The sequence below is a fragment of the Glycine soja genome, chromosome 19 (genome assembly GCF_004193775.1).
Source record: "Glycine soja cultivar W05 chromosome 19, ASM419377v2, whole genome shotgun sequence".
Lineage (NCBI taxonomy): Eukaryota > Viridiplantae > Streptophyta > Magnoliopsida > Fabales > Fabaceae > Glycine > Glycine soja.
Genome location: NC_041020.1, coordinates 3,732,775 through 3,804,532, shown reverse-complemented (window position 1 = coordinate 3,804,532; position 71,758 = coordinate 3,732,775). Strand labels below are relative to the sequence as shown.

General features: G+C 32.8%; 6 protein-coding genes, 1 long non-coding RNA gene, 7 other non-coding genes and 1 pseudogene across 16 annotated transcripts; 11 read left to right on the top strand and 4 right to left on the bottom strand.

The window, feature by feature from the left end:
- Positions 1–8,919: 8,919 nt before the first annotated feature.
- LOC114398048 (phenolic glucoside malonyltransferase 1-like) lies at positions 8,920–11,233 on the top strand. The gene is made up of 2 exons (XM_028360169.1): positions 8,920–9,721; positions 10,215–11,233. Exons 1-2 carry the CDS (start codon positions 8,968–8,970, stop codon positions 10,850–10,852), a joined length of 1,392 nt encoding a protein of 463 aa, XP_028215970.1. The 5' UTR covers positions 8,920–8,967; the 3' UTR covers positions 10,853–11,233.
- Positions 11,234–34,092: 22,859 nt separating this feature from the next.
- LOC114399834 (LRR receptor-like serine/threonine-protein kinase RPK2) lies at positions 34,093–38,112 on the bottom strand. Its single transcript, XM_028362051.1, has one exon. The coding sequence runs from the start codon at positions 37,894–37,896 to the stop codon at positions 34,501–34,503; it is 3,396 nt and encodes a 1,131-aa protein (XP_028217852.1). The 5' UTR covers positions 37,897–38,112; the 3' UTR covers positions 34,093–34,500.
- Positions 38,113–44,476: 6,364 nt separating this feature from the next.
- On the bottom strand, positions 44,477–45,355 carry LOC114400439. The gene is made up of 2 exons (XM_028362879.1): positions 44,719–45,355; positions 44,477–44,547 (listed from the first exon to the last, which is right to left on the bottom strand). The coding sequence occupies exons 1-2, from the start codon at positions 45,353–45,355 to the stop codon at positions 44,477–44,479; spliced, it is 708 nt and encodes a 235-aa protein (XP_028218680.1).
- A 5,208-nt stretch (positions 45,356–50,563) lies between these two features.
- LOC114400438 lies at positions 50,564–52,381 on the bottom strand. The gene is made up of 3 exons (XM_028362878.1): positions 51,586–52,381; positions 51,264–51,344; positions 50,564–50,729 (listed from the first exon to the last, which is right to left on the bottom strand). Exons 1-3 carry the CDS (start codon positions 52,377–52,379, stop codon positions 50,564–50,566), a joined length of 1,041 nt encoding a protein of 346 aa, XP_028218679.1. The 5' UTR covers positions 52,380–52,381.
- Positions 52,382–53,566: 1,185 nt separating this feature from the next.
- LOC114399201 (protein CHLORORESPIRATORY REDUCTION 7, chloroplastic) lies at positions 53,567–55,300 on the top strand. Its single transcript, XM_028361337.1, has 3 exons — positions 53,567–53,698; positions 54,117–54,244; positions 54,902–55,300. The coding sequence occupies exons 1-3, from the start codon at positions 53,644–53,646 to the stop codon at positions 55,175–55,177; spliced, it is 459 nt and encodes a 152-aa protein (XP_028217138.1). The 5' UTR covers positions 53,567–53,643; the 3' UTR covers positions 55,178–55,300.
- A 1,078-nt stretch (positions 55,301–56,378) lies between these two features.
- LOC114399202 lies at positions 56,379–57,658 on the bottom strand. Its single transcript, XM_028361338.1, has 3 exons — positions 57,332–57,658; positions 56,888–56,999; positions 56,379–56,759 (listed from the first exon to the last, which is right to left on the bottom strand). The coding sequence occupies exons 1-3, from the start codon at positions 57,523–57,525 to the stop codon at positions 56,676–56,678; spliced, it is 390 nt and encodes a 129-aa protein (XP_028217139.1). The 5' UTR covers positions 57,526–57,658; the 3' UTR covers positions 56,379–56,675.
- Positions 57,659–58,331: 673 nt separating this feature from the next.
- On the top strand, positions 58,332–65,851 carry LOC114398141. 3 transcript variants are annotated; one of them, XR_003663512.1, is made up of 3 exons: positions 58,332–59,328; positions 59,409–62,599; positions 65,415–65,851. It is a non-coding gene; the product is annotated as an uncharacterized LOC114398141 (long non-coding RNA). The 3 variants fall into 3 exon arrangements; XR_003663513.1 differs by lacking the exon at positions 65,415–65,851 and having other exon boundaries at positions 58,332–58,456; positions 59,258–59,328; positions 59,409–62,636; XR_003663511.1 differs by lacking the exon at positions 65,415–65,851 and having other exon boundaries at positions 59,409–62,636.
- On the top strand, positions 58,656–58,747 carry LOC114401067. The gene has a single exon (XR_003664182.1). It is a non-coding gene; the product is annotated as a small nucleolar RNA R64/Z200 family (small nucleolar RNA).
- Positions 59,935–60,018, top strand: LOC114400974. The gene has a single exon (XR_003664093.1). It is a non-coding gene; the product is annotated as a small nucleolar RNA SNORD25 (small nucleolar RNA).
- On the top strand, positions 60,133–60,276 carry LOC114401089. The gene has a single exon (XR_003664202.1). It is a non-coding gene; the product is annotated as a small nucleolar RNA snoR136 (small nucleolar RNA).
- On the top strand, positions 60,442–60,530 carry LOC114401083. The gene has a single exon (XR_003664196.1). It is a non-coding gene; the product is annotated as a small nucleolar RNA snoR31 (small nucleolar RNA).
- On the top strand, positions 61,032–61,115 carry LOC114400975. The gene has a single exon (XR_003664094.1). It is a non-coding gene; the product is annotated as a small nucleolar RNA SNORD25 (small nucleolar RNA).
- LOC114401076 lies at positions 62,343–62,437 on the top strand. The gene has a single exon (XR_003664190.1). It is a non-coding gene; the product is annotated as a small nucleolar RNA snoR31/Z110/Z27 (small nucleolar RNA).
- LOC114400977 lies at positions 62,560–62,633 on the top strand (annotated as a pseudogene).
- Positions 62,742–62,885, top strand: LOC114401088. The gene has a single exon (XR_003664201.1). It is a non-coding gene; the product is annotated as a small nucleolar RNA snoR136 (small nucleolar RNA).
- Positions 65,852–71,758: the final 5,907 nt, after the last annotated feature.

Below are 71,758 nucleotides of genomic sequence, written 5' to 3'. Positions count from 1 at the left end.
AAGGCACCTTGTGGAAGATGCATAGTTCTCTCAAAACACAATGATTAAAATCTTTCATTCTTCAATGGCATTGGATAGAGCAAAGCCAATTTATATTTAATAAATGGAGTACATTCTTAAATTGGTCTTTCAATGACCATAGTTCCCAAATTAAAACATCCATATATGGCTATATTAGTTTTCCAAAAAAAATTGGTCAACATTAGTCTAAAAAATTTAAAACTGTATATCCACCAAAAAATTAAAACATGACCGTAAAAACAAAATTCCAAAAAATAAAATTAATATTCTCATATAAAATTAATCCTTTGTAGTTTATATCAGATTTAATTGTAGTGATGGTTAACTTTAAGCAAACTTGGTCACCTTCACGATATTGAAAAGGAATTCAGCAGGGGAGATGATAATTCTTTTTCATCATGTTTTTGTTTGGTGCTATCAACTCCATCAACAGGAGGCAATATCTACATTGGAAAAAAATGAGTAAACAACATTATAGTAAAAAGATCTTGATCTTGTAAAATGCATCCTAGGCACTTTAGATAGTATGGTGTAAGACTGTAAGTGATAGCAAATGATATTATGATAAGAAAATCAAGGGAGTTAATGGCTACATATCCATGGCCTTTTATCAAGAGTTTGTATTTTATACATTAACCTATGCCTAAATTAATTTTAACTTATAGAATAAACTTAATTCATTTTGGTTTCTCATTTGTTTTCTTGTAAGTGCACATGGTTTCCATTTTAAGTTTGTAATGGAATTCTGCCCTAAGTCACAGTAGAAATTGTTCTTGCATATACTAATGATCACAGATTTGTGTTATCCTCAAGAAACACCTCGATAAGGCCACAACAAAATCTATATTATAGTTTCCCTACCACACAGTCATTGTACATTAAGCTAGTTGAAACTTATTAGCAACTAGATTCAATATCATTCCTTTTTTAACACTCTTATACTAAGTAAATAGCTGATTCCAAACCAAAATAGTGAATACACCCAAAGTATTGCTTTATTGTACAAGCTTTAGACCTTTGATGGCATGTTGGCATCACCCGCATTCTTGTTCTTGTCAACTTCAAACTTATCAATTGCTACCTGCAGTTCATTAGTGCCTCCAACAACCCTCATGGTGTAAAAGTAGGCACCAAAGACAAAAGCTATCAAACCCCCAACAACCAAATTCTTTGCCTTAGGTGGAAGGCTCCTATATCCCAAAATTCTAGCCATCTTGATCAATAGGGGAAGAAGGGTTAGCACAATTTCACACAATTACAATTACCCTTTGTTGATGCAAGTGCAGAAAGCACAAAAGATAAAAAGATAAATAATTCTAAATTGTGATAATGAGGAGAGTGAAAGAAAGTAAAAGGTAGACATTTCCACAAACAGAATAAGGGCAAGGCAGCCCCAACACAATTGAAAGAGGAGTAAAATGAAACGTAGAGAGGTGGTCAAATTATTTCATCAAACAGAAACAGTTTTGATGGGTATTACTCATATTGCTACAAAGAAAACCTTTCAATTAAGTTTCTATGATGAACCAGACAGCATCAACAAAATCAAAATTTTCAGAAATGATGACATAATATGAAATGAAGAAACCAAAGAAAAAGAGAGAGAGGGAATTCGCATTACCTTATGGAACAGAACAGAACAGATCCAAGACGGAGCTTAAGCGTCGTCATCACGACACCGCTGCCATTGCGACACCACACGTGACGGAGCTCTACGGCCTGAACATGATGGCGGACGGAATCCAAGACGATCCGAGTAATGTCACGCGATTCGTGAAGCTGGTGAGAGAGATTATCATTCCGCGCACGAACCATCCTTTCAAGACGAGCATTATTTTTGCGCACGACAAGGGAACTTCTGTGCTCTTCAAAGTGCTTTTCACGTTCGCGTTCCGCAACATCAATCTAACGAAGTTCTCTGTTGATTTTGAGGCCTCCATGGCTGAGGTTAGGGCAATGGAGAAGTGTGAGATGAAAAGAGTGGTGGGAAGGGAAAAAGGGAAGATGCTTGGAGGGGAGCTCGAGAGGCTTTAGGGGATAGGGTTTCAAAGAAGAATAAGGTAGCGTGTAAGTAGGTGAGAGAGTTTTTAGAAAAAGTAACAACATTGGTTTTTCAATAACCAATGTTGTATATTTCTTAAACGATGTTAATAAAATCAATTTATTTGCAAAAATATCACCGCCCTTTTGTTAACATCAGTTTTTTTAGTAGCGATGTTGAAAGTATTTTTTTAGTAGTGGTGGAATAGCTTTCTTGATTTGGAAAAAGTGTATGGAAGTGGAGAAAGTGGCATGGGTTGTGCTTTTCTAGTTTCTAGCATCACCGGCATTCATTTCTTGTTCCTTCTGTTTGGTGTCTTGTGTTGTTATATCCACCACTACTACGGATAAATATTCATTCCCCTAGCTAACTCTATTTCTACTAATATGTACAATTTTCTATTCTGGTGCTTTTTTCCCTTTGGTTTGTGTTTCATTAAACCATTCTAAGTCTAAAGAAAAACATATATGTTAAATAACAATGAAATTGGGCAATTTTATTATATTCAACATATTTGTTTGAGGAGGCACTAATGTAATTCAGGCAGTTTATACAAGATAGAATCTGCATGCATGGTTTATGAGTTCAATGTTTTTTATTATAGTGATTTTATTACTTGTAGCTCCTTAACTCGATTGTATTGTTAATTGTAGCTCCTCGAGAAATGAATTCCTTTTGACAATAAGACAATTGGCCTTGGTTTTAAGATACAATTCTTCCATATAAATGTTTGTCCTATTTAATATAAAAAAACATGTATGCATATAATGTAACCATCATAATGCAAATTGGAGTAGGGGTAGTTGTTGAAGTCTTCTGTCTGGTTTTAGCTTTTGGAGATTTTCTTCCATCAGGAAGGTATGCTTGCACATTTTGAACCAAATAATATATCTCTAATCTTGCTACCATCACTCAATTTAATGCTGGTTAGATCTTGTAGCTATTAACATTTTAGTTTTTATTTCAATGCTCACTTTGAAATTTAATAATTAATATGCTGACAATGCCATTTTTGTTAGCATATGGTATAGCTTGTAGTGTATCCATACTATCTATGTATGTAGTAAGTTGACATTTAATAATTAATATGTTGACAACTAGAGGTAATTATTCGTAATATCATCGAGTCTTTTTATTGATCCAATTCACAAACTCATAGCCTTTAAGTTTATCCTTTTATGTGACAAAAGCCCAATGTAGTGTTTACCGTCCAATCTAGTCAAAGGTGTTTTTTTAAAATACCTTGTTATTCTTAGCCAACTGTATATTCTAGTATTTAGCTATATATTAAATTGAAGAATAAATTCATTTAACCATTTCTTGATTTTTAAGATAAGACCTACTGTTGAAAAACTTACAAAGGACTCCACGAGATTGGGTGCATTGAAAGAGTTGCTATCATTTTGTGAATGTAAAGGAAATTTGCATAACTTACAAAGGGGGTTTTGATTGCCCATTGCTCCTAATGTTCTTGGAACCAAATGCTTAATTAATTGTTTCATAATTTCTTGACATATACGCCTAGGAAGTTTTGTATAGTTGTCTTTCTATTTTACTTGCCTATATTTATAAATTTTCATTTATCACCACTTTGTTTAAATTTGACCAATAAATATGAATTTTTAGATTTTTTTTTTAAATATAGATGCTTATATTTTGTTGAATATTGGCTTATGATATTTGTGATGTTATTCTTAATAAGTGATATTGTTATTTCAGGAACATGGTTTAGATGGTGATGAAGATGTGAGAACGCTTTGATTGGAAAGACATTGATATTTTAGATCTCTTGAGTGGATGTTAATTAAATTCAAGTTTCAACTTTCAAGTATATAAATTGTTGGTGGTTCCTTCTATTTCAAGTTTCAATAATCCTTATTTCAATTATATTATTTTTTAAAAGAAAAAAAATATATTTAATTAAAAATTATAATCAACAAAGAACCTAATTATAAACTTTTATTATTATTATATGACCTTTACCTATAGAAGACCATAAGTACAAGTAAATGACCTTTACCTACAGAAGATCGTAGGATACAGTTCTTACTTATGGATTTTGGATTTCTAGTGACAGTTTTTGTCTGTAAGTATAAGTCATTTTCCTTGTAGTGAGTTAATTGTTTTGTCTCAAATTTAACAATAAAATGTTAATTATTTATTAAAATATTATACAATTAAAGAGAATTGTTGAGATAAAATTGTTAATTATTTATTAAAATATGATACAATTTTTTTGCCTAACGAAATGAGTACTTAATAATATTAATTGGTTAGTAATGACTTACAACAAATTATATCGCATAATGAATACAATTACATAAACAATGCATGTTTAGTCTTCATTTAGGTCGACATAATGTCTTTTGAATGACATAAAGCTTGTGTATTGCTGCATTCTACTAATATATGAAGTTGTCCAGTGCTTTGTCTGAGAATAACAATTGCTTGATCACAACAACGCTGGAGGCAGTAAGGGACAATGGTCTTTCAAATAAACCTGTTGTACATGAACAAAGATTATATCATGCGGTGACCGTGTCAAATGAACTAGCGAAGTCATTGCATAATTGTTATACTAACTATATTCAATGTACCTGAACAAAATGATTTCCAAACACGTCACCGACACATATCATGCGGTGCCTAGAAGAATCAGGTGGTGGTTGACTTCTAAGAGGAAAAAATGTCATGCTTTGTTGTTGGGACAACGATACAAGGATTACGTTATAACGTGATGCAATCACATATCCCATCTCCGTTATATCCATCCACTTGTCCACACTAACCTGAATCAACCAAACATACACATGTAAGTAATTTAAAGTTTGTTATTAAAAAAATTAACCTAAAAACATACCTTCGAAAACCCATCAACAAGTAGGGACAACTTTAATTGTTCAAATCTCTCTGTGCCACCGAAGAGGTTCATGTACTCATGCGACCACCTGCCAAGTTCTTTAATCAATTCATTACACACTAACGGCCAGGAATCTTCCCCCATACCTAATAAAGCGGCAATGGACCGATATCCACAGTTACCATCCGCTTTGACATCCACAACGTCACGAATGAAACCTTGAATGAATGGCGCAAATTGATCCAACATCGGGATGATCCTTGTTGGCTGAGACGGTTCAGAACATGATGCACTACGTTTGATTGGAGAGTTGCTGCTTTGAACAGAATGAAAAACATCAACATACTCCTAGTAAGACGGATCACGCTTATTGGATCTTTGACTTCTTTTCATCGGTTTCTTCGGTGCACCTTTAGTGTTGACCTTTGACGGAGGAGGGCACATAGAGTTATGATCAGGGTATGCAATTTCTCAAAGTTTACTCTTCAGAGTTACTTTGCCAGACACATCAAGTTCATCAAACCTTTTAGATATGGTCTCTATCTCTTCCTTGATGCTGACTTCCGTCTCACATAACCCTTGGTCTGAAAAGCAAAGTCTCCTCCAGAAAATATGGACTGACTCCACTGTGATGCTGCCAGCAGTATACCTAGAAAGCTCACTTGCACAAGGTAGGTCGTGCGTGCTTCTCATCACACAATCACAAGAAGAGGGATTGTTGTCGAGATAACGTAGACGGTCAACCTCAGAAGCAATCTGATTTAAAGTGTCCCTTGAAACCATCCCAAGAAGCCTCTTGTATAAGGTTTTTTTATATACATGCCCAACCAAATGCGTATTGGTTTCAAAGGATGCTTTAATTTCAACGTGTTGTAGCGTGATCATGTTGTTCATGGCATCCCAAACACTACATAGGTCTCCAACGCTATTTTGTAGTACTCTTTTGAAATCCCAATGAGCTGATTCAACCCTAAATTTAAAATACACAACAAACATGAAAATATACAACAATTAAATACCATTTATTAATAATCCTTACTAACAAATAAAATCAGTTCTTAATACCTGTTTGTTGTTGTGTTGCCTAGGTGCATGACCTTATTCGTCCATGCTGTAATAAATTTTTCCTTGTGGGGTATAATCCATGTGTCGTTAACATAGTCAATGAACATCGGCCAAGGCGAACAAGCAATTTGAAACTTCTGAACTGACTCAGCGAACTAGTGTTCGGACGGACAATCAACCAAAGTACTCCAGTTATCCATTACATAGTCCCATGCATTTTTTTCACCGATTAAAGATTTGCACTTCGCCTTCACATTCTTATCGATATGAAACCTGCACAACAAATTTGTACACTCCGGGAACACAACTTTCACTGCATTCATCAGTGCTAGGTCTCTGTCAGTGACAATAACAACAGGGAGGCGATCATTTCTTAAAAATAGGCCTCGAAATCGTTCCAAAGCCCACATGATATTATTAACACGTTCAGCCTCCAAATATGCAAACCCAATAGAGAATGTCATCGCCGTTGGTGTCACTCCAACAAAGTCAAGTAGTGGGAGTCTGTACCTATTTATTTTGTAGGTACTGTCTATAAAAAAATACCAAATGACATGCATTGCATAACTTTACTGCATCTGGGTGACACCAAAACAGATCACGCACCACAACTTCATCCTTCAATCTATGTCAATGAATGTATTGATCACGTTCGAGAAGCTTCATCAGATGTTGCATTTCGGTATCAGCTCCTCTTATTGAAGAACGATATGCACTTCTTGCATTGTAAATTTGCTTTATCGTGGTGCAACTGTTGGCATTGTGTTCCTTCAACGTTAGCAAGATGTTTTTTGGTTTCACCATCGACTTTGTCATATCAACAATAATTTTCTTTTCATCCTTAGTCAATCGCCCAGCGTATGGATGTCCAACTAAGGACTTGGCCAATTCATGATTGTGAATCCCACAGATCAACTTCACCATCCAACCTTCCCCTCCATGCACTAGTTTCCCACGAAGCCTGAAGGGACAACCACATTTCCTACTCCCAGTTTCTTTTCTACCGAATTCCTTATTCCTACAATTGTACGAACCACTCCTTTCACACCCAATTAAGACAAATGAACTTCTTCCTCTGCTACCGATATCTGTATCAGACCTCATAATCACTGCAACAAATCCATTTTCATGGGCAACTGTTCGAGCCCATTGCAAAACATCATCTCGAGTACCGAATACCTACAACGCAACCCAAACATATTAATTTTTATACGAAACATCAATTCAACCAAATGACTCAAATTATCTATGATTACCTAAGACGTATTAAAAGCATTTGAACAATCAACATGTGGTTCATTCACCCCACATTCTTCTTCATTATCATAATCATAATCCATATAAACTTCTTGTGACATCGCATAGTCATACGTCCATTGATCTTTGTCCATCTTAAGGACATATGCATCATACACAAGTACATTCAAATTATCATATAACCACATCCAAAAATTTACTACATATTAACTAACAAACATATTAACATGACATATGCATCATACAGAAGTATATTCAAATTATCATATAAACACATCCACAGATTGACTACATTATACTAACAAACATATTAACAACTAATACAAATATATTCTAAATTTATAACTACATTATTTACTTAAACTAAATTTAACACTATAATAAACAACTAATAAAACATTTTTCCACTACAACAAAATACAATTATGTTACCTAAATCATTTAATATTATACCAAAATCATTATACCTAATTAAACCAATTATATCCATAATTAAAAATACAGATATTATAAATGATAATATTCACACACACACACACACACACACACACACACACACACACACACACATATATATATATATATATATATATATATTAAAACAGAATTAAAAAAAATTGTTAATAAACTAACTTCCGGAAGAAGTTCTTCCGAAAGTTACTATGCTCAATTCCGGAAGTAGTAGTTCCGGAAGTGCCTTCCGGAATTGAGAATACTAACTTCTAGAAGAACTTCTTCCGGAAAATCAATATTCTCATTCTGGAACTACTTCCTCCTGTACTTAAAAGTTATTCCGGAAATAGCTTTTTACTATTCATCTTCTCTAAACAACTACCCAGAAAACGCAAAAAAAAAACGATAAATGCGCACCTCCAACAAAATACGAACAACAACGACTTAAACAACTTCAAATACGGAACAACTACTTCACGGGACCACCAGTTTTTTATGAAAAAGGATAGCAATAGCAAGAAGACGGGGATGAAGGTGAAATGGAAGTGTATAAAATGCAAAAACAGCGCTATAACTTTAAAGAAAACAACCAGGGATAAAATCGTCATTACATATACATTAAATATTATTTTATTTTTAATTATTATTATAAAATGAAATTTATTTTTACTTCACCTTGTTATAAAATTATAATTATTTTTTTATTATATATTAAGTTTTGTAATACAAATTAAATGTTATTATAATAAATATTTTATATTTTTTATAAAATATACAAATTAATTAATTTTTATGATTTAGATTATACTAAATTGTCACACAAATTATTATTTACATTTACATGCGCGTAAAAAAAGAAATACAAATATTAGTCATAATTATGTTCACTAATAATAATTTATGTATAATAATATTATTTATTTTATAACGTAATTTATTTATTAAAATCAAATAATTAGAAAAATACATCTTAAAAAAAGTAAACAAAATAACTTCCAGAAGACATTTCTTCCGAAACGTATTTTGGAGGTCTTCTGGAATTCCACCTTCTTCTTCTGAAAGAAGGTTCTTCCAAAAGTTTTCCAGAATAAGAGTCTTCCGAAAGCATGATCTTTCAGAAATAGACTTCACAAAAAGATAAAATTACCCATTCACTATTTGGTGGGTGTCTCAACAATATTGCTGGGTGCACCTAACAACTCCCTTATATATTCCAAGTCCTTTCAATTTCTAGAGTGCAACATCTCTTTCTTTCTCTTTCTACTTCTTCATGGCAGAGTCACCAACCTTCAAAGTCCATGAAGTCTGCTCCATTTCGCCGCCACAAGAAACCCCACCAACAACTCTTCCCTTCACCCTCTTCGACGTCCTATGGCTTCGGTTCCCCCCAGTGGAGCGTCTCTTCTTCTATTCCTTCCCAAACCCAACAACAACATCATTTTTCGACACCACCGTTCTCCCAAATCTCAAACACTCCCTCTCCCTCACTCTCCACCACTTCCCTCCTCTCGCCGGCACCATCACATGGCCCAATCACTCACCCCTCCCTCTCATAACCTACACTCCCGGCAACACCATCCCCTTCACAATCGCCCAATCCAACGCAGATTTCAACACCCTCTCTTCAAACCTCTCTCAAGTCAACCACCACCTCCAAAACCTAATACCCCACTTAACCATTTCCCATGAAGAAGCTTCCGTGTTAGCACTTCAACTCACCCTCTTCCCCAACCAAGGCTTTTCGATTGGAATCACAACCCACCACGCTGCACTTGATGGAAAGTCTTCGACTTTGTTCATCAAATCGTGGGCGCATTTTTGTTCTCAGCTTAATACCTCCCCAGAAGAACCGTTATCACTACCAAAGCATCTAATACCCTCGTTTGATAGATCTGTTATAAGAGACACTTTGGGGATCGGTGAGATTTACGCGAACTCATGGATGAACTTCGGTGGAGCCACCAATGACCGAAGCTTGAATGTGTGGGATTCCCTCGGTGGAAGTCAAACCGATTTGGTTAAAGGTAATCTATTCTAAACATCACATCGATATCTCTAATTTTTTTTTTCTATATTTCTTCATGGTACAGAAAAAATTGTTGCACAGAACTTGCTAATAGCAACATTAAAATTTGATCGAGTATTTAATCATCTTCACTTTCAGCATCCATTAAATATGGTTATTAATCTTCTGATTGATCAAACAATTAATTCGTATTATATCGTCTCATATAATTATTTTTTTTGTAACAAATAGCAAAGCTTGTCTAAAGGTAATCCTATTTTCAACATTCCATTAACATTTCTCTCTTTTTTTTTCTGAAATAAACGCACACAAAACTGTACGAATAACAAAAGTGAAATTTTGAATGGTATTTAATCTTCTTTTCCAACATTCATGTATGGTTATTAATTATCTGATTGGTCAAACAAATTAGTTCATCGCGTGATTTTATTTCTTCGTAACAAACAGAAAAGCTCGTCTTAATATCTTTTTTTTTTACTCTTTGGTTAAAGGGTTGTTCGAGTTGACACCGTTGGATATCAAGAAGCTGAAGAAATTAGCGGAGTCTAAGGTTGTTGTCGGAGACAACAAGAAGAAGATTAGGGTGACATCGTTCACGGTCACGTGCGCTTACTTGTTGTCATGCGCGGTGAAAGCGGAGCAACCCAACTGCGAAAGAGTGCCTTTTATTTTCAGCGTGGACTGTAGGGCGCGTTTGGATCCACCAATTCCGGGAACGTACTTTGGGAACAGCGTCGTGTCTTTGTTGGTGATAGCAAAGCGAGAAGAGCTATTGGGGGAAGAAGCGTTTTTTAAAAGCGTTTTAGGGATAAGCGAAGAGTTGAACAGGATAGAGGGTGACGTGTTGAACGGTGCGGACAGGTGGATGCCGAAGATTCAATCGGTGATGTCGGAGAGGCCGAGGTTGTTCTCTGTTGCGGGGTCTCCGAGGTTTGAGGTTTACGATGTTGACTTTGGGTGGGGAAGGCCTAAGAAAGTGGATGTTACTTCCGTTGATAAAACGGGTGCGTTTTCACTTTCGGAGACTAGGGATCACAGTGGAGGCATTCAAATTGGGTTGGCGTTGACCAAGAGTCAAATGGAGGCGTTTTCTACGGTTTTTGCTCAAGGGCTTGAGTCCTTGGAATAAATATGATGATGATGATGATGATGGAGGCTTTCAAACTTGGTTGGTGGGGTTTCGAAGAATCTATTGTAAGAGGAGAAGAGGATATTCTTGAATCTCGATGTTTGCGGAAAAAAAGAACTACTAAGATGAGGTTATAGCCTTCATTAAATAAGTTTCAATAATTTTATGGGTTAGTATATGAATATTTATATATATCATGAGATGAGATACATGAGTTCACTACAAAAAAAAAACAAGAGTTGATTTACGTTTTTGTTTCAAGTTTTTTTGTTGAGCTGGATTGAATGTCTGGCTAAGTCTAAGTAAGTTTACTCCAATAATAAATCTTGAGATACTTGAGTAAGTTTACTTCAATGAATGAGGATATATCAATTCTCCACATGATATGGTGTGTCATCTTATATTTCTTATTAATTATAAAATTGTCATGTCTAATGTTTTAAGATAATTTTTGGGAACCATCTTAAAAGTGTGTCATAAAAAAAGTCTTTTTAATGGTGGAACCAATTCTTTAATAAACTAAAGATAAGATTAGTTCTTTTCATTTTTCCTCAATAATTTTCCTCTCATTATAAGAAATTATAAGCCATATTGGTAGACTCATCCTCGGACAAAATGACAAAATTTATTTTGCAAAAATATTATAAGTCTGAACTCTGAACGGTTAGTAAATGCATGCTTCACTCACATGAATGTTTTGGGAAATGGATCTCTTCATGACTTTCTTTCTTTATCTTTTTTTCTATTTCATAAATTTCTGGAAAAATAAATAAAATAAAAATTGTGTAAATTTTGCTCCTCTTATCTCAAATTTAATCTTAAATAAAAAATTTAATTAATTTATTTTATTAATATTTTTATTTTTAAATTATTTATTTAAATGAATTATTAACTTTAATAAACTTTTTTTATCATCGGTATAAGTTTTAATAAAAATAAATAAATTAAATATATATTTTTTATTAAACTTATTTAAATATTATTAATTAACTTTCTTAATTAACGTATCATCTTTTTTTTCTTATATTAACTAGAAGAGGAAGTAGGAAGAACGAAACATATTTCTTAAAAACTTACTAATAAAAGAAATGAGACGAAAAAAAAAATGTAAAAGATCTTTTTATCTTCAGAGACGTACGTCTTCTAGAGAAATTGTCGGATTGGGAGGTTACGTTACGTTCAAATTCATCCATGTATTGCGTATACGGTGGCTGTCTAGGGATGCCTTCCTAGCTTTTACATGCAGCTTTTCTTTCTTTCTTTTTGTTATGTTTGGTAATAAAAAATATTAAATTATTTTTTTGATTTTTTAATTTAATTTAATCTTTTAAAAATTTGTTTTTGAGGCTCTATTTGGTCATCTAAATATATTTTTTAACTTCAACGTGCTTATGTCATTTCGGAAGAGAGTAAAGCAACAATACAATAGGAAGCATGATTGAAACAATGTGGATTAGTATAAAACTTAAACGTCCTTGCAAGGGCCTGAGCGACTTGGTTCGCCAAGAAAAGAAATGTTACTTTTCCAACCACATAAAATTAGGAGTGTTGATGGATGAATTAATTCAAATTATTTTGAATAATTTGAGTTGCATCGTTTATATATTTAAATCAAAATCAAATTAAATTAGTCAAAATTATTCATGTATATATTGAGTTATAATTTTAAATTTATAAATATGATAAAAATCAAATCGAATCGAATAAAATTAATTAAAATTTTAAAAATTATTTGACTAGACTTTAAATATAGTTAATATTAAAACTTTTAAGTATTTAAACTTTTTAACGTATTACTTGCATTGTTATTTATTTAAAATTTTTATATTTATTTTTTCTATCATGATTATAGTATTAATTAATTATATTTTATTTATTTATTTTAATAAATCTAGTTGTAACAAATTTGATTATAATAAATTTAATTACAATAAAGTTTATTACAAGAAATTATTTTAGAAAATAACTGTAATTCAAAGTATTGAATTAAATTAAGATTTAAAAAAATGAAAAAAATGGATCCAAACTACCAAGCCAACACCCTGTATAAAATACACCCAAACTCGAAAATCATGCCTGTTGATGAAGTTCGCGCAGCTATAAAATGCCCATTAGAGTCGCGTATAACAGCTTCCAAACTGAATTCTCCCAAAGCTGATAATACGGAGGCGTCGATGTTAAATTTCAGCCTTCCATTGCGAGATTGGATGATAGGTAAAACTACTCTACTCTAATGCTATGCTACGGGACTAAGAAGTAAGCTAATCCAGATAATTGTTCTGATTCCTTATTCATTCCACTTATTCATACATTTATACTACTATTAGTAACTAAATTCTGTTATAACAAGATATTGATAATAACAAATTGCTAATATGTATTGATAGTAATGGAAATATAACATGTGTTGATATTTTTTCTTGGTCTATTAGTATTATTGTATTTTGATGCATCTTCTGCTATGTGGTCTGGTATAATGGATCTGCTATCAACACCATTCTATGTTAAATTGCTATCATTGAAACTGATGGAGGTGGGGAAGAAGTGTGTTGATGATTGGTCTACTATGTCTTTGGAGGGGTTGAGTTTGTTTTCTGGTAGTTAGGGGTGGGAATAGGTCAGACCAGGCTTTAAAAGGTCTGAGTCTAGCCTACGATGAATTTTTGAGGCCTGAATCTGACCTATAGTTTATCAAAGACTTTTGTTTTGACTTAACCTGACATTTTTAAAAGCTAGTCTCTGATAGTTTTTTTAAAAGTTTTTTTCACATTAGATTCCTTTACTATGGAGTAGGAAGTAATAGGAAAGCTAAAGGAAGAGACAACGTTAACAAGAATAGGAAAACCAATAAAAATAATGAGGAATATAAAGGGGCACATGACTCACACCTAAATTGTAATTAAAGTCTTACTTATTATAGGAATGAAAGTTATGGAACAATAATGTGTACTCAAAGTCTGCTATTTTAAAAAAAAATTTAATTGTACCCAAAAAATAATATAAGTATATATATATATATATATATATATATATATAGGTCTGTCTATCAGACTTATAAGACTTTTTAATAAGCCTAAGCCTAATTTATTTAATTTAATAGACTTTTAAAAAAGTCTGAGTTTAACCTTTTTAATTAAATAGGTCAGTTCAGATCAGACTTTATGTAGGCCAGGTCATAGGTTTTTATAAGCCGGTCTAACCTATTCTCATCCCTACTGGTAGTGTCTCCAATTTGATCATTGAATTTGTATCTTGTTGCTAGTCTGCGCCAAATAAGAAAAACTTAAAATAAGTTTTTGAATTTTGTTAGTTTCATTAAATCATTAAATTTATAGCTTGTTGATTTTAGTCCTTAAAACTCCATAATTTTTTTGTGTGAAACTAAGAAAAATTCAAATAAATCTTTGAATTTTTTTAGTTTCATTAAATTTATATCTTGTTGTAATTTTAGTTCTTAAAATTCAATAACTTTTTTGTTATCATAGTTCCTAAACGTAAGCTATTATTAACTAGGGACCAAAACGAGAAAAAAATAATTAATTTTAGAGACTTAAATGAAATTCTAAGAAAATTTGTGGACTTTTTTTATGGAGTTTTTCTTAGTTTTGGAGACTAAAATGATATCAATAAACAAACTAAATTGATTATTTACTATTTTATTTTATTTTGGAGCCCCTCCCTTTTTATAATAATAGTAATTAAAATAACATTTATAATAAAATAACACAAATAATAATAATAATATGTTTTTTTAAAAATAAAATATCAATAATATTAATAATTAATAATAAATAATAAAAGTAAATAAAATAATAATGATAATAACAATAATAATATATTTTTATTTAATATGATCTTTTTCTTTGTTTTCTTTTAATTAAAATATTTCATCTTTCACTTCAACCAAATAAATGTTTCTTTTCAGTTTTGAGTTATATTACAAATTAAGTTTATTCTCCGAGCAAGTTTGAAGAGTAAACAAATATAACCTAATACGTAATTATGAAAATCCGCAAATAATAAATGTTTAACATTTGCATCAAAGTTATTGCACCAAAGCATCGAAGGCGTGATTAATCTGTGAAGACTGCTTGGCCAAATGGGGTGCTTGTCCAGTAGCTGTTAGCTCTTATGTTTTGGCTGATGCCTTAGGAATTTAATTTTCCCTCGTTTGTAGTTTCTTTATTTTTCTTTACACATCCAAAAAGAAAAAAAATGGTACGCTTCATATCATCAATATTAAAATTTTAGGAACGACAATAAAAAATTTTATTGAAGAGGTTGTGAAACAGGTCTTTTAGCGAAATTAAATCAAGGAAATAGCAAGAGTAGTTGAAATCTTTTTTTATCCATGAGAATAAAAAATAATTATCAGAAAATAATAATTTATAATAATTTACACATCTGTTTAATTAATTAAGACTCCTTTCGTAGTAATTGAGGAGGTACGAAGAAATTTATGATATGGTTAGATGAGAAAAAAATTAGATAGTATTTTTATTTGCTTAAGAAAGAAAGAAAAATAAAAATTTAATCTTCTTATTTTTTTGTTTTAATTTTCAATTCTTTTTCTCCTCTTATTCGTTCAGGGAGATAACACATTTGTTTCAATGATATCTTATGCAAATTCAAATCGAGGAGACAATGTTATCATAGTATTAGAGTAAGTTGGATTCTATAAAATAAAATTTTAGTAAGTCGACCGACTATGAGTAACAGAAAAAGTGTTGTGCCTAGGGTTTCGAGTGAACTCTCGAAGGAGGAGGCAAATTTGGTAGACAGGAGTAAAAAAAAAAGGTTTAATTACAAAAAGAGTTTTTCTATTTTTTAAAATCGGTTTTCTTATTTTTAATTTATTATCACAGTCTTTTTATTTTTCACAACTCACTATCTGAGTCTTCGGAGAAAATTGAGTATTGATCGTTAGCTTATTTTACGCGTCTCACGTTCTTGTTGCTCAATTTGAGTTCTTGTTGTTAATTTTGAGAATTGGGAATTTTCGGTAAATTGAAAATAACATAAATAATTAATCATTTAGTTATCAATGATGATATTTTTTAAACACATAAATATGTCTTAAACAATTAATTAGATGTAAATATGTGACAGTCAACGTTCTAAACTATCAGTTCAACTTTTCTTATGAGAATTCAGATAGTGAATTAATAGAAGGATTATGATAAAAAATAAAAAAAAAATAAGAAAACCAATTTAATAAAAAAAAATAGGAGGATACTTTTTAGCATAAGGGAAAAAAAGTCAAAGAGAGAACAAAGTTTGACCAGTGAATCATCCCAGCCAGGATCGTATGAAGAAGATCTTACACTCTCTAGGAGACCGCATAGGGAGAACGATCATTGGTTGCTCTGCGTGGAGGTGGATCTCACGAAACCATTGGTGGCAAAATGACATATGCGGGTTCCTTTTACAAACAATTTCCCTCAGAGGGTTTGTTTCGAAAGAATTTCCTAGAAGGGTTTATTTTTTTAGGGTGTCGTCACTGTTGTTACCGAAAACCTTATTCTGCCATTGCGTTTGGCGAGACACCCCAAAGAGTTACGCCATCACCACTGGCGGCATACATGTGGGTTACGCCAGCCGCAGTTGCGAGAAATACCCATGCATGCATGCATGCACCCCACCCCATGCACACATGGCCACCATTGCACGCCACAACATGGGTTACGCCAATATGGTTGACGGAATACCCATGCATGTGGTTACGCCAATCCCTCTGGCGGAATATTGATAGTCCATGTGCTCCCGCTAATACCTCTGGCGAAATGCCCCTTATATATAGAGTGAATAGACAATTTAGTCCCTGACATTGTATCCATTTTGCATATTAGTCCCTAACTTAATGTTAAATTCAAAATAGTCCATATCTTTACATAAGTGTTGCAAAATAGTCCTTCCATTAAATTCTAAAGTAATGCTGTTAGTGAGGTCAATTTTAGTGCCACGTGGACTACCTAACGCAGCACTAAAGGATGACGTGGCATGACACGTGGACGTGCCTCTTAAAAGATGTCACGTCATTTGATGATAACAAAACGAGTAAATAGACAATTTAGTCCCTGACTTTGTACCCCTGTTACATATTAGTCCCTAACTTAATAAAAAATTCAAAATAGTCCTTATCTTTGCATAAGTGTTGTAAAATAGTCCTTCCGTTAAATTTTAAAGTAACGTTGTTAGTGAGGTCAATTTTAGTGTCACGTCATTTAATGATGATAGAATGAGTGACTTCTTCAAATCTGATGGTTATGTGCCAATTAAGGCACATATAAGAAAAAGAACCCACACATACTTGCACAAATAAAAAGAACCAAAAGTCCACAACAACAACCTTATCTCTGCAGCCGTCAACACCAATGGGCGAGGTCTGCATAACCATTCCCTTTTCCTCTTTTTTTTTCTTCAATTACCATCAATGTATCATTTCGGGTTCTGATTTTTTTTTTTGGTGTTCTGAATAGGAAGAGAAAAAAATAGAGGAAAACAAAGTGGAGGAGAAAAAAATAGAGGAAGAAAAAAAGAACGAAGAAGAGAAAAAACCAGAGGAATCAAAAGATGACAAGGAATCCAAGGAGAAATCTGCGCCGCCAAAAATCGTGCAAGGCACAACCTTCGCAATGCATGAACACTTTAAGCACGATTTCTGACATCTTTTAAGTTAGAGACTATTTTGCAACACTTAAGCAAAGATAGATACTATTTTGAATTTTTCATTAAGTTAGGGACTAATATGCAACCGGGGTACAAAGTCAGGGACTAAATTTCCTATTTACTCGTTTTGTTATCATCAAATGATGTGACATATTTTAAGAGGCACGTCCATGTGTCATGTCACGTCATCCTTTAGTGCACATTGGATAGTCCACATGGCACTAAAATTGACCTCACTAACAGCGTTACTTTAGAATTTAACGGGAGAATTATTTTGCAATAGTTATGCAAAGATAGAGACTATTTTGAATTTAACATTAAGTTAGAGACTAATATGCAAAATGGATACAATGTCAGAGACCAAATTGCCTATTCACTCCTTATATATATGAGAAAGTTAGAGAGGAAAACGCAAGCTTTCTGTGTTTCTATATATGGGTAAATTTTTTTGTTATTTTTGGTATGTTTTGTGCTATTTTTATTTTTAAATTTCTCACATTTTGTCATTTTAATATATGTGTTGTCTTATTTGTAAATTTATGAGATCATTTATAATTTTTTTAGAATTAAGATTTAATATTAAGTATTTTTTAGATTTAGATTATTTAATTTTTAAGGGATTAAAATTGATACCAGTTAATGTTTTGTTAATTTTGGGTATGTCTCACATTTTATTTGTTGTATATGTTAGTTTTAAATCCTTATATTATTTACAAATTATTTTTTAGAATTAAGTTTTCTATTGTAGTATTTTCTAGATTTATAATATTTAATTTTTAAGTTATTAAAATTACTCCGAGATGAAGTTTTAGTATTTTTTATATGTCTGTTATTTTAATATTGGTGGTATCTTTCATTTTAAAATGATGACATTATTTATAATTTTTTTAGAATGAACTTTTAATCTGTAATATTTATTAGATTTAGATTATTTAATTGAAGATTTGTTATTTTTTAGAATGTATAATTTTTTAATATAGGTGATAATTTTTTTTAAATCCTCACATCATTTATATATATTTTTCTAGAATTAACTTATAATCTGTAGTGTGTTATTTTTTAGATTTAGAGTATTTAATTTTGAAGTTATTAAAATTGCTTCGGAGTTGAATTTTTGTTAGTATGATTAATTATTTATAAAAAAATTTTGTAGGTATATTTTGGTATAAGATGAATTCTGTTATAGCAGTGTTATATTTCAATGAAAGGTTATATGGAGAGAATGACAATATAATATTTGAAGGCAGTAAAAAAGCAATTCAAATTAATCGTGGAATGAGTTATAATGCTTTGAAAAAAAATAGGAGAAAAGGTAAGGTTAGCAAATAATAAAATTATTTCTTGTATAAGCTGCAGATTTTTAGTTTCAGGAAAATATATTGCATTACAAATTTGTGATGACGAAAATGTTGAAACTATGATCGAAAGTTTTCGGCAACAAAAACAAATGTCAATTTTAGAATTATATATAGAAAAGGATGTTGCTGGTGGTTTTGCGTTTCATTCTACAAATTCTGTCAGATTATGTGAAAATAATTTATCTAATAATGAGTCGGAACCGCCAAGAAATATAAGCAATTTACATGAGGATGAAGATGAAGATGACAATGATTATTTTGTGTCTAATTCATACTTTGAAGACTCTTTAGATGAAGATGATAATGTTGATAGTATATCTGATACAGATGATGAAGTGGCCGACATGGTTCAACCAGTTACAATTGTTCAACCAAGAGAAGGTATATTTAATTAAATTTTAAAAAGAGTTGAATACATTAATCATTTTATGACATTTGTATTTAATGATAAATAAAAATTTTGCTGAAATTGACATGAATTTTATTTTGTTACATATTTGGTGTAGATGGAATTCAGAATCCATTTTAGAATGACGCTTTCCATTATAGCAATATCAATTGGAGTCATCCTGATGATGAAGACATTTGTGGTTTGGAGATGCCATCTACTTTTAATGTTGGGCAAGAATTATATGTTGGTATGAATTTTGATAGTAAAGATGCTTTAAAAAATGCACTCAAACAATATGTTACGAAGGTGCATCAAAGTTTTAAAGTTCTTGAAACCAAATCGCACAAATATATCGTTTGTTGCCCAGATAAAAGCACAGAGTGTCCTTACCCATTTTATATGAGGGCAATTTTATCTAAAAAACTGATTTATGGAAAGTGACACAATGGGGTGGACCACACACATGTCTGAATATGAGTATGATACAAGATCATGAGAAGTTTGATTCAGATTTCATTGCCACTTGTGTAGTAGGTACATGTTTTATGTTCATATTATCCTACTTTTGCATTTTTTGTTTATTTAAAATTTCCTATTTTATTAACCGGCATGATTAGAGAAGATCCATCAATAAAAGTTTCTTTGATTCAAGAAAGGATAAACAATGCATTTTCCTATAAGGTTTCGTACAAAAAAGCATGAATGGCCAAACAAAAAACGATTGCTATTGAATATGACGATTGGGAAGAGTCATATGCGAAACTTTCGTCGTGGCTAAAACACATGCAAAATCACTCTCCTGGATCCTATTTTCAAATATTGCATGACGATTTTATTATTGGCAACAGGGTGAGTCGTGAACACTATCAGTTTGATAGAGTATCTTGGACTTTCGGTCAATGTAAATAGACTTTTAATTATTGTAAGTCAATCATACAAGTTGATGGCACACATTTGTACGGAAAATATCGGGGGGCCCTCTTAATGGTCACATCACAAGATGGAAATGCTGGTGTCCTTCCTCTAGCATTCGTCGTGGTCGAAGGTGAGATGTTAACAGCGTGGTCATGATTTTTGGCACACTTGCGTGAACACGTGACAAATAAAAATGGTATGTGTCTCATATCTGATCGTCACGCGAGTATAAAATCTGTTGTTGCTAACAATAATATTAATACAAAATTCTGGTCCTAAGGCTTGTCAAAATACACTTAGGATTACAATTTCAACATCTCAATTAAAATTAGTATTAATATTAAAAAATCTAAAAAATTATAACATGACAAAAAATTTCATTCAAATTTTACACTAAGAATAATTACGAAAGATTACACATAGATAATATTTTTTAAATGCACCTACCTAAATGATATTTTTTTATAACAAATGACATTAATTTATTTTTACACTACAAATAAGTACAAAAAATTAAAAACACATAGTATTTTTTAAACGCACATAACCTAATGCTATCTATAATTTTTTTTATGACAAATAAGATTGAATTATTTTTATATTAAAAATAACTACAAAAAATTATACACATATATTTTTTAAACGCACCTACCTAATACTATCTATAAATTTGTTTTATAACAAATGACATTAATTTATTTTTACACTAGAAATAAGTACAAAAATTTAAAAACAGATACTATTTTTTAAATGGACGTAACCCAATATTATCTATAATTTATTTATAACAAATAACATTAATTTATTTTTACACTAGAAATAATTACGAAAATTTAAATACAAATATTTTTTTAATGCACCTACCTAATACTATCTATAATGTCTTTTATAACAAATAACATTACTAAAATTTAAACACAAATATTTTTTTAACACTAGATATATGTATAAAAAATTAAAGGTAAAATTGCAAATTTGGTCCCCTAATTTATCTCCAGTTTCGGATTTGGTCCCCCAGTAATTTGATTCACAAATTTGGTTCCCCTATTTTGTAAAATTGTGCAATGTTGGTCCCTCATGCCATAATTGAACGTTGACCATTAACAAGTGATGTTGATTGTCACGTGTCATATTCTGATTGGATTTCAACTCCATGAAAGATGAAATGAATTATTGTTTTCATTGACCGATCAGAACATGACACGTGACAGTCATCATCCAATAAGAACGTGACACGTGGCAGTCAACATCACTTGTTAACGATCAACGTCTAATTGTGGTCTGGGGGACCAACATTGCACGATTTTACAAAATAGGAGGACCAAATTTGTGAATTAAATTACTAGGAGACCAAATCTGAAACTGGAAATAAACTAGGGGACCAAAAATGTAATTTTGCCAAAATTAAACACATATAGTATTTTATAAACGCACTTATCTAATACCATCTACAATTTTTTAATAAAAAATAAAATTAATTTATTTTTACACTAGCCATAACTACAACAAATTAAACACACCTACCAAATATTATCTACTTTTTTTAAAACACATCTACCTACTACTATCTATAACAATTAACATTAGATTAGTTTTACACTATAAAATACTTCGAAAAATTAAATACATCTACCTAATATTATCTAATATTTTGTTGAATTCAATTATTTTTTATTTTAAATATAATTACTAACTAAAATAATTACAAAAAATTAAATATAAATTCTAATTATATTTCCTGATTGAAAACTTAACTAAAATCATTACTAACTAAAAGAATTACTAACTAAAATAATTACTAGCTAAAAGAATTACTAACTAAAATAATTACTAGCCAAAATTCAATAATAATAATATGAAAATTTAAATCATACCTGATTGAAGCTTTCAATAACACTACCAACAAATTTTTTTTCAAGCACCACAAACTCTAACTCAAACTCAAAAAACTCAAACAGAATGCGTGTATTTGGTAGATATTGTAGGTGCAAACAACCCTATTTAAAGGCAAAGGGAAGAGGATGGCTTCCTTATTATGTTAAAAAAAAAAATTAAAGCCTGTTCTGAAACCTGAAAATATCAGCCATGTTCAATTTTTTTTCATTATTTTTGCAAACCCTATACCTGAACTCTAGCCAACAGTACAAAGCATGCATGAGACCCCTATACTGAACCTACCTCTGCATGCACTATTACACTGCACGAAGGCTATCTCGCCAGCAGAGCTGGTGGAATCAATGCAAAGCAATCTCACCAGGACAAATGGCGGAACCAATGGAAGGCAGTGTCCCGCAACCTCGACTGGCGAGACCACGTGGACTGGCGCTGCAGCAATCTCACTAATTTGACTGGCGGAACCAGGGTGGATGGATGGATGATGGATGAGCTGATTGCATGGGGTATCTCGCCAGTGGGATTGACGGAACCCTTTAGGTGCTTTACGCCATCACCAATGGTGGAACCATGCGTGAAGGAACCCGCTAGTCCTAATGGCGGAACACCCTAAACAAATAGACTTCCCCCGAAAATTATTTTAAAACAGACACTCTGAGGGAACTTATTTATAAAAAGAACCCGCTTACGTCATTTTGTTAACCATTGGTTGCTATCTTGGAGATTAATCAACGCCACTACAAGATAGAATATGAAGGAGTTCACTTTTTTATGTTTTTTCTTTTTCTTTTTATGTTTGTATTATTTCTCTTTAACTAAATATCTTTAATTTACACTTCATCAATTCTCACAAATTTCTCTTTATCTTTTTAATTTTCACCCACTTAATATTTTCCCACTCTATCAAAAGCACCTCAAGGCAAATGAGTAAATGCCGCACAAAGGGTTGTTGCTATGTGTAAAGATCTAGACACCAGTACAATTTTCACATAAAATTTTAAATTAAATCAGTGTGAACTAAGTAAATATTTAGAAAATTAAATAAATAATTCAATCCGTTTAAACTTAACTTTTAACATTTTACTTTTAAACATACAATACTTTAAATAATTTATGCTCATGTATATTAATTAATAATTAATATCATAAAATAAAAAATACATCCCTATTAAACAAAAAAATTAATAAAAATATATTATAGAGAGATTTAAAACTATTTAACAAATTAAAATATATATTCTTATATTATAAATTAGAATACATAACTTAAACAATTAAAATTTTATTCTCTCTACTTTATTAATTAGATATTTTCCTGCTTTTTAATTTTTTATGTGCATTGATCAAGAATTTTAATTGTACTATAATTTATTTGTTAAAAATATTTTCAAGTCTGAAACTTCTACGTAAGTTTATGTCGTAATTTGACCACGTGGTGCTTGTTTTACTGACTCAGTAATTGCCTTGTCGGTGATTGATTTGAATCATTTCATACTTATTTTAAGAGTACTTTTTTATTGTAAATTAATAAAGTATAATTATTTATACATTATAAATAAATTAGAATTTAAGTTTAATTTTGTAAATTTTATTATTAAAAAAATTCATTGAGATATATTTTATTTCTTTTAAAAAATTCAATATTAAAAATGAAAATATATAAATATAAATAGAATAGACAACAAAAATAAATCTACAAATTATTTAACAATTAAAAATAACAAAATATTAAATAGTTATCAGTTTCATGTTATCTATAAAATAAATATTAAGTGCATATATTTAATATAAGGAGTGTCAGTAATATACTTTTGAATATACTCTTTAAATAATTAATATTTATTAAAAATTACTGAATGAAATAAAGACGAGATCATTAAAAAATTCTGACATTTTCATTAAATTTAAATAAAAAAGATCTTGAAGAATATATTGGAAAACGTGTTTACCCATTAGCTCTTTACTTTACTTCCTGTACATCCGTTTGGTTTTGAAAAAAAAAATTTACAAAAATATTAAAAAATATTTTTTTAAATTTTTAAAGAAAAATTAATGAAATTTTTTATTCTATAATTTTGTCAAAACTTATTATATAATATAAGAATATAATTTTGGTTATGATTATTTTTATAGTTATATTTAAGAGAATTTTTTAGTTTCTAATTAATACTATAATTTTTTACATTATTAATATATAAAAATAAGAATAATAAAAAAATTACACTAAAAATTAAAATTGTAAAAGAATATTACATTAGTTTTTAATTAATACTATTTCCCAAATTCGTTGGATTTAACCTATTGATTTGAAAGAAAAAAACATGGAGCGTGCATGTTGGAGAGTGAAAATTAGTCGTGGAAAAATTGTAGATAATATATTTTTGATGTATAATGGTGACAATCAAATTTGAACCTAACACCTTATACATATTATTTCAAATCTATCAGTAGACGGACCCTAATAATTTATAGTAGACAATAATATATACAAAAGATAAAATCTTTTTTTTTTTTTTCACTCAACGAGACATGCATCATTCGATACACTCAAAACATTCACAATACACCCTTAATTAAGAGTGTACATTTTTAAAAGCTACCTAGCATGTTTTCCTTCCTCCATCGTTAATTCCGTTGATGAACAACATCATCAACAAGTCAACAACACCGATATCCTAGGAAATAAACATTGTAAATCTTGAACACTCTCATTGTTAAGAGCTATGAAGTACTGATATTTCAGTTTGCTTCGCATATCCAATACGTATTCAATATCAATATTCTTAAATACATACCGATATGTATAGGTGAAATACTTAAAAAGGATAAAAAAAAACTATAAAGTACCAATTATTCAATTTGCCTCATTATTCGATTGTCAAGTATCCAACTTTTTAAGCATTTTTATGAAAATCTATTATAACTACATAAATCTCATAAGTGTGTATAATTTAGAAACATTGTCTCTTGATAAATCAAATATAAAAATTGTTCTTTTTATGAACAATGATTTGAAGAAAGGATTTAGTTTGATTGTATTGTTCTTATATGCAAGTAATAGAAAGTAATTTATGATAACAAATGATTTATAATTTCTTTTACTATTGTCAAAGAAGTATGTTTTGTTTTTAATTTGGATTTGCATATTTAAATTTATATATTTATTATGTTTTATGAACTTTTATACATTTCTAAATATGTTTCTTACATGTATTGTATCTTATCCTTTTGAAATTTAATTATCTCCGTATCGAATATTATCCATCGTATTTGTGCATGATGGGTTATGAGTAATTTGTTTGTTAGGAATATTAGTGGGTTATTATTAGTTTGTTAGTAATATTTTTTAATCAAATAACCTCTATAAATAGAACTCATACACAGTGTTTGTTGTATCTCTTAATTAATTAATTAGACAATGTTATTCTATCATTTCTACAGTACTTTTCTTCTCTATATATTTTGTGCTTTATGGTATATGGCTGCACTATGTATCACGTATATTTTTCCTCAAAAGCCATCTCATCTTAGATTTCTGATACTCATCATAATCTCATCAACCCTCCACAACCTCTAGATTTTTGGTAAGTCAACCGAGTTTTGCAAGAGCTAGTGATCATTTTTGACCTTGCTTCTATCGTGGATCTTGAACCATATCTTCTAACAAATGTAGAGGTAAATAGAGGAGACAGGGTGTCAAGTTGTGTATACTTGTATTTGTGATTGGATGATATTTCTAAAGTTTAAGTTCCACCTTGTTTGTTAGAAAATTCTAAAGATGGTAGTGATTATTTGAGAGTTTTGCCAAATCAAGTGAGTTTTGTCTTATGTAGTGATTATTTGTGACCTTGCTTCTATTTGACTTGGTCAATCTATCTTCATCTTATTTACTCTAACTTTCACATTTTTAAGATACCTAGTAATTTTTCAATCCTTTTTTTTTCTCATGTTTTCAACACTCTATTTCTCTTCTTCTATATGTTCTAGGGTTTAAATAATAGAATCTTGCTAGTTTTGTTGTATTAAAAAAAAGTTAAGACAAGCCTGTTAAATCCTGAAAAACTTGCATAACACAGATCAATAAAAAGTTTTTGAAGATAGTGTGAAGTCTCGCCTCCAAGACTACTCTATTTGTGACCAATTCAGTTTGTTGGCTTATGATTGGTTGACCACAAATATGAAGTTGTACATTAGCGATGGTTATATAAGGGAACAGGTGCTGACATGTAAAGTAAATGTCATGTTAGACAATATACATTGTAAAGCCATGTAAGATCCACATATGCAATTGTTAGCCAACTCAAAAAAATACTAACCCTATTATAGAACGGACTCAAAGTAGGGACTAATCCTTAATATTGGAAAGGAAATATAGGAACTCAACTCAATCTAAGTAGGGACTAATCCTTTATTTGATTCTTCTTTTCAACGAAACCTAACAAAATTAAGAAACTCCCCAAGATAATTGAAGAAGAGTTTCAAACTTTTGATGCTTATACATCACAGTATCACTCCAAACATAGTTTTTACATGCTAATAAACAATGCTTCATTCTTACATTTTACAAAATTATAGTAAATCCTTGAATAATGGGGTTGATTTTTATTGATTTATAGTCATTTTAAAGGAATGTTGACAGATAAGCAGAAAAATACAAGAAAACACGGAATGAAATTGATCTGGCAAGCCAAGTAGGCAGACGTTATTTTGTTATGATCCATATTTGTAAATTTGCGTCCTGTGTATGACTCTACTGTGACACATTCATGAGCAACAAGGAACAAAAGGTATGAAATCTTCAAATTTTCTTTTAGCCAATCCTTTTGTTTTTTTCCACTCAGAAAAGCAGGAAGGAAAAAGGAATTATCCTTAATTTTATGTGTTTCTAGTCTGAGTTCAACTTAATGTGATGCTTACGCATTATCTTCTTAAAATGCTGTTAAGGAACACAAGAAAATCTCTAACATGAGGCTATGTATAGTGTATTATGTTAGATTTCTCCAAAATGCCTAATAGAGGAGCAAGATCCTCAAAACTTCCTCCGTAAAGATACTCAGAAAGGGTGTTTGATGGGATCTTATTATTAAATTTGGTAGCTTCATCAGAAAGAATAAGCTTGTTAATCCCATTCTCCTTAAATTTTCAATTAACATTATATATATCTGAAGGAACTTCAGATTTTCTGGGCAAAAAAGGGGTCCAAATTCCAACATAAAATAATTGAATATTTTTCTTGTAAATTGAGTTTAATTGATGTGAACATATGAACATAAGTTTGCTTAGAATTATTTGCATAGAGTCTTACAACTACAAAACAAGAATTATTTTCTGGTCAACTCATTTTGCTGGCTTGATCAAACTAGGGAGACACATATAAATCTTAAGGGTTTCTTAAATTAATAATTATAGGAAATCAATAAGATTTTAAAACTTATGATTCTCACAAATAATAAATAAATAATACGTATTTTTTTTCATAGTGAGATTTTTCTTTGATGCACTTTGATTTCTTGAAAGATGAGAGAAATAAGATTTCATTGTGTAAGCTTGCGATAATTAGAGGATAGAGAGAATACTTTTCTGTCACAAAGAGGATTTTGTTTCACATTAGTAGATATTAATCTCGTTTATAACCACTATTCCTATTAAGTAACAATTATCTCTAAAAACTTCTTTTATTTAATCCTTAATCCTCACAAGAGACATTAATTCTATCATGTCTTCGGAAGAATCAAATACTCATATTTTCACATATCTTAGTGCATCATTATTCAAACATAAGTCTCAAATCATGTGATTCCTCAAGATTAGAAAATGTTGTAATAATCATAAAACTATTTGGTCATCTAGTACTCATGCTACATCTGCATAATTTGATCAATCAAATTTCTGATGCCTATTGCATCTGCCTACGTTCTAACAACTTTATTTTTCATTTTCATTTTTGTGGATAAAACATAAATTATAAATATATATGATGCTTTTGACATCTTCCACACTAAACCTAATTCCTAACCATTTGTGCTATCCTTCAGGAACAAAATTCTGGAATATTGATGCCAACTCATTACAAGACAGTGAGCAGAAATTACCAGTCACATCAAGAACAAGAATTATAGAAAACGAAATCAACAATAACAATGAGAAACCAGTGCAACAAAGTTAAATCACCATCAAATAGAGCCAAAGACTTTGAAAGGAACATGTTGGAGGACTTGTCTTGTGAGTCTAGCAGAGGATACTCTATGTGATGACAATTTTCTCACACGAGCTGTGTTAACAACTAAGTTGAATACTTGAATATAAACTTTTAAATATAGGAAACACTTAAAATATGGTACTACTCCTTCTCTAGACTCTCATATATACAAAAATAACTAATTTTACATTAATTTAAAAAGTTAATTCATATTATTTAATTTTAATTATTTCAAGTAAAAAATAATATTATTTTTTAAATATCCTTCATTGCAACTTGATAGTTGATATCATGAATTGAAAATAGAATTAGAATTAAATAAATGATGTTTTAGGAATGATAGCATTAAATACGAAAAAATTAGTTAGATTTTCTTATACTTCCTTTGTCCCTTATTATAAGATCCTTTTCAAAAATTCGTTTGTCCCTTCTTACAAGACCCTTTACAAATTTTTAAATGCATTAATTATTTTTTTTCTTACTTATTTAATTATTTTCTCGCGAAACATTAATGAGAAACAAGTAAATGGATAAAGAGAAAATAAAATGATAATTTTGAAATGATAGTATAAATAATTGACAAATTTAATGCGATAACTACTTTTCTTAAGGGGTGTGAATTAGTTGAAAGAATCTTATAATTAGGGATAGGTAATATTTAATTTTAACATACAATATTACATCACTTTTTTGCTTATATATGAGTCGAAAGGAAGTAAATTTTTATTTTAAAATTATTGATAATATTACCATTATTTTTGTTTTTTTATGGAATATATGTTTTTTTTTAATTTATAATTTCCTATTATTTTTTTATTTTTAATAAATTTTATGAATTGTTGTTATAAAAGCTTTAAAATTTAATTATAAAATTCAGTTTTAAAAATTCTCTTTGTAAGATAACTTTTCAACTTTATATTGATGCATCCATGGTTGAATTACAGCCTCAAGCTCCAATTTTGAAAATTATAGTCAGCTAGTATAATAATGGGGGTAGGCAAGAATATAAACAAAAACATTCATTAGAGGACGAAAATAAATTATGCAAACTATTTCAAGAAGAAAAATTAGACAATATTCAAAATATTAGAATTAGTCCTCAAATTGTAAAAGTAATATAAGAGACCAAAGAGTTTAACTCGGTTAAGTTGTGGACATGAGTTTGTTATAAATTTTTTAATATTTGAGTTCTATTTCTTCTTACAAATCAAGAAGAACATATTGTATAGATCATGTGGCGTCGAGACATTATAAATCATGAATAATATGTTAAAAGATAATTTTCGTTATTTGTATCTTTTTTTTTTAAATGAAAATATGCTTATACTATTCATTCATAATCAGAGGTTGGATACGATTAGGACTCGGATAAAAAAACATGTAGACTAACATATAATTGAGATATTCTTACCAAGAAATCAACAACTTGATTTGTTTGTCTATAAACAAATTGAATAGATTTCGAACCCGTTATAATACTAATTATTTGGAATTTTAATCATATTAAGTTTTTTCATACAATTTGTCTTTTTATAAATATCAGATAAGTTTTATTGGTTTTTATTTTTATGAATGTAAAACTTTTTAAAAAAAATAAAAAGTCAGGGATAATCAAAACAAAATTATAGGTTTATACTTTAGTGTGTCTTTGAATTTTTATTTATTTATTTTTTTTTACAAATCACGAATTGAGACAATTTTATTCAAATAAAATTAAATTATTGTGAATGGTAAAAAAATTTCTTTAACACAACTACATATTAAAAAATCGAGCTTGAGAATTTATTAAATCGAATATTAATTTTTAATGTTCTTAAACATTTTTAAGAGTTTTTTTTTTCTAAGAAAGGTAATTATTTTTTAGAAGTAATCGAACAATTAAACGCATGCTAAATTATTCAATTACCTTTCTTTAGTAAAAATGTCATCCAATTACATTAAAAGTATTATTTTAGTAGGCATTTGTTCGATGAGTTTTATCCTGTAAGAACATGTTTTTTGGTAGTCATAACGAAAAGTGTGCTGGAAAAAGAAAATGGGGGACATGGATGTAGACTTTGTACCTGCAGGAAAATTATGAAGAGACTCAAGGGAGTTAACGACTTAATGTCGATAAAATAAAATAAAAGTTAACCACTTAAGTTAGTCTTCGATTAATGATATGTTATTATGTTGACCCTTCAATAATGTTATTTTCTTTTTTTTTTGGTGTACTAATGTTATTTAATTAAAACAATACTTTAACCTAATTATTGTCATTCTAATTTAATTGACTTGTACTTAAATTTGTTTGTCAAGGAAAAAGGGTATTTTAAACATTCTTTTAATTTTTTTTTAAAATTAGAAGTTGAGAGTTTTAAACAATTAAAAATTTATTTATTATGTCTACCGTTTAATCCTGCCTAGGGTAGCTTTGCTATTCTTAGCCGGTCCCAAGCCCGGATAAAAGGAGAGGGTTGTGTTAGGCTTTCGACAGTCAACGTTAAACTTTGTCGAATCTCTATGACATGGATCAATTACGTAATAATGTGAATGCTAGGTCGTTGCCCGGAAGCAACGCGCTGTATGGCTCGAGTACAGTGTCAAAAGAGCAAGGGCCGCTGCATCGCCGCCCGGATGTAGTGAAAAGTAAGCAAGGGTTCCCACATTTTCGTGAACGGGTGTGGGTAAAGAAGCTAGTTCATGACAGGAGGATTCGCTTTGGTACATGGAATATAGGCACACTTACTGGAAAATCTATGGAAATAGTGGATGTTATGGTGAGGAGGAAGATCAATTTTATGTGCCTACAAGAAACTAAGTGGACAGGTGAAAAAGCGAAAGAATTAGACAACTCGGGATTTAAGCTGTGGTATACGGGAAAAATCAGATCAAGAAATGGGGTAGGGATTATCGTGGACAAGGAGTGGAAGAAGGATGTCGTGGATGTAAGAAGAGTAGGAGATCGTATCATAGTCTTAAAATTGGTAGTGGGACAGGACACCTTTAATGTTATTAGTGGGTACGCACCTCAGGTTGGGTTAGCAGAACACTTTAAGGTAAAATTTTGGGAGGATCTAGAAGGGGTACTTCAGGATATACCCCAAGGAGAGAAAGTTTTCCTAGGAGGGGATCTCAATGGACATGTAGGTAGCGTGGCTAGAGGTTTTGAGGGGGTGCATGGGGGTTTTGGCCTAGGGGAGATGAATGGGGAGGGTAAATCCATCTTGGAGTTTTCGGAGGCTTTGGATCTTTCTATAACCAATACATGGTTTAAGAAAAGAGAGGAACATCTTATCACTTACAAAAGTGGAGGGACATGTTCTCAGATAGATTTCTTCCTTATCAGGAAGTCTGATAGGAAGTATTGCTTGAACTGTAAAGTTATCCCGGGAGAGAGCTTGACTACCCAACATAGAGTTTTGGTTATGGATGTAAGAATTAGAGATATGGAAAAGAGAAGAAGTCCTCTGGTAGCACCAAGGATCAAATGGTGGCACTTGAAGGGTGAGAAACAAGGAATCTTCCAACAAAAGATATGGGAGGGTTGGTGTGGACAGTCACAAGGAAGTGCAAATTATATGTGAAACAAGATGTCCCAAGAGATTATTAAAGTGGCTAAAGAGACGTTGGGTGAATCCAGAGGTTTTGGACCTAGGGGTAAAGAATCGTGGTGGTGGAATGAAAATGTTCAGAGCAAAGTTAGAGTAAAAAAGGAGTGTTTCAAGGAGTGGTCTAGGTGTAGAAATTCTGAAACTTGGGATAAGTATAAGATAGCTAGAAATGAAACCAAAAAGGCGGTGAGTGAGGCAAGAGCCCAAGCTTTTGACGGACTATACCAAGCTCTAGGAACCAGGGACGGAGAAAGATCTATATATAGGCTTGCTAAGGGTAGAGAGAGGAAGACTAGAGATTTGGATCAAGTAAAGTGTGTTAAGGATGAAGAAGGCAAAGTCTTAGTGCATGAAAAAGATATCAAGGAAAGGTGGAAGGTGTATTTCCACAACTTATTTAATGATGGATATGGATATGACTCTAGCAGTCTAGACACAAGAGAAGAGGACCGGGAACTATAAGTACTATCGTCGGATTCAGAAACAGGAAGTAAAGGAAGCGTTGAAAAGAATGAGTAATGGTAAGGCGGTGGGGCCAGACAACATACCTATTGAAGTGTGGAAAACTCTTGGAGATAGAGGTCTTGAGTGGCTCACCGAACTCTTTAACGAAATTATGAGGTCAAAACGCATGCCGGAGGAATGGAGGAGAAGCACGTTAGTGCCAATCTATAAGAACAAGGGGGATATACAAAATTGTGCAAATTATAGGGGAATCAAGCTCATGAGTCATACCATGAAATTATGGGAAAGAGTGATCGAACGGAGATTAAGAAAGGAGACTCAAGTTACTGAGAATCAATTTGGTTTCATGCCGGGAAGGTCGACCATGGAAGCGATTTATTTATTACGATGAGTGATGGAGCAATATCGCATGGCCCAACAAGACTTGCACTTGATTTTTATTGACTTGGAGAAAGCATATGATAAAGTGCCTAGAGAGATTTTGTGGAAAGCTCTAGAGAAGAAAGGGGTTAGGGTTGCATATATTCGAGCTATCCAAGATATGTATGATAGGGTATCGACTAGTGTTAGGACACAGGGTGGAGAGTCAGACGATTTTCCCATCACAATTGGTTTACATCAAGGGTCAACCCTTAGCCCCTACCTTTTTACCTTAATTCTGGATGTCCTCACGGAACAAATCCAAGAGATAGCGCCGAGATGCATGCTTTTTGCAGATGACATAGTCCTCCTTGGAGAGTCAAGGGAGGAGTTGAATGAGAGGTTGAAAACTTGGAGACGAGCTCTAGAAACACATGGCTTTCACCTAAGCAGAAGCAAATCGGAGTATATGAAATGTAAGTTCAACAAAAGAAGGAGGGTTTCTAACTCAGAGGTGAAAATAGGAGACCATATTATCCCTCAAGTCACACGGTTTAAATATCTTGGGTCTGTAATACAGGATGATGGGGAAATTGAAGGGGATGTGAATCATCGCATTCAAGCAGGATGGATGAAATGGAGAAAAGCATCGGGGGTGTTATGTGATGCAAAGGTACCGATCAAGCTAAAGGGAAAGTTTTATCGGACTGCGATAAGACCGGCGATTTTGTACGGAACAGAATGTTGGGCGGTCAAGAGCCAACATGAGAATAAAGTAGGTGTAGCGGAGATGAGGATGTTGCGATGGATGTGTGGTAAGACTCGACAAGGTAAAATTAGAAACGAAACTATTAGAGAGAGGGTTGGAGTAGCGCCTATTGTAAAGAAGATGGTGGAAAATAGACTTAGGTGGTTTGGGCATGTAAAGAGAAGACCGGTAGACTCTGTAGTGAGGAGAGTAGACCAGATGGAGAGAAGACAAACAATTCGAGGTAGAGGAAGACCCAAAAAGACTATAAGAGAGGTTATCAAAAAGGATCTCGAAATTAATGGTTTGGATAGAAGTATGATACTTGATAGAACATTATGGCGGAAGTTGATCCATGTAGCCGACCCCACCTAGTGGGATAAGGCGTTGTTGTTGTTGTTGTTGTTGTCTGCCGTTTAAAGTTTTGCTAAAATGTAAAGGACGTTTTAAATCCTAAAAAGTAAAAACATTTAGTAATAAATATTTTAAAAGATACTGTAACATTGTAATCATTATAATATCATTAAAAGATAAATTTAGGCATTTACAAAAATAAATTTAGCAGAACTGCACCAAAAAGAAATTAAAAAAAAGATTATATTCTTTAATAATAGATATGGAATGGAGCTATATGGAGGGGGAAATAATATAATCTGCAATTCTGCAGAATCAACACCAGACTCCCTATCACTTACATTATACTCAAGACATTTACTCAAATTTAGCAGAACTGCACCAATGTTTTTCCTTTCAAAATACATATTCTATTCTTCAATTTTATTGAACAAATAGACATGGAATGCACGTGTATGAAGGGGAAATCAAATATCTGCATTCTTCTGCAGAATCAACACCAAGCCCCCAAACCTAAATATACCTAGTCAAGAGCATGGAAAATTGGGGACACAACTATATAAAAATGTACACGGGGGGAATAAGTACAAATTGGGAACTCAACCTAAATCCACAAAAAATGCTAAATTACAGATTACAAATTCCAAAGGGAATATTTCTAAGATTAATAATGTTAAAGGAACACAGCCACACACACAAGGGGCTAGCATGTTAGGGGTTGAAGTTGCTTAAGCCTTCTTACAACCTGTTTCATTGTAGGTCTGGTAGAGAGAATGTCAACAGTACACACAACTGCTAAGTGAAGCACTTCTACCAAATCATCTCCAGGTCCTGCTTCCCACAACCCAGCAGTGAAGAACTCCTTTGCCCTTCCTTGCTTCAGTAGCATGCATGCCCATGCCACTATGTTGAAACCATTTCTATAAGAAGAAAACGAAGGATCCAATGCCTTCTTGTCTGAGAGCAACTCCAGAAGCACCACACCGTAGCTGTACACATCAGCCTTATCAGAAACACGGCACGTCATGGCATATTCAGGTGCAACATAGCCGAATGTTCCGGCTACACCAGTGGTAGCATGTGTCTCTGAAGTCCCCAGAAGTCTAGCCAACCCAAAGTCAGATAGATAAGCATTGAAATCATCATCCAACAAGATGTTGCTGGGCTTGACATCGCGGTGAAGAACGCGGGGAACACACGTATCATGCAGATAGGCGAGTGCACGGGCTATGTCTAATGCGATCTTGTGAAGAATTTTCCACTCCACATCCCTTGTGGACCTCTCCTGGATAAACTTTTCGAGATTACCACCTGATAAAAAATTGTATATGAGAAACATCTCTGTTTCACAAGCATGATAACCAATCAGAGTGACAAGATTTGGATGATGAAGCCTCCCAAGGGTCTTGATCTCAGCATGGAATTGTTGGACACCTTGGAAACGTCCAACTGCAAGTCGTTTGACTGCCACCAGGATTCCTGGTGATATCTCTGCCTTGTATGTTGTGCCAAAACCTCCATTCCCAATACAGTTACCTGCATTGAAGTTTCCTGTGGCTTGGACTACAGTTTCAAACGTCAATGGGAACCCAATATCAGTGAACACTGTAACTTCTTTTCTTATAGAACTAATAACCCTGGACCTTGGCTTCCACTTCCGAGTGTAAAAGAATAGAACAATCAGGGCTATAAGGACCAAAACAATGGCTGAAGCAGAAGTTATAGATGCTATTTCAATAGAACTGAAGCCATTCCCACTCTTCTTGCCTGTAGTAGCTGGTGCTGTTGCATCAAGTGGCCCTAGTTGCCCTGATGGCACGGTCAGCGAAACTCCACGGCAGGGACTTAGAAACGGATTCCCAACAGCACTTCTGCATTTAATCAAGCCACTATTTGAAGGCAAGGATCCAGATAAGTTGTTGAAAGACACATTGAATGCGGAGAGTGTAGTGACATGTGCCAAACCATTAGGAATGTGACCAGAAAGATTGTTGTTATTGAGCAAAACATCTGTCAGATTTCTCATGTTTTCAATAGCCTTTGGAATCTCACCAGTAAGAGAGTTTGAAGAAAGGTCCAAGACTTCTAAAGAGTACAACTGCCCCAGGCTGATAGGAATTGAGCCATTCAACTTATTACCAGCCAAAGAAAGAAACTTCAGATTCTTCATCTGGCCAAGGTTGGTGGGAATCTGGCCTTGTAACTGATTCCTACTGAGGTTCAGAAATACAAGAGAGACCAAATTCCCTACATCAAGGGGAATCGTTCCTGCAAGTTCATTTCCAGACGCATCCAAAAATTTCAATGATCTGCATATTCCACCAAAATTGGAAGGAATCTGACCAGATATCCTATTATAACTGACATTTAAAAGCAATGCATCTAATTCATCACATTTCTCAAATAAAAAAGTAGGAAAAGGTCCTGTAAGATTATTTTCACCAACAAGAAATGTGTAACCGCACTTCTTTCCCAGCCTGTCATGTGCTACTGGCAACGAGTGAATGTCAGTAAAGCTGTTTTGCCCAAAGTTGTGAACAACAGAAGTGCCAACTCCCCCCATTGACGTGAAAAGTGATCTCTCACGAACCTTTGACATAAAAAAGGATGCATACCGCGGGGAAGCATTGCCATCTGCAAACAGATTTCCATTCCAGGAAGGAACAGGGGGACAAACATTGTTGGAGAAATCAGGAACTGAACCAGATAACATGTTCCCACTAACATCAAACACACTCATACAGGGAACTCGGAGTTCCTCAGAAAGCTCCCCTGTAAGATTGTTAGAGCTTAAATCAACAAAATGCAGCTTCTTGCAAACACCAAGCTGGTTTGGAAACTCCCCACTGAAAAAATTCTGAGCCAAATTCACCATCTCCAAGCTCTCACAACCGCCCCAACTTCCCTGTAAACCACCTTCCAAATTCACCATGGGAGCCCACAATATCCTCAACTTGGGAAGCGACAAAACCTCCACAGGCATTGCCCCTTCAAAATAATTCAACTGATCATTCACAGACCCCAATTTCTCCAAATCACCAGCATCAACATCCCCACGTGGATCGAATAGATTCGACAGCACAAGCACTCTCAACTCCAAGCAATTCCCAAGCTCCCGCGGCACAGAGCCGCTGAGAGTGTTCCTGGAAACATCCAACACCTCAAGGCTCTTAAGTCTCCCAAGCTCACCCGGAATACCCTCTTTCAACAAATTGGAATACAACAAAAGCGTCCTCAACCTCCCACAATTCCCCAAACTCCTTGGAATCGCTCGAACAATCGAATTCGCAGACAAATCCAAATGCTCAAGGTTCCCACAATTCTCCCCAATCTCTCTTGGAATAATCCCACTTAACTGATTAAAAGACAGATACACCCCTCTAAGCCTCCCTACAAAACCGGGAACAGAACCATTCAATTCATTACCAGCCAAATTCAAAACCTCCAATCTCTCAAGAGACCCAATTGAACTAGGTATATCCCCAACAATCCTATTAAACGCGAGATTCAAAACCCTTAAATTCTTCAAGCCATTGATTCTGAAAGGAAGACAGCCACTTATCAAATTCCCTTCTAAGTCGAGAACCTCGAGGTTCTCCATGCCCCAAATCGCTTCGGGGATTTCACCCTCCAACGCATTGAAGGGGAGCGACAAAACCCTAAGCTCCGTGAGCTCGGCGATGAAGCTCAGAGAAGAAGCGTTTCCGAAGAGAGAACCTTTGCTACCGGAACAGGTTCGCCGAATTCCGAAGCCGTAGAGAGGGAATTGGGAGAAATTTGAGCACGGGGGAGATGTTCGGTTGTTGCCGCCGGCGCCGGTGACGTTGACGGCGACGACTCGGGAGTTCGCGTCGCAGAGGACGCCGGAGAAGGAGCAGTGGCCGGAGTCAGAGGTGGCGGTGGCGGAGGTCCACGTGGAGAGAACGCCGGCGGGGTTGGAGAACGAGGCTTTAAGGCGGAGGAGCGCGGATTTGTCCGAAAAGGGCGAAACGGCGTCGTTTCGCGACGCGGAGAAGAGGAAGAAAACAAGGAAGAGAAATTGTGTGAGGGAATTCCATTTGATCGCTGAACTGCTGTGAGAAAAAGAAGAAGAAAACATCTCACAGTGGAAGAAAATTGAATCGAACTGTGAGACCCAAAACCAACCTTGTTACCCGTTTCTGAAAAACCCTAATTTTGATTTTGTGTGGTGTTGAGGGGGGGAAAAGACGATAGAAAATGATGGAGAAGACGGAGGAACAAGACTCAGAGACTCAACAACACAACAGTATTGTCTTCGCAAAACGCGTTTTTTCTTCGTTTTTGTTTTTTTTTTTCATATAAATTGTTTTTTTAATTGCTTTGACACATAAGTAGACCCTGAACTGAACTCTGAAGGCCTGAACAATTTGGAAAATTTTAATTAAGTCTCAAATTAAAAATATAATTAGGTTATTAATTTCCTACCAGTTTTATAACTTAGTGATTAAAGATTAAAGTTAGTAAAACTGTTAGGAATTAATTATTTTCTAGGTTGGATTAATTTGGGTATCCAATATTCATTGGCTCACGGTATATGATTGTGATCGGCTCAAGAATTTTATTTCATAAATAGATCTTTTTCATTTATGTGAGCTAAGGTGGTGTCAATCTTTGAATTTCTGGACATTAATTCTAAAAGTCGAACTAAAAAAATATTAAAGAAATTACAATTTTTTTAATTGATAGATTTAAAATAATTAAAGAAACTGTTGTTGTATTAAACCTTTTTAAATATGTTTCTAAAAATTATGAGTGATATTTTAGGTTATAAATTAATCCTATATAAATTTCAAAATCATTCTTATAAACTATAAACTATAATAATAATTTAGGAAAATACACCAATTGATCAAAAGTGAGTGAATGAAATATTAGTACATAATTATTTCAGTTTTATTAATGGTGAGATTGAGTTATAATTATGTAGTTGTATTCAATGCTTTAGAGAAAAAAATGACATATAATAATTTTACTCAATTTGATTAGGATTGTTTTTTTAAAAAATATTTATAATCTCTTAAAAAACCTTATTATCAATATAAAAAAATTATACCCTTGATTAATTAAAAAATCATTTTCAATTTTTTTTAATCAGCAAATCATATTCAAAAATAACTTTATTGTAAAGTTAAACAGACTTAACATGTGTATATTTATATTCTTATATTAATATTCAGGGTGTATTAGTCTTTAAAAATAATTGATGTGAAATTTATTAAAATCAAGATGAAATTCTTAGAATTGACCTGTCTGTTGTTAAAGCTTCAAGGGTGGAGTTTTTTTTTTATATAATTTTTAGTTTAAAATTTCTAGATGGAGAAGAGTTTCGTGGTGTTTGGAAATTGGGACTGGGTGGTGATGGGCCCGCAGGACATGGCAATTATGGTCATGTGGGGACCACACGTAGTCAAGAAACGAGGAAACCACACATCACATAAAATTCTAACATGGCTGGCCCTGTTCGTCTGCACATGAAAAATATCAAAATAGTTATTATTATTATTAATTAATTAAGATAAAAGATCAATTTAGTCCTTACTTCTCATCTTAATTAATTATTGAGATGAGAAGTAAAGGATGCATTAACTAGGAAGATCCACTAAGAATACCTGAAGATGAGTACAAATTCCTTTTCAGTTCAAATGACTTGTTCATATGTACTATCTTAAGTTATATGATCCCTTGTGTATGTAGGCAAGTTTTATCTAGGGGATGCAGGTTTGATGCTTAAACATCAAATTCTAACACCGTATCATGGTGTTCTTTACCACTTAAAGGAATACTCAGCTAGAGGGCAGCAAAATCTGAAAGAGTTATTCAACCTGAGACATGCATCTCTTAGGAATGTAATTGAGAGAATAATTGGTGTTTCAAAAGAAGAGATTTTCCATTATAGCTAGTGGCTCAGAACCACACTATGGATTTGAAACTATGAAAAATATTGTATTAATATATTGTAATCTACACAATTTTTTATGGAACATGGGTAATCATGACTTCTTATTTAAATAAGTTGATCATGAATTTGATCAGAGTGAGACAGATAGATCTCAAACGCAACAATGTGATAATGATTATAGACTAATCGAAAATTTTCAAAATAAATTACAAAATGAGTATGAAATATGAAGTATGAACCTTATTGCATTTTGACATTTTTGTTGTGTATGAACAATATTCCCTTTTATGAGATGTGTATTTATTATAAGCATCATTATGTTTATTGTTGTATGGACAAATCTTTATATTAATTTTATAGGCTGGAAAATGAACAAAGAAAATGATGAAGGAACAAGACAATCGTCTACTTCATGCAATGATAGATAAAACAAGACTAGGCCATAGAATACATGGAAGTTGGACAAGTTAAGCTATTGTAAATATTGTCAAAACATTGAGAATCAGGATTGAAGGATGTTACCAAAAAACATGTCACGAATAAATTAAAAAAAAAATGAAAGATAGATGGAGTTAAGTCCATGACTTATTTAGTGGGCTTAGTGGATTTTCTTGGAGTCCACACACAAAGAGGTTTGAAGCTGAAGATGGCGTGTAGGTAGAACTCATAAAGGTAAATTTTTTAAAGCATTTACTTATATTTTATTGTCTATCATTGAAGTTCAATTTCTATTACATTGGAATGTTTATTGCTATATGATATAGAATCAAATGGGAGTTGAATTAGTAATCAACTAATTAAAATAGACTTAAATATGTTTTTAATATCTAATAAATATTTGACTTTTGTGTTTATTTTTTTTTATAAATTTTTATCTTGTATTGAATTTTTAATAAAATAATTATTTTATTTATTATCATTGATACTTTTTTTAGTTCTTGATAAATTGGGTTTTATTATCATTGATACTTTCATATGTAATTAGTCGGACTTAAAACAAATTTTACTAATTTATTTGGACTAAAAAATAGTATTAAAGACTAAAAATAAAATTATTTTATTAGAGACTCAACATAAAGAAATTTTTTATTAGGAAATAAACACAAAAATTGAGTATTTATTAGGGATAAAAACATATTTAATCTTAAAATATAACAATATCTTCATGGTTAGTGTTCTTACATTTTTTAATGCTTTCGTGTATGCTTTTACATGTTTACTACATAGGGCCTTCTTTAATTTCTTCATTTTTCACCTAAAAATAATTACTTTTTACTTGTTGGTGTGTGGATGAACGAAAAGAGAATATGTATGGGGTTCGCTTGATCATAATATAGTTGGCCAATTCTAATATAAAATCAATCTTGTACCTAACCCAATGCTGCAAAATGTGATAGGCCTGACGCTTACAACACCATCAAGCTAGAAACCAAAATTGAGTCTTGAATGATGAAGACAAATGAGGAAGATAGTGAGCAAGGAAACTAAATTGTGTAAATGAACAGAAAGATTGCATTAACCTTTTACAGAAACAATAGTTTCACATTTATACAGTTAGCATAGGAACTCTGCATTCTAAAACCAAGTTGCAGATCAATTCTCAAACAAAATTACCTGAAATAACAAAAATACCTGAAATAACATAAATCTAACAAACTAACTACCATGTACAACTTATCAAGGGCTGAATTGATAACTATAACAAACTCCAAGCTTCAACACTCCCCCTCAATTCAGATCCTTCAAGCTATTGACCAGTTTACTACAAATCTAATTGAACCTTGAAACTTGAAATGGCTTTGTCATTAAATTTGCTAGTTGTTCTTCTGCTTAACAGTATTCCTTAACTACATTACCTTTCAAAACTTGTTCTCTGATATAATGAAACCTAAGCTCAATATGTTTGCTTCTGCCATGCAGGGTAGGATGTTTGGCCAAATTAATAGTAGACTTGTTGTCAATCATCAAGCAGATAGGTTTCCTTTCCCTTAGCTTCAATTCTTCGAGTAGATTCATCATCCAAACTGCTTAACATGCACCAAGTGATGCTGCCACATACTCAGCTTCACAAGTGGATAAGGCTACCACATCCTATTTTCTAGAACTCCAAGCCATTGGTGCATCATAATACATGAATAGACATCCCCAATGCTTTTCTCATGTTTTGGATCTCTTTTCCAATCAGAATCTGTGTAACCAAACAGATCTGGTTTTCCTGATTCAACTTCAAAAGGGAACAACACACCATTATCAATTTCCCTTTTAACAAACCTCAACACTTTTTTGGCTGCTTGCATGTGTGACACTCTAGGCTGTTTCATGAATCTGTTGATCAAGCTTACTGTAAAGCAGATATCAGGTCTGCTATTGCATAAGTATCTCAGGGATCCAATCAATTTCCTGAACTCAGTTGCATCAGCCAGTTCCTCTTCAGGATCCTTCTCCAACTTAAGCCATGGTTTAGCTAGTGTGGAAGCAGAATTGCAATTCAGCATACCAAATCTCTTGAGAATCTCCTGTGCATATCTACTTTAGTGCATAAGCACTCCCTTCTGGACTTGGTTAAACTCTAATCCAAGGAAATGTGATAATTTCCCTAGATTAGTCATCTCAAACTCAATCATCATGAACTGCTTGAAACCATGAATCTCCTCTTCACTGCTGCCAGTCACAAGTAGATCATCTACATATAGACAAACCAGTAGTAAATTGGTTGAGCAATTGGCTCTTACATACACACCATGCTCACTCTTGCATTTGCTGAATTTTTGTTTGGCTAAGACTCCATCAATCCTCATATTCCAGGCCCTTGGTGACTGCTTTAAACCATATAGGGCTTTTCTAAGCCTACACTTTATCTTCATGCTTTTCTTTCTCAAAGCCCGGTGGTTGTAGTATGTACACTTCTTCTCCTAGATATCCATTCAAGAAGGTTGATTTAACATCCATTTGGTACATAGGCCAACCCCTATTACTGGCAGCAGCTACAATCATCCTCACTGTCTCCAATCTTGCCATAGGGGCAAACACCTCATTATAGTCAATCCTCTCTTTGTGCAAAAATCCTTTTGCCACCATCCTAGCCTTGTACTTGGCTACCTCCCCATTTGGTTTATGTTTTATTTTGTATACCCACTTAACACCTATGGCCTTCTTTCCCTTTGGAAGTTTGACTAACTCTCAGGTCCCATTTTTTTCAATTGACTGCAGCTCTTCTTTCTTTGCTTCTACCCATTTCCTCTCTTTGACAGCTTGTGTAAATGAAAGGGGCTTGACATCAACAAACAATGCAACATGCACTTCTTCACAGGGTAGGAACTCACCTTCATCAGTAACCTTATCATCTGTGTATACTTCAAAGTGTGGAAGTCTTGATGAGGGGACCCTGGTTCTTTTGGCCCTGCTGCCCCTTCTTGATTCTGATTGACCTAAACCATTGTCTCATGGTCTGCATCTTTATAGTCATTAGCTAATTCTAAAGCGGAATCATTCACTTCAATCTTAAGATCCTACTGCCTTGGATAAGTTTCTGTAGCAATGCTTTCCAGGCTTCTACTTTCATCAAAGGTTACATCACTGCTGATCACCACTTTCTTTGAGCTGCAATCATAAAGCCTGTACCCACCAGTATTGTGATAGCCCAACATGATCATCTACTCAACCTTCTTGTCCAGTTTTCTCCTCAGTTGATCTGGAACATGCTTGAAACACAAGCACCTAAGCACTCTTAGATGCTTGACATTGGGCTTACTTCCACTCCAAGTTTCTTCAGGGGTCACACTCTCTAGCTTCTTTGTTGGACATTTGTTGAGCAAATAAGTTGCTGTTGACACTGCCTCACCCTAGAATTCCTTTGGCAAATGGAAATTCCTTAGCATGCACCTAATCATGTTGACTATAGTTCTATTGAATCTCTCAGCTACACCATTATGTTGTGGTGTGTAAGAAGGTGTGATCTCATGAATAATGCTCTCATCCTCACAGAATTTCCTGAACTCATGTGATGTGTATTCACCACCACCATCTGATCTAAGCTTTTGTATCTTGTTTCCATTTTATGTTTCTACCATCACCTTGAATCTTTTGAAGGTGAGAAACACTTCACTCTTCCTGCTCAGCAAGTAGATCTATACCTTTCTTGAGTAATCATTTATGAAGGACACAAAGTATGAGCTCCCCCTATAGAGACTTTCTCAAAAGGGCCACACACATCAGTATGGATCAAATTTAGAGCTACTGAAGACCTAGTTGAAATTTCAGTATTATAGGACTTCCTTGGTTGTTTAGATTCACAGTAGTTGTCACACACTTTACTAGGTTGTTGTATATTAGCAATTCCTGTAACAACCTTACTATTGCTCATCATTCTAAGCCTTTTAAAGTTCAAGTGACCATACCTCTTGTGCCAAAGCCAGCTTTTAGTATCCTCAGTGACTGAGAGGCACTCTTGATCTTGTTGAATTTGGATTTCAATCTTAAAGGTCTTGTTGCTTGACATAGGTGCCTTGATAATCATCCTACCCTTCAGATTAAAGATTTTCATGTGGTGGTCCTCAAGCATTGTTATGTATCCCTTCTCAAGCAGTTGTCCCAAACTCAACAAGTTGTTGTGCATAGTGGGTACATAAAGGACTTCATTGATCGAGGACTTTTTTCCATTCTTTCTGTGGATCAGCACCCTCCCAAGATCTTCTGCCTTGATTGTGTTGTTGTCTACAAACCTAACATTCTTCTTTATAAATTCATCTAGATTAATCAGTCAGTCCTTCTTCCCAATCATGTGGTTTGAGCACCCTGTATCCAAGTACCATTCAGTGTTGGTAGCCTTATCTGAGTCATTTGTCACCATCAAAAGGACCTGATCATCTTCTGAGTCACTCTCCTAAGCCAGTTGTGTTTGATCATCTCTTGCCTTTTGTTGCTTCCTAACTTTGCACTGAATTGCAAAATGACCCCATTCTCTGCAATACTAACATTGAATTTGTTTTCTTCTGGAGTTACCACTCTTACCACTATGAAGAAAACCCATTTGCCTTAATTGTGACCCACTCTCATCATGATTGGTTTCATCAGCACTTGAATCATCAATGCCATCCTCTCTTGTTCCTTTCAATTTGTGGCTTTTCGATTTGACCTTCCCTTTACTACTGCCTGAGCCATTTTTGTATCTTCTCCCACTCTTAGTAAGTAAGGCTTGTTCATATGACCTATATGTTTCCCTCTCTTTGATTTGTTGCTCATGTGCTTCAAGAGAGCATTGAAGCTCATCCAATTTCATTTCTGTAAAATCCTTAGATTCTTTTATAGCAGCAACCACATAATCAAATCTTGAGCTCAAGGTTCTTAAAACCTTTTCTACAAGATCTTGATACTTCAAGTTTTCACCACAAGCCATCATCTGATTTGATAGGCCCAACACACAATTTAGATATTCTACTATACCTTCTTTCTCATTCATATGTAGTAGCTCGAATTGACACTTCAAGGTTTGCATCTTAACTCTCTTCAACCTTTCTAACCCAGCATAAACCTTTGCAAGAATGTCCCAAGCTTGCTTGGCTGATGTAGCCGAGACAATCTTGGCAAAGTTTTGAGGATCCACACACTGGTGAATGAGGAAGAGGGCCCTACAATCCATTTTCTTGGATTCTCCAAACATTCTTTTTTTGTGCTTCCCCTGCATCCTTCTCTAGTTCCTGAAGTCCTATCATAACAGTCTCAAGGACATCCTGCATTTCGAAGATAACTTTCATTTAAATGCACCATGCATCGTAGTTCTTCCTATCCAGGATTGGTAGATGCGCTGAAGGCTCATTCCCATTCATCTCTACAACACTAAAGCTTCGAGGATCCCGCACTGGGACCAAACAAGACTCTCCCAGGATTGTTGAAACCAAAAGCTCTTGATACCACTGATAGGCCCGATGCTTACAGCACCCTCAAGCTAGAAACCAAAATTGAGTCTTGAATGATGAAGACAAATGAGGAAGATAGTGAACAAGGAAACTAAATTATGTAAATGAATAGAAAGATTGCATTAACCTTTTATAGAAACAATAGTTTCACATTTATATAGCTAGCATAGGAACTATGCATTCTAAAACCAAGTTGCAGATCATTTCTCTAACAGAATTACCTGAAATAATAGAAATACCCAAAATAACATAAAACTAACAAATTAACTACCAGGTACAACTTATCAAGGGTTGAATTGATAACTATTACAAACTCCAAGCTTCAACAAAATAGAGACTTTCTCAAGTCAAGAACTCTGATCTTCTTGAGGAACTCTAGGTTTCAAATCGTGCCATAGTAAGCATGGGATATATTGAATAACAATTATAGGGAGAACCCATGCATTGATCTTAATGATGTGTGTAATGAGACAATGAATGATGCAAAATTCGAAAGCTTTGCTAATATTTTGTCACCCCTTGGAAATTGTTGCTCTTTTAGTCTAATGGCAGTTGAATCTTTTCCCTCTGCTTCAATGCCCTCTCAGTCAATGGCATTGGCTTCAACTAGGACTTCTACACCCTGTGGGACAAAGTGTAAAGTTGTTATGGTTGATGTCACTGATACACAATTTGATAAGTTCAACACAGGTCTTGATAACGTGGTTGAAGCGATTGGGTGTGGTAGTGTATATGCTTTAAAACAATCAAATGTAGCTGAGAAACAAGTCAATATTTCTGAATGTCAAGTTATTGCAATTGAGAAGTGAAATGAGCTTTTGAGGAGGACCAATGCATTTCAGTATTCAGAGGGGGACATTTGGGAGTTATTGGAAGGAATGAGTTCAACTAACCAGCCTTTAATGGAGCAATGTTATGACTATTTATGTAGCAACCAATCCGAGACCCAAAGATTGTTTAGTATGCCTTCCCATTTGCAATGCAATCATCTGATCAAATTGATGAAGGATCCAACCTCATTGCCTAGTGATAGTTGTGTTGAGTAATGAACTTTGATGTCTATGGCACTATTATCTTATGAGCTCCATTAATGTGTTTTGAACTTGTGATAGGCCTATGTGTAGGTAAGATTTTTTTTTTTTTTGGTTATGAGTTCTAGTGATGTGAAATCTATTTTGTGTTAAGGCAACTCCTTTGGTTCACATGTATCTTTAATTAAGACGAATTTTCAGTGATGGGTTGTAATGTTGATAATTAATTTGGTTGCTATTAGGGATGGATGAGTGTTATGTTGGGGGACCTTGCCCCCCTGAATTTTTTTGTTTAAATTGTAAAGTTAATAGAATCTTTTTTGTTTAGGAAAAAAAATAGAATCTGAATGTTATATTTTGTAAAATTTTAGTTATTAGGTAATCAATTTTTTTGCTTAATCACTAATTATGTTATGGTTCTCTCTTATTATATTTTTAACTTTTTTTATACATATTATATCTTTCACTTAATTATATTGAAAATAGATTAAACCCTACTTTTAGGAATTCTTATTTTTTCAATCTCATATGAAGAGCAAGTGCCGCTAAGAACTGGGGAGTAGCAGTTACGAATAATGAGCAAAGCTATACTACATAGGTACTCGACAAGGACACCCAATACCTATCCGGACCCACAACTACAACACAACACATGTCATACATTAATCGGTTACAAAGTTGAATATTCTCAACCCAACTTAAGACCATTGACCCTAGTTGATAATAATCATTGGATTAAGGGTCCTAAGTATGATTAGAGAGTATATTGCCTAGATGGTAATCAATGCATATAGCCTCAAAGATCTAAGGCCCAACAAGGTTAGTATATAAAGCAAAGAATCACCAGGTAAAAATTACTATTCATTTGAATATATTTCTGTTATAGAATTTATAACTCTGAGCCAAACCTTCACTTGAATGTCAAAATGTCTTTTACAAATATCTGTATTTATAACAGAGATACACATTAAGAAAAATTAATAAAAAGAAGACTATTTAGTAGAGTTGAAGACCCTTACCCATAAGGAATAATATATTGTCCATGTGAGTACAAAAGCCAAAATAGTTGCACAAATATAATTATTATATAATTATATATTAAAGTGAAAACTAACAACAATTTACAATATGCTATTCGTATACTTTTAATTGGAGTTTTGTTACTGGGAAAAGATAAAAAGCTAATCACGAAATGCATAATTATTATTACTACTTTTTGTAAAATATAGATTTTTTCTCTCTAAAATATAAATATTTACCGTATGTTAGATTGAACTTATTGGTTTGCTTCTAGTTGTTATTTGTGAGATTTGTAAAATTGTAATTATATTTTTATTATATTTTATCTTTACACGTATTATATCCTATATATTTTTAGAATAATCTTGTCATCATTTATCGGATTGATATCTGGTACATGTATCCTAAAATTTTTGTATAAAAAATTTGATGTATTTAATGTATTAATATTTAGTGGATGAATTTTATTCTTTATAGTTGGAACCCAGTCAACCCATCCTACCTCCATTCATGGTTGCTATATTACATAATTCATGTTCAACAAAATCAACGGAAAGTAGAAAAGTTACTTGATAAATGAAAGTTAGTAGTATGAAGTTTTTAATCTAACTTATTAAATTATAAGTGTTGAATAAAATTAGTTATTGAAGTAGATAAAAAAAATACAAAATAACATATTTAAAAAATGTAATAAAAACATTGAATAAATATTTTAAGGATAAGAAGAGAATAAAATATAAGAATTGAAGTTAGAAATTAACGTTTTAAAAAATGATATTTTAAAAATCGCTAAAAGCTACTAAAAATGCAAGAAATAACTTAAAAACTTTATTTACCAAACAGTCAAACAAACTTTCCAACTAGTAAAAAAGATTAAAAGCTAACTGAAATAACTTGTCTAAAATAGCCTATGTGACTTGTGAATCAAAGCTAAATTTCATGATTTTGCTATTATGTAGTTATTTTATTTTATTGAGAAATGTTAATTTGTTAGTTTTGTTACAGATGGAGATATATGAATCCACAACCTCTTTTCCCTTACTTTTCCAACCATTGGGTCAATCTTATATCTCCTTGCTATTATGGAGTGATGGACAGCTGTTTGTCTAATATGGAGGGATAAATGATATGTTGACATTATCTCAGTTTCCAAATCTATTATACAGGAGATCATGATGTCAATTTTGATGACCAATGCTTTCTTTTTTATTTGGCTATTGCTTCTTTTTTCGTTCTGCTTCAATTTGGATTTTAAAATTGTAATGTTCTTCTCAGGTTATGGGACTAAATTGCGCAACATGAGAAGAGTCTGCAGCAGAGGATTTTTTCCCTTCCCTTCCCATATTTCATATTTCATTTATGTTAGAACCGCTCACTATGTTGAGGCTGACCTATGGTGGGTTGTGGTGGTGATTCATAATAATATTTTATTTGAAGCAGAAACGTTGCAAATGCCAAGTATGGTCAGTTGAGTTATGGTTTGCACCTAACATAATTTTTAGTTTTATGTTTGGAAGTACATGTTACTTTTATGTGCAATCATAAGGACCATAGTCGGATTTATTATTGTGCCTGTTCATTGGAATTATAGGATCAAAACCAGTTAACCAGTTGAAAAGAAAATAAAATCGAAACCAGTTAAGTAACAAAAAAGCAGCTGTGAATGGTAAAATGGCTTATAGTGCTCTGTGATGTAAATATCCTGTTTTAAAAAGGTTAAAATATTCATTTACTCAACTTCATTATTTTATTACTTCCCAACTAATTTTAATTCACATTTTTTTTATTTTATTCTCATCTATTTCTCTTCAATCAAATCACCTATATTTTTATTCTATTTTTTTTCTCTTCCCACCAATTCTCTTCTTTTCCCTCCTCACAACCAAATAACCCCTCAAGATGAAATTGGTCATTTACCCAAAATTAATATCAACACCAGATAGGTGAATTGGTGTAATTTTTAGGCTTTAAGTTCAAAGGTTTCTTGTGTGAGATGTAAAAGCTTTTAAAAAATAATGATTATTTCACTGAAATTTAAGGTGAACCAAAGACATTACACTTCACATAGAGTACAATTCAGAGTCGTCTGTTGATTGAATTTAAGATCATGATCATGGATCATTAAAGATTTGAGGGAAAACTATAAGAAAAAAACATTCATGGACACAAAAGCCACTAATACAGGTAAGTTTTTTCTCCCCAATTTCAAGGACAGGTAAGTAGAGAAATTTAACTTGAAAGTCAGATGATTAGCATTACGCAAAACCTTACGAAGTCAAATGCAAATCAATCTATGACATCTGATAGCTTGAAATAGACTCAATCTCAACTTTGAATATGGAATTCAAAGGTATCAAATACATAATGACACTCATAATCATAAAACTATAACAAAATACACAATCAATCAACGTTTATCAAATTGGTTTGTCTTACTTTGATTCTCAAACAGAAAAATCTATGAATATCTGGATCTTAATGCATATAGCTACAAATGATCTAATGAGAACAATAATATCTGGGAGAATTTGGACTATTTCATTTTTTTAGCATAATAGTCGTTTTCAAGTAATGTTTAATCGATTACATATATCAATATTCGATTGATTGGTCACTTGAGGTTATTGACAAAAAAGATTGATCTCTATATATCATTTTAACATTAAAATCATTTACTTCTCAACCATTTACACCAAATCTGCACATGGAAGCTCAAGGTTTCAAGCTGGAACTACCTTTTCATCTATCGTTTTAGATAAGATATGCACAATGCAGGAAATGATTCCGATGTAACCAGCAGTTCCATTTTTTGTCCATTGTAACCATCATTTTAGTCATTTGGTTATTGCCATTCCAACAACATATGAAGACCTTTGTCTCTTAGAAACATGGTGAACAAGAGAAGCAGAAACACCAACTTTTACCACTTTTCTTTGGTGCTTTTTCTGTTTTAGGACTAGGAGGCTGCTGTGGCTTCTCTGGCTGCTGCTCCTGCTTTTCTGACTCTACTGTTGACGAACTAGTTCTTCCTCCTTCTGCTGTCAATCTGAAAGAATTCAAGAAGAAAATGATTGTCAATAGCAGGATATCCCACCCTCTAAACAAATCAAATTAACTATTGTGCTACTTGAAGAACAAAAACTAAACAGGAAAGATAAATGAAGTTGAAATGATTAGTGCACATCTATTAATTTATCGTTCACATTTAGTGAAGATTAAAGTTCATGACTAAATTTTTTGATAGATGTGAAAAACTATCCAAACAAAATGCAGGTAGTATGGTCAACTGATTTGAAAACATTCTAAAACCAAACCTTGAGAAGCTGGTCATGACATGAAGTAACAAGACTAAAGACTTGCACATCTAATTTCTGTAAAATATCTTCCAAAAAATTTAGTGATGGCAAATTTCTACAGTAAGATATTTTTGAAGTTATCAATACAAATAGCATGAGTTATTGAAAAAGTACATTTTACATCCAGTGTAAGTTTGGTTCCATGACCTCAATCATGCGTTATTGAATGCACTTCAAGCCAAAAGCTACAAACTACAAAGAGTAGCTTTATTGAGAGTATATACGCCAATCTCAACACGTTGTTAGTGATTACTGCTGGATAGTATGAGTCATTAGCAAGCTCTTCAGAAATTGGAAGAACTAGTCTGCATATGTATTACACATTACTCTTTCTTAAGATTCCATCAAACAAGAATTTCTATTTGATTTCAATCATATTTCAGAGCAATTTGAGACAGCTATATGCTTCTTATTGTGAGCTTTGTGTGTGTGATAAAAACACATTCCTAGTCTTCTAATTTGCATGCATGAAATATCCACCCTCCTTAGGGAAGTCATAGCATAATGATAAAACACTGATATAAGCAAGATATGATGAGAACTCACATAGGAAATTGAAACGAACGTGTGCTCATATTGCTTTCCACCGAACGGTATGAAACACTTGCATAGTTCTTGGCTTCCCCATTAGGGATCTTTGCTTCTTTAGAATGATCATCTGGATATTTGTCCAACACTACTTCATCAGTGCCAATTTCTTCTGAATTTTCTGTTTTCTTGAGGTCAACAACTGAACCTGCTGATTCATGTGATGTTTTGTCATGGTCATGCCCCCTAATCGAATCTGCGGTTTCACTTGATGAATCTGATGACACAGACTGTCTCTCCATGTCCACATTTTTTTCTTTAGCAGGTACCTCTTGAACAGATGGCAATGTTGCGGGCATGTTGGGCAAATCACTAGTCCTAGGCAATTCCCCAGATTTGTTGTTGAATGCAAAAGCATAATCCCTTGAGAAACTGCTGTTTCCTAATTGTATGCTGAATAGTGATTCATTTGAGGCTACACTCCATTCCATAGGACTTGTAGGTTTATTGAATACAGAAGAGGGGATTCTGTTTGGATCATAGCCAGGAGAATTCATAAACTGAACTGGAGGAGATTGAGTTACTGACCCTCCTTGAAAGCTCCATACAGGCGAGCCGTACAAACCGTACTTGGAATCAACATTGTTTATGCTATTGTCATTGTCAGTATCATCTGAATCTAATGAGGATTCAGATGAAACTGAAGAACTTGAATGCCTGTGATTGGGAAAATCATCATCCTCAGGAAGATCAAAATGCACTTTTAGTTTCTTACCACTTCCTTTCTTGTTCTCATAATTCAAGAAGGCCATCAATTTTGGAACTCTACAAAAGCAAGACAAGTAGCACTTTTAGACCACAATTGTGACAGAATGTCTAGCCATGTTGCATACAATTTTGGTAATAGAATTAGCAAGCTCTTGTAACAGATTATCTTTTGCCTCTCTAAGAGAATTTTAATATAGGCCATGCACATAAGAACTACAACACATTACATGCATCCTTATATAAGAAGAGATTATTTGCATCATTGGCATACAACATGTGATCTTCTTGTAAAATAATAAACAAATACCCTTTTTCTTATTGTACAATCACCAAATGAATTATTGGGGAAAACCTATAAAACTTACTCAAATTTTTAGAATCAATTCTGGAAACCCTGTAGCTTCAATTTACGACGATCCTTCAATCAAAATATTGGTGCAAGATGAGGTTTATTATGAGATTAACATGTTTTGCAACACAATTCAGGAGATGGAAAATAACAAAGAAAATTAAGATGAAAATTTAAGAAAAAGGGAGAGAAGCTGGCATGGGGAGAAGCTGGGTTTTGGGGGGTATGTGAATTTGTCTATGGAGAAACACAGAAAAGTTTGACAATGCAATGATGATAAAGAAAGGCAAGGAGAGAATCTCGGGAACTACTCCGCTAATGTAACAGAGTGATTAATTAATGATGACAGAAGAACTCAACCAATTTTGGTAATCGTTAGACCTTAGATGGTTAATGCCTAATGAAAATGTTTCATTAAACTACCAAAGATTATATTAAAACAAAATATTATTTTGATTAGCTTTGCATGATTTCTAATAATTTTAAAGTCTATCCATATATCGTTCACATAGAAGAATTTATACCTTTATATCTTTTGTTGGTGATTATCTATACATTCATACTTAATATAGCTTATTTTTAATTGTCAAAGAAGGTTCTTATATCTGATCATTTAATTCTTATTGTTAATTTCTTATACGTAAATCTGATGAACAAAAATTGCCTTTTTTGGCATATGTTCTGTAAACGTGTTTCAAAGCCTTGAGAAATCTTAACCAAAAATCCAAAAATAGAGGGTAGCCAAAACAACAAAAACAAAGGGTGGGTGTGGACAAGTAATGTACAGAAGGGCAATGTTGAAAATATGATAAGAATGGAGGGTACTTAGAGAACTAGAATAAAAGAAGTTATCTCTAGAGTTTGTGATTGTAATTGGCACAGGCTATATGGATTATGTATTTGGTCTGATTGTATAAAGCTTCAAAAACATGAAAGAAGCTTAGCACAAAATATTTGCTATGGTAGGTGTTTTGCAGTCTCAGCCCTTCAATGTTGGAGTTCGTTCCCTCATCTGTAAGCTATGCCCTTATCATTATTAGCCTTTTAAAAATTACCTTTTTAGCACAGAATGCCAAACAGGTTGACATGTTTGCAACTGAAAGAGAACACTTGTTCCCTTCTTGTTGCTAATGATTATGCTAAGAAGTTGCAGTTTTGAGAGCATTTACATGATTCATTCATAACCATAACAGGCAGTTAAGTTTTTGAACCAAATGAAAATTTTAGTTTATGAGTAATCTAAGCGTTTATTTTGTTCTTCTTGTTTTAGAGAAATAATTGCTTGTTATTTTACCAGCATGTGAAGAATAAACGTTTATTTCCCTTAAAAAAATGTGATACCAAACATGCACTAAAATTAAAGGTATATGTAGCCTTATGTAGAAAAACCATGGTCTTCTGTTTACTGTGTTAGTTTTCTGATCATTTGCAGCTGCAGAAAGTTACTATATTCAGAATCGCTTAGTCTATATAACATCACCAGGCATAGTTAAATGTTTTAGTTCTTCAATCCATCAGAGACTGCCTCGAGTTACAGGTGATTGCAGAAGTAAAACTAAGGTACATCTATGCACTATGCTCTAAAATCTTAGTGTTATTGTGAATTCTTAGCTACAACAACTATGATTTGCAGAAATATATGTTGCTCATTGGCCCATTTATTCAAAAAATGAATTCTCGGTACAAAGTTCCCAAGTCCTATGAAATGTTATATGGGTTGAATGCTTCAATTTAAGAGGATATCCAATGTAGTAGCCTTACAAACATGTTAAACTATATAGTAGGAGTTTAATTTTTATAATCTGTTAGTGTAAAGATTTATATTATCAACTATTTGTTTTTTTTGTTACCATGTTATTCGTATGGAGTATCTACGGACTAATTTTTTCCAGAGAATCTGACAGACCACCTTTAGTGGAATTCTCTTTTCCCAATCACGTTTTTCCTATCTACAAGATTTCAATTCAAAATCCTATTTAAGGAGATTGAGTTCAGTATCCTTCAGACTAATTATTTTTTGGTATATTATCAACTAATTATAAACTAACTTAGATATGACTTTTAAAATAATTGTTACAAAAATAAATAATCTTATTATATATCACTATCTATGATTAGCTGAAAGAAAATCCATGCATTCTAATTAAATTCATATAGTGAATCCAAGTACATTATCTGCTTTTTGTTGTAACAATGAACATGCATTTGCTATGATAGGTTTTTGCATTGAGGCGGAGAAGAAGGGCAAATGAGAGAACTGAAACGTATGTGCTACTAGAACCAGGGCAGGATGAGAGATTTGTTTCTGAGGAAGAGTTAAAGGCAACGTTGAAAGAGTTGTTGGAAAATTGGCCTGGCAAGGTTCTTCCCCCTGATCTTTCAAGATATGAGAACATTGATGATGCTGTTTCTTTCCTAGTGAGATCCGTTTGTGAACTTGAAATTGATGGAGATGTTGGCTCAATCCAATGGTATGAAGTTCGTTTGGAGTGATAGTTCCATTAGCCATTTCATTTGTGCAATGTTAGCTTGGTTAATTATGACCTACCATTCTCTTGTTGTAACGGACACAACACATGTTAATTTAATGCTAGAGCAGCACCCTCATAAGATATATAATTTTTTCATATAAAAAAATTGTTTACTCAATGAAAAAAATAGTCAAAAAGAGGTATGGTTCAGAAAATTTTACACGAGAAAGGAATAATATAATTTTTTTTATTTATAGGAATTAAATACAATAACAAAAAATTTATAATACTCACGCACTCTACTTAAGATATATCTTTTTAATATTAAATATTTAAATATACTTTTAATTATTATAATTTACTTTTCTTTCTATTTTAGTCTCTATACTTTAAAGTTTAAGTTTGATAGAAACCCTCCATACCAAATTTACCTCCGGGAGACTTTCGCTAGTATTGTAATACCTGAACTTATTGTGACAAATCATGCACTTCTTTGCATACTCAAAACCAAACTACATTTTCATGGACATTTGTTTCTTGAACTATTTAGTTTATTTTTTTAGAAAAATAAACACAATCGATTTAGTTATTATAGGAAATATAGAAGTGGTAAAAATTATCCAACATTTCTTACTAGGTAATAAAAAAAATCTTTTTCAACCCAACAAATTTCATTCTTATCCAATTAATGTTTTCTCAATTTGATTTGTCGCCAATTTCATTTTTACATTTTAAAATAATTTTTCATTTCTTTCCAATACTCTTTTTTTAATAGAGCAATTGTTGACCACCGATTTCTTAACAATAGTCATTTTTACTACAAAACATGGGGTGTAACAAAAATTTTTGTAACTCAAATGTTTTAGTAATTATTGTGCATACTCTTAGAAAAAAAATAACTCAATCAAACACATTTTTTTAAGGAAAAACACAATTTAATGATGTTTGGGAATATAAAAAATAATTCCAACCAATTTTAATAATACCAAGAAATAATATCGGTATGTTATATTCCTAGGAAAAATATTCTCAAAATTAAAAAAACTATTTGTGAAACAAATTACCCCTTTAGTAACAATGTATGTTTTACTTTGTTACAACATTTTCTTCTGTTGGGCACAAACATGTTAAATAATTTAATTTAATGTCAAGGTTTTTTTTATCCTCATTCTATCAAATCGTTCAATCAAATAATGGGCATATAAATGTTTCTTTAAAATTTTGCAACATGTATTTATTGAACACTAATTATTTATAGAACACAGACACATTATTGCTACAAAAGGTTATCTTGAGAAGAAAATTGAGCATCACAAACTTCAGAGACCTGACACAAGCTTATAATCACAGAACTGACAGTTCTTTAATATGGGAACAAAGAGATAACTCTCTCTCTCTCTCTCTGATATGTATATATCGTTACATCATCTTTAAACTCCCTTTGAACCACTGGCACATGAATTATCATCATGTTGAACAAAAAAAAATCATGTTGAGCAAAAGTCCTTTGAATCCCTCACTCAAGCTGAGTTGATCTTCTCGTCAATCAGCATTGGAAGCTTGTTCTGGATAGGACCAACATCCTTCAAGGGCATGTCTAGAATCTGCAATAGAGCACTGTTATATTATTATACCACACTGAAAATTGAAGGCCACCCCAAAAGAGTAAATTAAGTAGCATAGCTAGAAAAAAGTAAATGCAGAACAATATGTTATTGCCTCACTGGTGTACCTTTGGTTGATTTTTACCACCAGGTGGTAACACTGCACCGCCACCCCTTCTAGTTCTGGCAAGAAGGCCTTTGGTTACTGGAGACATTATCAAATCAGTTGGGCTTGTATATCTGATAAAATTAAAAAAACACACTTTAAGATTTAAGATCTCACATATTGACATCACTGACCCAATTATCAACTAATCTGCATGTTTTGTCCTTAAAATTTCATAAAACCACTACATATGAATATATTTGACATCATTCACATATATGATGAGTTTAATTTCAATGTTGTTTATGTGAAAACTTCGACCGTCAAATAATTAAAAATCATATTATGTATGGTTTATTAAATAAGAAGTATGACTTACAAAAATTGTAATCTTTAATAGATTTCAATCGATTAGTGAAAAATTGTAGACATTATTTGCTCTTAATATATAAAAGGATAATATTACCTTTCTGGGTATTTGAAAGCCTTGGGGACTCTAAGACGATTTGGGGTAACAGGTTTGTGCAATTCATTTGAGGAGTTATTATGATCATTGGGGTCTTGTTGTTGAACTGGAGCTGGTGTTTTGCATTCAGGTTCGGGTGTTTGTGGTTGAATTGGAACTTTTGGAGGCGTTTTGAGCATGTTTTCCTTTTCCATGAGATTATAGTGTGTGCCACCACGGAACAAGGAAAACGTGTGTTGATTGGAACAAGAAGTTTGAGCATTGGAAGAAGTATATGAAAATGGTGGAAGATATAGTGACCATGTGAGCAAAAAGGGTTGCAACGGTCGAATTGTGGTAGGCTTCAGGCGTTAGCAGAAGAATTAGGATTCAAATATGTTGTCCGTTGGGGATGAATACAACCAACTATAAAATAATAAATTTCTAAAAAATTACAAGAATAACTACTAAATAAAAAAACACAAAATCCTCCTTAAAGTAAAGCTCCTCTTCTCTCACTACTTCTAGGAAATGACTTAATACATTCCTCCATACAAATTCTATATAATTACGAATTTGAATATTTCATAATACAAAATACATTATAAATTGCTTAACCCTAATTTAAAACCCTCTTCTCTCACTAACTCTAACGGGCCTGTCCCATTAAGCTTAAATATTAATACTTTTAAATCATTAATTATTTAAAGGTTTAATTACTTATTTAATCTTTATAGTTTTATTATTTATATTTTTTAATTTTTATAGTTTTAAAATGATTTTTTAGTCTCTATATTCTTAATTATCTGTCTATTTATGTAATTTAAAAGTAATTTTTTTAATTCTCATAATTTGTATTTTAATTTTAAGACACCACAAAAATTAAAATATAAATGATGGAACTAAAAAAATTCTATAGGACTAAACAAATAGGAAAACTAACACAATGAGTAATTTAACTTTATTTAAAAAACAGTCAAAACTCTCTTCTTTCACTATAAAGTTATCTTCTACCCTAGAGAAACAAAGCTGAAAAAACACGTTGCCTTACTCTTAGCATTAGGGTTTTCTTTCTCTCCTTTCATTCTCCAGTTGCGGCGCCACCTCTTCAAGTCTTCATTCCTCCTTGTCCTAGACCTTGCGATTGTTTGTTCTCTTAACTTGCTTCTTACTCTGTTTTGACTTCCTATAAAGCCACCAGCAAAAATGATACTTCTCCATATTTTCTGTTTTGGCTTTCTAGATAGTGGTTGTGATAGTGTTGTTAGATGACACTGTTCGAAGCAAGTCCTTCCCTATTGATTTTGGTTGGTTATCTTTTTAGGTTTTGATTTTGGTTTTTGCGGTTCTGCAGTGGCGAATTAGAATCAAATTCACATCTCAGACTTCAGAGATTTTCAAATCAATGAGAATGACAATTCTGTTGCTGAGCAGAATTTGCTATTTCGTTATTATTTTTTATTATTGAATTATTGAATTCTGTTTTTTCTTTTTTTTTTTTTTTTAAATTTAGTAGTTAAGTTGTATTGACGAGAGATTTCTGAGAAGGAGTCTCATGCTTTGTGGAGAGCAAACTCATTACGGTGTTTGCATATTTCTCAAGTAACCGTCATAAATCAATGCTCCCGGCGTCGACGGCACCGCCCTCACAGGTGGCACCTCCGCCGGAGCAGTCTCATATTCCATTGCCTTGTGAAGCGGTGTCGCCGCCTTTACCATTTGGGACTGGCCATGAGACGAACATTACAATCCGTTTTTTCAATTTATCTTTTTTAGAACATAGGGTAGTACTTGCTCTGAAATTTGAAATAATATTTTACTTATTTTGTTTAGGGAGGTTCATTGTGTATATCAAATTTAAACTCAATAAATTGTTAGGGTTTTTATGCTGGCGGGAATGGAACAGTAGAACTTATGTTCTTTGTTCTTTTTAATTGCTTTCTGCAGACAATTAATTCAAAGACATTTTGATAAACAACTGTTCCAATATCGACTCTTGTGGATGAGTAGATTGCTTGGTATTTTTATTCACTTTTCCTCCTTAATTGCAATAAAGGGTTATATTCCTTCTGCCTATCTAAATATTATCACCTGACAGTAAATAAAAGGAGCTGCAAGAAAGTGTGGCAGGGGAGTTCAATTTGGAGAAATGGAACGCCACAACTGCTTGTACATGGAGCTGCATATCTTCTGTATGATAGGTTGCACACTTGATATGATTATCACATTGCTGATGTTTGTTCAATTTGTGGAAGCATGCTTACAACAACATTCATCAAACCTTAAAATTGGCCAGTTCGTAAGATTGGTGGGCCTCCCCCTGGAAGAGTTCCAGAAAAGGGCATTAGTCATACAAAATTAGGGTTTATGATTCCTTAGTCTCTGTTTCACTTTCGAATTTTGCTTTCACATTATGCTTCGCTATCTGGTCGATGTGGATTAACTTGATTCCCATTTGATTCGTTCCCTTGAAGCAATAGCGATTTGTGTTGGTCTTTTTTTATCTCTTCCACAATCCCTTTGGTTTTGGGAGAACACAGGAGCAACTAAATCTAATTTTCTCTTTAAGATGTCATTTGTTTGTTGTGGGTTTGCATTTTCTGGTTGATTGAGTTACGATTATTTTCAACTGTGATGAGCCAATAGACCTGTAATGATTTGCGGCTATGATCGCAATCATTAATGAACATCTAAGGGACTGAGTTATCCAGTGTTTTTTTTCTTTTCCAGTTTTCTATTTTTTCTTTTACATTTTGGTTTTGAAAGTTTGGTTTTTGTTTAATTTTTACAATATGTTCTTTTGAATTGGGGTTAGTGTTTGAAAGGCTTCAGCTTTCTTTGAGATTTTAGCTTGCACTTTTTCCACTGTGTTTGGTGATGCTTAATTGAAGCCCCGATATGTGTTCCTCCTCGCTATCCGTTGTTGCAATTTTGATGCAGCATTTGGATGTCGGGGAACTTAATCACTCTTTTTTGTTTGTCAGAAATTTGGTTTTTCATTTTGAGGTATTTACTATGAAATATTGATGTTATTGCTTTCATTCCATTGGGTTGAGTCATTTATTTGGGGTTAGATCATGTTTTCTTACTACTTATAATAGTTTATTTATGATGTTGTTTTGAGATTTTGGTGGGTTATGATGAAGCTGAATATATAATCCAACACTTGATCTGAGTTATTATGAGTGATGGTAAACAATTTCTATGCTTCTGAATCTACACCTGTTTTTGAGTAACTATTTTCACTATTATTTTTCAATTGGGCCTGTTAGGTAGGTTTTCATGTTCTGGAAATATAACCATTTTTTGTATGGGTTAGGTTATCTCATTTAGTTTTACTGCCACATTTTTGTATCTTCCATTAGGGAAAGTGCTTGAAGCATTTGTGCTTACACACAAGCATTAGCTTTTGTTAATTGACCCATTGACATAGATTGATTAGTGGATTGACGTATGTTGATTTAATATGATTAGTGGATCGACGTATTATTATTTGCTTAGAAGCTCCCTTTATTCCCGTTGCTAACATCATGTGATGAATTTGGAAAAATCTTAGGACACCTTCCTACACAGCAAACATTGCTGTGGATGAGAATAAATTTTCCATGCTGATGATGTGCTTTGTTTCTGTTCCACTCTTAGTAGGCCCAACAAAATTGGTGATATTATGTTTTGGGTTTTGCTTTTTTCTGGTTGATTGAGTTAGTGGGGTTACGCTATTTTCAACTTTGATGAGCCTCCAGACCTGTAATGATTTGCGGGTATGATCACGATCATTAATGAACATCTAAGGGACTGAGTTATCCAGTTTATTTCCTGTTTTTTTTTTTAATTTTTTCTTTAGATTTGGGTTTTGAAACTTTGGTTCTTGTTTAAATTTTAATATTTTTTGTGATTGGGGCTAATGGTTGAAAGGCTTCAGCTTTCTTTGAGATTTTTGCTTGCACTTTTTAACAATCCATTGGTGCAATTTTCATGCAGCATTTGGACGTTGGGGAACTAAATTGCTTATGTCAGAATTGTTTTTTTATTATTTATTTTTGAGTTAATTTTTACCACGAAATGTTGATGTTATTGATATGTTGCCATCGGGTTGAGTTATTTATTTGAGGTTTATAAGATCGTGTTTTCTTACTGCTTATAATAGTTTGAGATCTATGTTGGTTTGAGATTTTGGTGGGTTGGGATGAAGCTGAATATATAATCCAACACTTTATGAGTTATTATGAGTTATGGTAAATGATTTCTTTGCTTCTGAAATTACTTATCTTTTTTTGAATATATAATCCAACACTTATCTGAGTTACAATGTTTGTTTTTTTCTTATTATTTTTTTATCAACTTGGCCCGTTCGATAGGTTTTCATGTTTTGCTATAACCTCTTACTACAGGATCCTTACCTAGCCAACATTTAGATTCGGTTCTACCTAAAATTTTTTGGTTGACTCCAATGTGTCCCACTTGTCTCACCATTGCCGATCAGTTTTTGGATATGAAATGCAGTATTTCACGTATTGGAGAAACATAACACCATTGCCGATCAGTTTTTGGATATCAAATGCAGTGTTTCACGTATTGGAGAAACATAACACCACGATTTGGAAACTCCCTCCACATTCAGTCTCAACATTTTGCCTTGCCTCCACTCTCTTCCGCCCATTACTACCGCCCTCTCTAAACCCTACTCCAGTTTGAGTGGTAGCTTTTCTGGTGGCATTCCAATGGCGCTCTGATTACTGTTCCGGCCACCTGCAACTGTTCCACTTCCAGCAACCTTCATTATTCCTTCAACATCCCTTTCCTTCTTTTTATTTCAACCCGCACTGAGAATGTCTTCACCCACTGATCCATCAACCCTCTCAGCTCGTTCAGCCACCACCAACATAGGGGATCTAAGTAGTCGTCATCATTCTGCTACTGCTATACTGCCATAGCATTTTTGGAGATCCACTATTAACTACTATGATTGACATATGTTGATTAATGATTAGTGTAACATGATTATTTGCTTAGAAGTTTTTATTCTCATTGCTACGTCATGTGATGAATTTGGAAAAATCTTAGGACACCTTCCTACACAGCAAACAATGCTGTGGATGAGAATAAATTTTCCATGCTGATGATGTGCTTATTTTCTGTTGTACACTTGGTAGGCCCAACAATACTCAAATGGAGGGAATATTTGTTTTTTAAGATTGGCGATACTTTGTTGTGGTTTTGCATTTTCTGGTAGATAGGGCTGCGCTATTTTCAACTGTGATGAGCCTTCAGACCTGTAATGATTTTCGGGTATGATCACAATCATCTAAGGAACCGAGTTATGCACTGTTTTTTTCTTCCAGTTTTTTAATTTATTCATTTATTTGGTTTTGAAAGTTTGGCTTTTTTATTTAATTTTTAAATATTGTAATGAATTGGGGTTAATTTTTGAAAGGCTTTCTCTTTCTTGAGATTTTTGCTTGCACTTATTCCAATGTGTTTGGCGACATTCTTAATTGAAGCCGATATCTGTGTTCCCCTCGCTATCCATTAGTGCAATTTTGATGCAGCATTTGGACGTCGGGGAACTAAATTGTTTGTCAGAATTGGGTTTTTTTTTATTCAGTTGTTTTTTACAGTGAAATGTTGATGTTATTGTTATTTTGCCATCGGGTTAAGTTATTTATTTGAGGTTTATCAAATCATGTTTTCTTACAGCTTATAATAGTTTGAGATCTAGGGCCGTATTGACATTTTAGGGGTCCCAGTCAGAACAGGGGTATATATATATATATATATATATATATATATATATATATATATATATATATATATATATATATATATATATATATATACACACACACACCATAGATCAGTGGCGTAGGACCAAATGGACAAATAGAAAGTAAGAATGCAATATGATAAAACGGAAATCAAAATATAAACTTTTAAAAACACATATCAAAGGCACATCAGAGACCGGTTTACAAATTTCAGGTTTTCATAAACAAAGAAATCGAAGCGGCGACAGAACCACACAGGATCGGTAAAAAGAGAGAAGAGGGATGGAAAATAGAAATTTATTGAAACTTGAAAGAAGCGTTTACAAAAGTTGTTCTTTCAGAGCACCTCTTCTCAGAAACCTGAAAAAAAATGACCAAATGAAAGGGTGCCTCACAATATGATTGAGGATTCCTTATAGCCAAAATTCTTTGACCGGTAATTGTCGGTAGTTTTGACCGGAACTATTTGACTGTTTGTTACAGAACAATTAGTTTTGATCGGGACTTATTTGCTACAGGACAGGTAGTATTGTCCAAAATTACAAATTAATTAACAACAACCAAAACTAATTAATCATCTTCTAATGAGATGCCAAAACAATCATCCTCATTCTGGTAGAAAGGATCATCATCTTGGTCATCAATGTCTTCTGAAGATTCAACATCCTTCTTTGAAGATTCCTCCTCTTCTTCTTGTTGAAGTAGCTGGAGAACTTTCTTAAGGTTCTAGGCAAGGTTTTCTTTGAATTTTGAACTGACCAAGAACGCCGCAAGCTGAGATTTCTGATTCAGAAATAATGATGTTTCTGGATCAGTAGGTTTGAGAAATTCGGGGTGACTCTGGAACCAGTTCATAACTTGGTCTGGAGCAACCTTTGAGGTATCAAATTGTGTCCACCATTTTACAAAAGCATGTTTCTGCAAAGGTGAATATTGCTTGTTGTTTTCAGTTTTCCCATACCTGTATTGCCATGAAAAGATCCATGACAAAGCAAAGGTGGAAAAATACATTAGATCGGCTGGAATTCTTGATTCCTGGTTGTTGAACAATCTATTGAACTGTTGAAATCCTTGTTGGACTTCTTTTGGAAAGATTTGTGGGATTGGATCAAAATAAGTCCACAATTGGAAAAATTAGTTTGGAAAATTGTATACAGTGTTATTTTTGAAATAAATCAACCACGAATGCTTGAATTTATTGTTCTGATGCCAAAACACATTGGTTCAGCCATCAATATAGTCCCAATAAGTATCTTGCTGGGTCAAAAGGTTCAGAAAACTTTTTGGGTTGGTTAAGATTAGTCCCGTAATGTCGTGGCTACATTACTTTCAAAATTTGGATTGTGGAATGAGTATTTAAGCTTGGATCTTTTGAGTCTTTGAAATGTTTGATGGATACTGAATTTGTATCTACTAGAATAAATTCATAGAACTTTCTGGTTTTATTGAGGGCTGTTGGCCTATAGTGGAATCCTTGAGGGAAGATTTTGGCGGTTGCTTTGAAGGGATTTTTGTCCCAATATTTTGGTTCCATTTGGAGGACATTAAAAAATTTATTTTTTGGGATATAGTTGTTGGTGGGTTTTGGTGTTGGATCTTGTTGAGCCAACGTTCGTTTTTCTTTTGGGTTACAAACTGTCTTGGTTTGTTTGGTTTTTTGAATTTGTTTATGGAGATCTGTTTCATAATCATCGTCTGATTCTGAGGCCATTTCTGCCCAGTTTTTTTGGGCTAATTTTGGGATTTTGGTAAGGCCTATGTCTTCTAAAGCCTAAAGGGTTTGAATTGACCAGGCGTAGTCAGCCACGGTTTGTTTTGCTGTTATTGGTTTTGGGGGAGTCCTAAGTAGATGAGTCAGGTTTAATGGTAGCTATTTGGGTCAATGATCTTTCAATTTTTGTTTTCTGGGTTGATGACCCAGTCTGGGTAGGTGACCCAGAGGATGATGAAGTTGTCTTCTTGATTATTGGCTCTGGTAGAGCTAAGAGAACTTCTTTTTCTTTACTACCCGATCTTCTTCCTCTCCTGGAGGAGCTTGACACCTTAGGAGGCATCAGTATTTTTCTGTAAAAATTCACGCGTGAGGTGGTCAGGTAGAGAATTTGAGGTGCCCTTGATGTATTCTATTTCAAAATCAAAGACACTTAAGATTGCTTGTCATCTGGCAAAAATTTATTTTGATGCAAGATTTTTAACATCTTTTTGAAGAATGTCTTTGGCTGACTTGCAATCAACCCTTATTAAAAAATTTTGATTTAGTAAATCAGATTGAAATTTGGAAATGCACAAAACAATTGCTAAAACTTTCTTTTTAACAGTTGAATATTTTAATTGTGCAGGATTCCAATGTTTTGATGTATATGCAATGACATGATCTTGACCATGTACTCTTTGTTTGAGGATGCCACCATAACCTATGTCTGATGCATCGATTTCGACAATTTTAAATGCCTGAGGAATCGGAAGATACAGACATTTTATAGAGTGGACTTTGAGTTTGATTTCTTTAACTGTTTGTGTATGGAGATCAGACCAAGGAGGCAGATTTTTCTTCGGCCTATCATGCAATGGTTTGACAATATTGTTTAAATAGGGGACAAATTCTCCTACATAAGTTAGACAACCTAGAAATCTTTGTAAATGGGTCTTGTCTAAGATTTGGCTGGGATATTTGTTAGCAAACTCTATTGACCTTTCTAATGGAATGTTTGTACCTTGATATATATTGTGACCAAGTAATCGAATTCGAGTTTGAAAAAGATTGATTTTTGATTTGGAGACTGCCAACTCATTCTGTTTGATGATATGGATGAAAGTCTGGAGATGTTTGAAGTGTTGGTCAATGTTTTGGGAAAAGATTAAAACATCATCTATGTAGACAATGACAAATTTTGAATAGGGATTAAAAATATCATTCATAATTTTTTGAAATTCTGAAGGGGCATTCTTCAGTCCGAATGACATCACATTCCATTCATATTGCCCGAAAGGTACAGTTAACGTTGTTTTGTACCTATCTGATTCTTGGATTTGGATTTTCCAAAATCCAGATTTCATATCAAATTTTGAAAATATTGTTGCAGAATTTAATCTGTTAAGTAAATCTTTTTTGTTTGGAATAGGATACCTAATCCATTGTAATGCTTGATTCGATGGTTTGTAATTTATGACTAAGCGGGGTGTTCCTCGCTCAAGCTCAGATTGTTTATTGACATCAAAAGCCGCACAAGACCATGGGCTTTTGCTCTTTCGGATTAAGCCTTTATCAAGCAAATCCTTAATTTCCTTTTGGCAATATTGAAGGAGTTCTTCGTTCATCTGAATTGGTCTGGCTTTTGTGGGAATTTTTTTTCCCTAAAGTCTTTCTCATAAGGGAGATCAACAATATGTTTCTTTCTATCCCAAAATGCATGTGGCAAATCAGAACAGACAGTTGATTCGATATGACTTAATAAATATTGAATTTTTTCTTTTACCTGGGGTTTTCTTAGTTGTATCTGAATATTATTAAAAGATACTTCTTCTTTTAAGAAGTTAATTTGGTTAATCTTATTTTCTATAAGATTTATATTCGTGGATATTGGTTTAGTAGAGAAATTAAATATAATTTTTCTTCCTAAATAATTTGTAGTTATTCCTTCATTAGATATTTGAATGGGAAACAAGGCTCTAATGAAGGGAGTTCCTAGGATCACTTCGTTCTTAAGGTTTTTTACCAGAAGGAAGTTTGTGTTAATCCTAAGACTTTGGTTTTCGATGATTGCATTTGATAACTTAAAATTAATCTTTAATTTTGAGCCATTTGTTGTGCTTAATTTTTCTGAGGTTTTCTCAAAGAATTTTGTAGGAATTAATCCTTCTAAAATATAGTTTGAATTAGCCTCTGTGTCAAATAGGGTCATTGTATCTAAAACAAAATCATTAATAATTATTTTTATGTTTATGTAAAATTTTTAGATTTTAGTCTTGTGGATTAATCCCATAAACATATCATCTTCTAGATTATCTGGTTGGTTTACTTCGCCGTTGTTGACAATTTCAGAATCACTATCTTCCTCAAGCTGAGAAAGAATGATCTGATGAATTTCTTGTTGTTGATGAAGTTCTTTCACTTCCTTTTTTAGATTGTTTATCTTTGTTTGAAGATCTTGGATTGTTGTTGGTTTGGCTGAAGAGTTTTCTAATTTTTTGAATATGTTACTTACATCAAATTTATTATTTGTAATAAAATCCTTTTGTCTAGGTTTTACCTCTAATGTTTTCTTGAGTTTTTTCAGAAAAACCTTCTTTTTCCTGGGGTCAGGTATGGAATTGATTGCTTCAAACAAGAGATCTTGTTCTCTTGTTAGAGTATTGATTTTCCCATCATCATCTGTTGATGATAGTTGATCATCTTGTTGGATTAGGTTTAGGTTTTCATCGGAAAGCATGGAGGATGAAGTTTATGTTTCTTCCTCCGAGGTTTCTATAAGCAAATTGTTTATTTGCTCTTCAATTGCTGGTTCTAAGTTAAGGTTTCTTAACTTCTTTTTTAGTCTACAATATTTACTAATGTGGCCTTGTTTTCCACAATTGTAACATGTTATTTTTTATTTTATTTGTTGTTTAGGATTTTTCATTTCTTTACTGGTTGATGGTTTGTGTGAGTATCTTCTTCTTGGAAATCTCTTTTTATTGACTGGTTTATTCTCATGGATTTCTCTCCTAGAGGATTGCTTTTTCTTTTGTTTCGGACAGACCGGTAGACCAAATTGTTCGCAGAAGGAACCTAAATCCTTCTTTGTTTGAGCCTTTTCTTTGGCTAATTGCCTCTGAATTTTGTCATCCTGACAAATTTTTAAGGCTACCTTTTGGACATAAGAAATTAATTGACCGTAGCTTAAGCTTTCATATGGAATGTCTCCATTGGCAGATTGACTACGGATTTTATCTTTAACCTTGTCTCCTAATGATCTGGGAAGACCGGCTATAAATTTTTCTTTCCAAAAAGGTTGTTGACTATCTTCTCTAATGTAAACCCTAGTTAGGAAAGTATCTTTGTACCACCTAAAGTCTGCTAATATTATACACTTAAGGTTTGACAACAATTCTGCAGACCTATCTTTCCACAGAGATGGGTCTCCAATGAAGTGTTGAGCTATTGTAAAAATTAATGTATTAACAGCGTTAGGAATCTCTTTATCATCGTCATTAGTAATGACTTTTCCATTGAGATTTGTCTTAATCGCACTGTAAATTTTTTATTTTTCTTCATTCGTGAGATAATTATCCCACCAACCTTTTAATTGTCTGGAAAATCCTGCTACTAAAATGTCTATAATGGTTTCTTCCGAACATTCATGGGAGGTTTGGTAGGTCGTAGCTACCATGGTCATATGTTGGAGTGTGTTCATGATGCTATACTCCATTTGTGCATATATGTTCCATTAATAGATGTTCCATTGAGATCTGTCTTAATCGCACTGTAAATTTTTTATTTTTCTTTATTCGTGAGATAATTATCCCACCAACCTTTTAATTGTCCAGAAAATCCTGCTACTAAATTGTCTATAATGGTTTCTTTAGAACATTCATGGAAGGTTTGATAGGCCGTAGCTACCATGGTCATATGTTAGAGTGTGTTCATGATGTTATACTCCATTTGTGCATCTATGTTCCATTAATAGATGTTGTTTGCACTAAAACTCTTAAAATTATTTTCACTTCTTTCTTCTAATAGAAGGTCAGGGACAGTTGGACCTTGATAATATAATTTGGAGGGTACTTTCCAGTGTTTGGAATTAATTGGTGAATATAATATATTAGAGAAAAAATTAATTTTTTGTACATTTGACTTGTATGTCATATTTTAATTTGAATGAAAACGAAAAAACAATTTTAACGTATTTATAAAAATAATTAAAAACACATGGGCTTTTTATAATTATAATTTGTCAAATTTTTTGGATTTCTTTTAGCTATGAGTCCTGGGCGCTGTGTGGACTTGCTCAGGACCGGCGCTGTTGAGATCTATGCTGGTTTGATATTTTGGTGGTTTAGGATGTAGTTGAATATAATCCAACACTTGATTTGAGTTATTTACTAGTGAGGGTAAACAATTTCTATGCTTTTGAATATGTTTTTATTTTTATTTTTCTTTCAATTGGGCGAGTCAGTCGTAATGCTTGATTTTTTTTTAATCTTTATGTTGAGTTCCTCATAATCTTCATGTGTCTTGTGTAGAAACGTAAGTCCTAGAACGTGTCAGTCAATTTGTTTTGAAATTATTCATCAACACGTTTTCAATCATTCCACGACTAGTTTTACATCAAATATTTGAATAGACGAGAGATTAAAAATATATATTCTTTCAAAAAATTACAACTGATCGATTGATGTGGAAAGTGATTGGATTATCAATGTTTATGTTAATTAATGTTATTACTTGATAATATAAAATAAAAATACAAGTGATAATAATAAGAACAAAAATTTCATTAAGAGTTTGATTGGCAACTAAAATATTAAATCCTAATTTTTTAATCCCATTAAACAATTTCATGTCAAACAAAAATTCTCTAGAAAATTGAGCTGAATCTCTCTTTTTAGAGTGATTCAAATGGAATAAAAATGAACACATACCATCTTTCAAGTATGTACTATTAAATTAACTTACATCATGCTAGAGAAGAAAAAGTAAGATGTTCAGTAAATAAAAAGTGCATTTTTTTGTGACCTTGTAAAATTTAAAGTTCAAACTAAACATACGTGCAATTGTGACCTGTACAGAAATTGTTATCAGGACACCACTCGAAAAACTAGTAAGGTGGAAAGTGAAATCATTGCAAGCAAGGAATGAGACTTTTTTTGTGCGGCTCCTTTTTTTCAACGGTCTCTTTTTATATTGTTCTTTACAAATCACATAATTTTAAAATTGAATCATAAAATTAAATATTAAAAAAATTAAATATTAACACAATTACATAAATAATACAAGAATAATTGAAAAAATAACAATAAAAAAAGTCAATTTTTAAAAAATGAGTCGTGTCACTGTCGAAATGACTTATCTATCGGTCAACAACAAATTATACCAAGATATTTTATTACACGCTGTTCAAATCTTGAGAAAATATTTTGAAAATATTTTATTATACAAAGTAGTATACATAAGTCAAAAAAATAATTTCCCAAGAAAATAAAGACACTAGTAATTTTGAGAAAAAAAAATGTTGACATTTCAGGTTTCTTTATAATACAGCTGATGTATCGTAATTTTTTTGATGGGTAGCTGATGCAATGTGATTTGAATCTTTTATGTCATTATTCTTAAATTTAAAATTGACGGGAATTTATAAATCAACTACCTGATTTATGCTTGATTCAATTTGATTGAGTAGAATAATTGAAGTGAAGATTTTGTTTTTAGTTAATGTGATGTAAATAAATAAAAAATTAAAACGTCACAATGCTTGATTTATAACATTCAATAACATAATTAAAAGTAGTAAATTTCTTACACCATATTTTCGTCAAATTTTCATGGAATTTACGTCCTGGTTCATAATCCGCCACGACGGAGCCGGCACCTGGGAGCCATGGGGTCGCCTTGAGCCCAACAACTCTAACGCCGTCGGCTACCGTTTTGAAGTCCTCCCCGGCACCGCCGTTTTGAAGAGGTACCTAATTTCCCCTATTCATCGAAACTCTTTATGTTGCTATTTAGTTAGGTGCTTTAGGGAACCCCAAGTTTAAAAAATGAGCCTCATTGTTATGTTGCTATTTTAGGATAATTAGCTCCTCGATTGTATGTTGATTTTGATTGTAAAGCTATGTGTTTTTAGTAATGGCTTGATTATGTTGAAAGGTGAAATGACAATATATCTGTGATTTTGGAATTGCAATCCATGAGAGGAATGCCAACAATGTGGGTTCAAATGTTCAATGGTTCTGGTTTTTTATGTTGTGTGCTACATAGAGTTTTTTTGAATAATGTTTGTTGTGTTATTAATGTTCTTACTCTGATCTGTAGGCAGAAAAGATAGGACTGGACTGGATGTGGAAGCCTTGAAAAAGCTAAACAAAAATAAGAAGTTGGTGAAGAATCTAGCTAAAAAATATCATGCCTCTTTTGCTTCTGAAGCTGTCATTAAGCAGGATTCATCGCCTTTTGGGTCCTGGTCTCAACAAAGCAAGCATGTATTGCCGTTATGTTTTTCTGGTTTAGGATTGTGAACTTTTTTTTTGGACAAATGATGTTTTTTGGTGATTTGCTTTCTGTTTTTTTAATCATTATTACACGATGGCATTGCAGTCTTTATTAATCCTTGGTCACTTTTGTGGTATATATATATATATATATATATATATATATATATATATATATATATATATATATATATAAATTTGTAAATGTGATCTGTGTTATGTCATCTGAAATTACTCCCTTTTCCAATGGTTCATGGTATATTCAATCCCTTTCCCTGCATATATTGGATTGCTTAGTTTGTAAGAATGTCTATATTGTGTTGCTTTCTAATAACTTTTGTTGATTTTGATATCTTGTGTAACCTTGCTGGAAAGTTCCCTACACTTGTTACTCACCAGGAAACTCTTGAGTCAAAGGTTAACGAGTCTAAGGCCATGGTTAAATTTCAACTTAAGAAAGAGCTCTGCATGGGAGTAGCTGTGGGCAATGTTAATA

Coding starts and splice junctions, on each gene's coding strand:
- LOC114398048 (XM_028360169.1), top strand. CDS start 8,968: ATGGCAGAGTCACCAACCTTCAAAGTCCATGAAGTCTGCTCCATTTCG. Junction 9,722..10,214: donor TCAAACCGATTTGGTTAAAG/GTAATCTATTCT, acceptor CTTTGGTTAAAG/GGTTGTTCGAGTTGACACCG.
- LOC114399834 (XM_028362051.1), bottom strand. CDS start 37,896: ATGTTTTCTTCTTCTTTTTCTCACAGCAGTTCAGCGATCAAATGGAAT.
- LOC114400439 (XM_028362879.1), bottom strand. CDS start 45,355: ATGGATTGTAGGGCCCTCTTCCTCATTCACCAGTGTGTGGATCCTCAA. Junction 44,548..44,718: donor TCTTCATAGTGGTAAGAGTG/GTAACTCCAGAA, acceptor CAAATGACTCAG/ATAAGGCTACCAACACTGAA.
- LOC114400438 (XM_028362878.1), bottom strand. CDS start 52,379: ATGGCCTTCTTGAATTATGAGAACAAGAAAGGAAGTGGTAAGAAACTA. Junction 51,345..51,585: donor CGTTCGTTTCAATTTCCTAT/GTGAGTTCTCAT, acceptor ATACATATGCAG/ACTAGTTCTTCCAATTTCTG. Junction 50,730..51,263: donor AACAACGTGTTGAGATTGGC/GTATATACTCTC, acceptor GAATTCTTTCAG/ATTGACAGCAGAAGGAGGAA.
- LOC114399201 (XM_028361337.1), top strand. CDS start 53,644: ATGGTAGGTGTTTTGCAGTCTCAGCCCTTCAATGTTGGAGTTCGTTCC. Junction 53,699..54,116: donor TGGAGTTCGTTCCCTCATCT/GTAAGCTATGCC, acceptor GATCATTTGCAG/CTGCAGAAAGTTACTATATT. Junction 54,245..54,901: donor ATTGCAGAAGTAAAACTAAG/GTACATCTATGC, acceptor TTGCTATGATAG/GTTTTTGCATTGAGGCGGAG.
- LOC114399202 (XM_028361338.1), bottom strand. CDS start 57,525: ATGGAAAAGGAAAACATGCTCAAAACGCCTCCAAAAGTTCCAATTCAA. Junction 57,000..57,331: donor GCTTTCAAATACCCAGAAAG/GTAATATTATCC, acceptor TAATTTTATCAG/ATATACAAGCCCAACTGATT. Junction 56,760..56,887: donor GTGGTAAAAATCAACCAAAG/GTACACCAGTGA, acceptor GCTCTATTGCAG/ATTCTAGACATGCCCTTGAA.